The 69,381-nt window shown below is 36.3% G+C and overlaps 8 protein-coding genes, 1 non-coding gene and 1 pseudogene across 11 annotated transcripts in view; 2 read left to right on the top strand and 8 right to left on the bottom strand.

Annotated features, from left to right (window-relative positions):
* Positions 1-4,511: 4,511 nt before the first annotated feature.
* LOC106354885 lies at positions 4,512-5,350 on the bottom strand. Its single transcript, XM_013794927.1, has 2 exons — positions 5,277-5,350; positions 4,512-5,232 (listed from the first exon to the last, which is right to left on the bottom strand). The coding sequence occupies exons 1-2, from the start codon at positions 5,348-5,350 to the stop codon at positions 4,512-4,514; spliced, it is 795 nt and encodes a 264-aa protein (XP_013650381.1).
* Positions 5,351-15,274: 9,924 nt separating this feature from the next.
* On the bottom strand, positions 15,275-16,560 carry LOC106357517 (monothiol glutaredoxin-S12, chloroplastic). Of its 2 annotated transcripts, none has more exons than XM_013797178.2 (5): positions 16,208-16,560; positions 16,058-16,131; positions 15,774-15,848; positions 15,615-15,641; positions 15,275-15,522 (listed from the first exon to the last, which is right to left on the bottom strand). In XM_013797178.2, exons 1-5 carry the CDS (start codon positions 16,477-16,479, stop codon positions 15,446-15,448), a joined length of 525 nt encoding a protein of 174 aa, XP_013652632.1. In that variant the 5' UTR covers positions 16,480-16,560; the 3' UTR covers positions 15,275-15,445. The 2 variants fall into 2 exon arrangements, with proteins under 2 accessions (XP_013652632.1, XP_022544285.1); XM_022688564.2 differs by having other exon boundaries at positions 15,615-15,688; positions 16,208-16,548.
* A 31-nt stretch (positions 16,561-16,591) lies between these two features.
* On the bottom strand, positions 16,592-16,665 carry TRNAV-CAC. The gene has a single exon. It is a non-coding gene; the product is annotated as a tRNA-Val (tRNA).
* A 136-nt stretch (positions 16,666-16,801) lies between these two features.
* Positions 16,802-19,037, bottom strand: LOC106357518 (zinc finger CCCH domain-containing protein 21). Its single transcript, XM_013797180.3, has 8 exons — positions 18,595-19,037; positions 18,349-18,433; positions 18,093-18,233; positions 17,905-17,996; positions 17,587-17,775; positions 17,377-17,507; positions 17,200-17,302; positions 16,802-17,138 (listed from the first exon to the last, which is right to left on the bottom strand). The coding sequence occupies exons 1-8, from the start codon at positions 18,763-18,765 to the stop codon at positions 16,938-16,940; spliced, it is 1,113 nt and encodes a 370-aa protein (XP_013652634.1). The 5' UTR covers positions 18,766-19,037; the 3' UTR covers positions 16,802-16,937.
* Positions 19,038-20,872: 1,835 nt separating this feature from the next.
* On the bottom strand, positions 20,873-29,448 carry LOC106357519 (myosin-13-like). 2 transcript variants are annotated; one of them, XM_013797181.3, is made up of 38 exons: positions 29,024-29,445; positions 28,492-28,617; positions 28,260-28,403; positions 28,040-28,185; positions 27,763-27,928; positions 27,614-27,672; positions 27,358-27,517; positions 27,104-27,253; positions 26,902-27,029; positions 26,693-26,839; positions 26,504-26,605; positions 26,289-26,346; positions 26,111-26,212; positions 25,997-26,034; positions 25,780-25,906; positions 25,514-25,684; positions 25,299-25,430; positions 25,103-25,215; positions 24,962-25,022; positions 24,733-24,889; positions 24,451-24,644; positions 24,224-24,343; positions 24,034-24,132; positions 23,718-23,930; positions 23,462-23,622; positions 23,260-23,371; positions 23,070-23,183; positions 22,818-22,988; positions 22,581-22,730; positions 22,328-22,489; positions 22,123-22,233; positions 21,944-22,014; positions 21,754-21,853; positions 21,622-21,678; positions 21,461-21,517; positions 21,299-21,379; positions 21,144-21,214; positions 20,873-21,025 (listed from the first exon to the last, which is right to left on the bottom strand). In XM_013797181.3, exons 1-38 carry the CDS (start codon positions 29,024-29,026, stop codon positions 20,908-20,910), a joined length of 4,452 nt encoding a protein of 1,483 aa, XP_013652635.1. In that variant the 5' UTR covers positions 29,027-29,445; the 3' UTR covers positions 20,873-20,907. The 2 variants fall into 2 exon arrangements, with proteins under 2 accessions (XP_013652635.1, XP_048593078.1); XM_048737121.1 differs by having other exon boundaries at positions 21,299-21,517; positions 29,024-29,448.
* Positions 29,449-44,850: 15,402 nt separating this feature from the next.
* LOC106357574 (receptor-like serine/threonine-protein kinase ALE2) lies at positions 44,851-48,878 on the bottom strand. The gene is made up of 8 exons (XM_013797256.3): positions 48,391-48,878; positions 47,871-47,966; positions 47,671-47,784; positions 47,199-47,567; positions 46,863-47,123; positions 46,365-46,754; positions 46,028-46,253; positions 44,851-45,921 (listed from the first exon to the last, which is right to left on the bottom strand). Exons 1-8 carry the CDS (start codon positions 48,461-48,463, stop codon positions 45,228-45,230), a joined length of 2,223 nt encoding a protein of 740 aa, XP_013652710.2. The 5' UTR covers positions 48,464-48,878; the 3' UTR covers positions 44,851-45,227.
* A 426-nt stretch (positions 48,879-49,304) lies between these two features.
* LOC106357572 (CREB-regulated transcription coactivator 1) lies at positions 49,305-51,635 on the bottom strand. The gene is made up of 3 exons (XM_013797255.3): positions 50,900-51,635; positions 50,425-50,511; positions 49,305-50,345 (listed from the first exon to the last, which is right to left on the bottom strand). The coding sequence occupies exons 1-3, from the start codon at positions 51,215-51,217 to the stop codon at positions 49,413-49,415; spliced, it is 1,338 nt and encodes a 445-aa protein (XP_013652709.1). The 5' UTR covers positions 51,218-51,635; the 3' UTR covers positions 49,305-49,412.
* Positions 51,636-53,069: 1,434 nt separating this feature from the next.
* Positions 53,070-58,564, top strand: LOC106354911 (annotated as a pseudogene).
* A 674-nt stretch (positions 58,565-59,238) lies between these two features.
* LOC106357571 (WD repeat-containing protein 70) lies at positions 59,239-61,922 on the bottom strand. Its single transcript, XM_013797254.3, has 8 exons — positions 61,353-61,922; positions 61,076-61,288; positions 60,801-61,001; positions 60,634-60,741; positions 60,367-60,504; positions 60,038-60,289; positions 59,643-59,963; positions 59,239-59,558 (listed from the first exon to the last, which is right to left on the bottom strand). Exons 1-8 carry the CDS (start codon positions 61,818-61,820, stop codon positions 59,382-59,384), a joined length of 1,878 nt encoding a protein of 625 aa, XP_013652708.1. The 5' UTR covers positions 61,821-61,922; the 3' UTR covers positions 59,239-59,381.
* Positions 61,923-68,991: 7,069 nt separating this feature from the next.
* Positions 68,992-69,381, top strand: part of LOC106357570 (phenylacetaldehyde synthase-like) — a 4,892-nt gene continuing 4,502 nt past the window's right edge. The window contains exons 1-2 of the mRNA XM_013797253.2: positions 68,992-69,131; positions 69,207-69,342. Of these exons, the coding sequence (XP_013652707.1) occupies positions 69,130-69,131; positions 69,207-69,342 (138 nt within the window). The 5' untranslated portion in view covers positions 68,992-69,129. The remainder of the gene's footprint in view (positions 69,132-69,206; positions 69,343-69,381) is intronic.

Genomic DNA, 69,381 nt, shown 5'->3' with positions numbered 1-69,381 from the left:
AACGGGTACCCGAACGCCCACCCCTATGCTACTCACTTAAAAAGCTTGTCAAGCTTTTTGTTCCATGCATTAACAAAAGTTGCATCCAAAATTTCAAAAGAACAACCAAATTAGTGTCATTTTATTTTTAAAATGTATCTCCAAACCTATTAATCGTTCAATCTATTAAAAATTAGAAAATCAGTTAAGTTAAAAAAATATTATTAAATACAAGAAATTTGAGCACAAAACCGAATACTTGTATTCATTTACCTTCCACCACGACAACACATCATAGTCTATCTCAGAAGACTATTCTTTGGAGTTTCCACCTGATCTTTCAAATAGATTATAACCTCATATCTTAAAGGCTGATTTCGTTAATCATCTCTTTGAAAATTAAGTCCATTGCTCATATCCAAAATCAAAATCAAATTCCATTCTAAACGACCCATCCTTTGCATTAGAATAGTCTTGCCCACTTTGAGATGATGTTGCACCATACTGAGATTGTGTCCCAATGTTGACATCCTATTGTGTTTTCTAAGATTGATCTCAGGAGTGGATACCACCAAATTCGTATGAAGGAGGGTGATTAGTGGAAGACTGATTTCAAGACCAAACAAGGTCTGTACGAGTGGTTAGTGATGCCATTTGGTCACCAACGCCCCCAGCACTTTCATGACACTCATGAACCAAGTTCTTCGACCTTATATCAGTAAATTTGTGGTTGTGTACTTTGATGATATACTGATCTATAGCTGCTTTTAACTGATCACGTCGACCACCTTGAACACGTGATAAAAAGTTCTTAGACCAGAAGGCCTCTATGCTAACTTAAAGAAATGTGTGTTTTGCACTGATCAATTGGTATTTTTAGGCTTTGTTGTGAGTTCACAGGGTCTGAAGGTCGATGAGGAAAATATCAAGGCGATACAAGACTGGCCCACACTGACCACGATCGGACATGTCCGCACTTTCCATGGTCTGGCCAGCTTCTATCGACGGTTTGTAAGGACTTCAGTACCATTGCTGCTTCAATGACTTCCGTGATCAAGAAAAACGTATCCTTTACTTGGGGATCAGCCCAAGAAGAGTCTTTTAACAAGATTAAATATAGTTTGACTCATGCACCGGTTCTTACTCTGCCTAACTTCGATAAAACTTTTGAGATTGAATGTGATGCATCAGGTACATGTATACGAGCCGTGCTTACTCAAGGAGGCCGTCCAGTGGCCTACTTCAGTGAGAAATTGAGTGGAGCTGCCCTCAATTATCCGACCTATGACAAAGAGTTTTATGCTCTAGTAAGGTCTCTTGAAAGTTGGCAACATTATTCTAAAGAGTTTGTCATTCATACAGATCATGAGACGCTTAAGCAGCCAGATGGTTGGAGTTTATGGAGACTTTCCCTTATGTGATTAAGTACAAGAAGGGCAAAGACAATGTGGTGGCTGGTGCCTTGTCCCGAAGATATACTCTTATCTCGACAATGGAAGCTAAGATCATGGGTTTTGAATTTATTAAAGATTCTTATGCTACTGACCTTGATTTTCAAGAAGCTTTCAGAAACACTACACAAGGAGCATTCGGTCCTTACTATCAGCATGATGGTTTCTTATTCAAGGAAAAGAAACTATGCATTCCCAAAGGTTCTATGAGGGAATTGCTGGTCCGGGAGGCCCATGGTGGCGGCCTCATGGGGCACTTTGGTCGAGACAAGACCTTAAGTGTCCTAACCGACTATTTCTTTTGGCCAAACATGAAGAGAGATGTTGAAAACCTATGCGCCAAATGCACAGTCTGTCTAAGACAAAATCCAGGTCACATCCTTATGGTTTATACATGCCTTTACCTATTCCTAACCACCCTTGGATAGATGTTTCTATGGACTTTGTCCTGGGTTTGCCCAAGATAAACCACAAAGATTCCATTTTTGTAGTGGTAGACAGGTTTTCCAAGATGATCCATTTCATAGCATGTAACAAGACCAATGATGCTACCCAGACGGCCGACATGTTCTTTAAAGAGGTAGTCCGTCTGCATGGTGTTCCGAGAACCATTGTGTCCGACCAAGACTCCAAATTCCTAAGCCATTTCTGGAGAACATTGTGGGGTAAAATCAGTACTAAACTATTTCTCTCGACCACTTGTCATCCACAGACTGGCAGCCAACAGAGGTAGTAAACCGTACAATCTCTCAGTTAATGAGAGCTACGGTCGGTAAGAACTTAAATAATTGGTTATCTCGTTTGCCGTTTATTGAGTTTGCTTACAACCACGCTAAGCACTCTGCTACCAACCCCTCTCCTTTTGAAGTTGTCTATGGTTTTAAGCCAGAAACGCCACTCAACTTCTCCGAGCTCCCCAGTTCCATGTACCGCAGCCGATATGGTGCTAGTAAGGCCGAGTTTGTTAAGAACATGCATATGAAGGTCAAGGAGAAACTGGAGGCCAAGATGGCCAAGCTTAAGGTCCGGGTCGACCAGAAGAGAAAGGAGGTGTTGTTCGAACCAGGCGATTTGGTGTGGCTGCACATGTGACCTGAGCGGTTTCAAGAAGAGAGGAAGTCCAAACTGTCGCCACGAGGGACTAGCCCATTCAGGGTCCTTGAGAAGATCAATGACAATGCTTACAAGCTTGAGCTTCCAGGTGAGTTAAAAATTTCTCATGTGTTCAATGTATCTGATTTGTCCCATTTTCTTGTAGATGATGGTGTTCTGAGGCCAGAACCTTTTCAAGGGGCAGGGAATGATGAGGCCATCCAAATGGAGGTGCCCATAGTTAGGTGTGGTCCGACTACCCGAAGTGGAGCCAAGCCATAAGAAAAGGTTTCTCCAAAGCCGTCCAACAGATCCTAGATCAAGATGGACAAAATGGCCAGAACCAGCTGCTGATTGAAGAGATTATCCAATTGAAGATTCAAGATCAAGCCGGTCCAATTCAATTTAGATCCTTCGGCCAGAACCAAACCGGCCTAATCATCTCCACATGTGATCTCGGTTCAGACCCCTTCCCAATTCAATCCGGTTCTGAGTAATCCGCCCCATTCAATTTAAGGTAAGAAGGTAAGAATTCAATTATGATTTCTAACCGGTTTATTTTTGGTTTGTCTTGGTTCTTTTATTTTTATTGCAATAAACTTATGGGCAAATTGTTAGTCCTTTTATTTTATTTGAGTCCAATAATTCAACGCCTTTGTTAGCCTTTGCTTTAGAGTCCAAGAGAGTCGGCCCATCTTGTTTGGACTTGTCGATTTAGTTGTCCAAGAGAATCCTTGTTGTTTTTGCTTCAAAGTCTCCTAGAAGGGCATAGCTGCCGGGTATTTAATCCCCACTATAAGCAGCCTTGTATTTTTTTAGCTTATGAAATATATGAGTCTGTTTGCCCCAGCAAAGAAACCATTTTCTCTCTAGTTCTGAGTGTGAAGCCGGCTAGAAAAAACCTTGAATCTTATCAAGTTTTCATCATCAAACTTGTGGTGATTCCTCACTCCATTCCATCCACCGATCCAGCTTGAGAGAAACATCAGTCCAGCAAGCCAGATCCCATCTTCACGCCATCTCCATCTCATGTGCTTGTTGAGAGAGGCACACGCCCAGCAACAAGAATCCATCCTCCATCTTCTATCATTCTCTTGTTTTTGTTTCAATCGCATCATATAATTTTAGATCGACCATCTTAAATTAAAATCCATAAAAAGTCATATATGCTTCTGTTCATCATTCTCCAGTTAGTTTACTTTATAGTTCATCTTATAAACTCATAAAAAATCATTCTCATTTGTTTCTGGTACCAATCGGGTGGCCATCTCTCCATCGCATCCACCTTGCCGCTCCTCCGACCGTCCGTCCGTTCTGTCCAGGCCGATCCATCCGAACCTCAGTCAAGCCATCCGCGTAGTCTGAATCTCAGCCTGCAACAAGTGCTACATCGACATACCATTTGATTGTGGTAGTGTGCAGATTAAATTAATTAGTATGCATATACACGTAATATCAGATATTGTACAAAAAGGTGTGTCAGTATAACCATACATGATGTCTCGGAATAGAATTCATGTGTCTACTGTATTTTCTTTGAATGAGTTGTGAGTTTAGGTCGATAGAAGGCGTCTTTCTTTATAAGAAAATGCTAGAAGATATTTTTTTGAAATGAATAATTATTGTTATGAATATATCTGTACTGTTTAGGAAGTTGAGAATATATTGTGTGATCTCAAAGCCAATATCGTTTATGCCGTTAAGATAATATAATTTGGAATATTTTTCAGGAGAAGAGATATGGAAGTTGGTATCGTTTTTTTATCAGCTCAAAGGCGATGCATGCATTAATATTCAATGCATATTACATGCATTTTATGGAAGTTTTTTTTTTTGGTAAAATGTTAAGATTTATACCATTTTCGATTTTTTAAATTGTTGCAAGCAACTTATTACAAAGAAAAGAAAAGAAACAAGATCAACCCAACTCAATAACAAGAACAAAAGGAGAGAAACGATCAAGGAGGACGGTAACAGAGGAAATAAAACTCAAGCAGAGGAAGCTGGCTGCAGTCTGGCAGGAAGAGATAGAATGCGGTCCCTTAGTAGCCTGTCCAGCTGAAGATGAAGGCCCTGAGCAGAGGTGGAGACAGCGGTGAAAATGCGTGTGTTTCTCTCCTTCCACACAATATAAATGATAGACTGGAAGATGAGCTTCATGAGCACGGATGCATTGTGATTGGCAGGAGCATGAGGCTGCAGAATCCAAGCTGCTGCAGCGTGAATCCCAGATGTGCGACGCAAAAGACAGCTAAAGAGAGGAGGAATAATCACACTCAAAGAAGAGGTGATGATGAGTTTCCAAACCTGACGCGCAGAGAACACAACCCCAGAGACATTTAATCCCCAATGCAAAAGTCGGTCCTTAGTTGGTAACCTTCTCAGAAGAGCAAGCGAAGCCACGAAGGAGTTTCTCGGTATATTTTCTTTAAGCCAAATATCTTTGCTCCAAAACACAGTAGGAGAGGGTTGTTGCAAGAACTCCCAAGTCACTTTGGAAGAAAAAATGGGACCAAAAGTACCATCAGATTTACGCCACTTAAAGGTATCCGTACCTTTAGTAGAATTTGGAGGATCAATCGTAGTGATGACCTCTTGAATGGTTTGAATAGCGTTGGAACGTGCTGCGGGTAGAGTCCAGGATCCATTAGTTGAGGCTTGATTGACATTAGCGCCCTTCCTTATACGAAGACTAGAGGACCTCCTTGGCCTGTGAAGTCGATTAAAGGGCCAAGAGATGTCCAAGAATCAAACCAGAAGCTCGCAGCTTCACCATTACCAATATCACAGTGCATATAGTCTTTAAGAATTGGTCTTAGCTGCAACATAAATCTAATTGTTGTAGAAAACCTATTCGAATCAGGAGTCAGCCAAAACCCCAGTCTTCTGAATATCAATACTATTAAAAGGAAAACATTCCTAAAAAATCTACTTTAAAAAGTTGTTGCACCTATTTAATTAATTGTTGGGCCATATAATAAATTAACCTAACTATAAAATATCAATAAATGTTTCATACCCTATATTTTCTCCTGCAATCAACTGGAAATTATAACTAAGCAAATCAAATATATTTTAATCATATGTCGATAGTTTCCACCTTGCTATATCCACTTTCTTCCATATTATTATACTTACTATATAAAAAAATTGTTCTAGACACATTTTAAATATATACTGATTGTAACACTAATAAATAGTGAAATACTCATGTGAACATGAATCTGAATAGTATTTAATTATAAAAGTTGTTGGAGTTAGCTTGAAGAAACCTTAAGCGACAAGTTATCTAATTCCTAGTTGGATTATGAATTGTTATAGATAATGATCATAACATGTTTTGGGTTTATCAACTAGGAATAGGTTTTGATGGCTTTATATATATAAGCTTTTGTCATGAGACAAAAGCGTGAGTTGTGATTGTGATTAAGAGAACTTGATTGACTTGTTGAGCTATTGCTTGATTGATTGAACAAGAGAAGGACTTCTTATTAACTTTGTGATTCTATATTTGGTATCAGAGCCACACACAAACAAACTAAGAAACTGCAACCATGGACGACATCAAAGAAGCGAGCATCAAGAACAAAGACACCGGCCCAGCTGCTGTCAAATTCCCAATGTTATCTTCTTCAAACTACACAGTCTGGTCCATGAGAATGAAGATAGCGCTTAAAGTGTGTGAGGTGTGGGAAACAATTGATCCCGGATCAAAAGATGAGAAGAAAAACAATATGGCTATAGCATTCTTATTTCAATCCATACCCGAAGCCTTAATTCTACAAGTTGGCGACATTGATACATCGAAGGGGGTGTGGGAAGCAATACGAGCACGCCATGTGGGAGCTGAGAGAGTCAAAGAAGCCAGGTTACAAACCCTAATGGCAGAATTTGATAGACTCAAGATGAAAGATGATGAAACAATCGATCTATTTGCTGGAAAACTTGCTGAAATCTCATCAAAATCTGCTTCCTTGGGTGAGACAATCGAAGAATCCAAACTTGTGAAGAAATTCCTCAAAAGCTTGCCAAGAAATAAATATATTCATATGGTTGCCTCTCTTGAGCAAGTCCTTGATCTTAACATCACCAGTTTTGAGGATATAGTTGGCCGTTTGAAAGCATATGAGGAAAGGATCGCTGAAGAAGAAGAAGATGACACACATGACGACAAAGAAAAATTGATGTATGGTGATACAAGTCAAGAAAGTTATGGGGGAAGCTATGGACGAGGCCGTGGCCGAGGTGGTAGATCTAACTGGCGAGGTAGGGGCCGTGGCCGTACCGGATCAACATATCAAAGTCAAAGAGAAGCATTCAAACAACGTCAAAGTGGAGACATATCTCACATCACGTGTTTCAGCTGCGATAAACAAGGTCACTATGCGACTGATTGTCCGGACAAGAAGCTTAAGCTTCAAGAAACCGTGGAGAGAAAGGACGATGACACTCAAGATGCTGATGAGTTGATGGTACACGAGGTTGTCTATCTTAATGAAAAGAAAATAAACACTGCTATGTTCGAAGCTAATCAAGATACAGAGAAGATATGGTATCTAGATAATGGTGCTTCAAATCATATGTGTGGTGATCGGCTATTCTTTTACTGCCTGGATGAAACAGTGACAGGAAAAGTAAGGTTCGGAGATGATTCGAGAATCGACATAAAAGGAAAAGGGTCTATTCGGTTTGTGTTTGATGGAGGAGAGAAGAAGATATTAAACAATGTGTACTACATTCCGGGGCTTAGGAGCAATATAATTAGCTTGGGACAAGCAACCGAAGTTGGATGCAAGGTTCGTATGAAAGACAACACCTTAACATTGTTTGACAAGTATGGAGAAGTAATGGTTCGAACTGCTCGGACTGCAAGTCGACTCTACAAAGTGATCTTGAACGTTGACCGTATACAATGTCTACAGTTAACTGCAGCGTCAGAGTCAACCCTGTGGCACGCACGTCTCGGCCATGTCAACATCGAGACGTTGAAGCTAATGTCGAGAAAGGAACTAGTCACTGGTCTACCAGAGACCATGATCAAAACTGAAACATGTGTTTCTTGCTTACTTGGAAAACAAGCAAGAAAACCATTCCCACAAGCAACTGCGTTTCGAGCTACTAAACCTCTTGATCTCATTCATGGAGACTTGTGTGGCCCAATCTCTCCACCTACACCAGCTCAGAAGAGATACGTATTGGTGCATATAGACGATAATACAAGATATATGTGGACTGCGTTGTTGAAAGAAAAGAGCGAAGCATTCGAAAAGTTTAGAAACTTTAAGAAACTTGTTGAACAAGAAACGCAGAGTAAGATCAAGATGCTTCGAACGGATAGGGGAGGAAAATTTACATCTCATGAGTTCAATACATTCTGTGACAAGAACGGTATAAAGCGACACTTGACTGCACCCTATACACCTCAACAGAACGGGGTGGTTGAGCGACGAAACCGTACCCTTATGGAGATGACAAGGAGCGTCTTAAAACACATGAACATACCAAATGAACTGTGGGGCGAGGCAGTAAGACACTCGACATACCTGATCAATCGTGTGGCTACGAGATCATTAGAAGGAAAGACACCATATGAAATGTTACGCCTAGCAAAACCGAACCTCAGTCACATAAAAGTTTTTGGATGCATTTGTTTTGCGAGAACTGAGACGCCAGGAAGGAAGAAGCTCGATGATAGAACGAGAAAGCTGGTCCATTTGGGAACTGAACCAGGGTCAAAAGCCTATAGGCTGCTAGACCCTATTACCAAACGGATAGTAGTAAGCCGTGATGTACATTTTACCGAAGATAAAGAGTGGAATTGGAGCGAAACAGAGCAGAAAACAGAGCATCCCAACCGGGAGAATTTGTTATTACAATAAAGAACATGGGTATTGACGAAGAAGAAGATAAAGAAGAAGGAGCTGAGAATGAACCTGATGTTGATGAAGAAGAAAACTATGAAGAGTATACAGTTGAGGAAGAAGATAATCCTCAACTCCTAAGGCGATCACAACGAGTTAGTACAAGACCGTCTCACCTTGACGACTATGTTCTTCTAGCTGAAATTGAAAGCGAGCGGCTGCTGATGGCTATAAACAAAGAACCGTGGGATTACGATGAGGCTAAGAAGCTTAAGGTTTGGATTGATGCCTGCAAGGACGAGATCTCATCTATAGAAAAAAATAAAACATGGGACCTCGTCTGTTTACCTGCAGGAGCGAAAGCTATTGGCCTAAAGTGGGTCTTTAAGGTAAAACGTAACGCTGATGGTAGTATCAATAAGTTTAAAGCTCGACTCGTGGCAAAGGGATACGTCCAGAAGCATGTGCTGATTATGATGAGGTCTTCGCACCAGTGGCTCGCATTGAGACAATACGCTTGATCATTGGATTGGCTGCTTCAAAAGGGTGGAAAATTCACCACCTAGATGTTAAAACTGCGTTTCTCCATGGAGACTTGAAAGAAGAAGTATATGTGAGTCAGCCACAAGGTTTTATTGTTAAAGGTCAGGAAGATAATGTGTATAAGCTTAAGAAAGCTCTTTATGGCCTGCGCCAAGCACCAAGAGCCTGGAATGTGAAGCTGAATCAGATATTGCGAGGACTAAACTTCCACCGTTGCTCAAAGGAACCATCACTATATCGTAAGGAGATGAACAATGAACTTCTTGTTGTCGTTGTTTATGTAGACGACTTGCTTGTTACCGGAACATCACTGAAGTTGATAGATGTCTTTAAACAAGAGATGGCTACTAAATTTGAGATGAGTGATCTTGGGATGTTGACTTATTACCTTGGAATTGAAGTGATTCAAAAAGAAGATGGGATTGTTCTGAAACAAGATCGATATGCAAGGAGAATACTTGAGGAAACTGGTATGGCTTCTTGTAACCCTACGCATATACCCATGGAGATGAACTCGAAGTTCTCTAAAGCAGTAGATGAGAGAAGCGTGGACGAGAAAGAATACCGCCGTAGCATTGGATGTTTACGCTATCTAATACATACTCGTCCAGATCTCTCTTTTAGCGTGGGAGTACTTAGCAGATATATGCAAGAACCAAAGGAGTCTCATGCTGCAGCATTGAAACAGGTAATAAGGTACTTGCGTGGAACGTGTACTCTTGGCATCCGGTTTCAAAGAGGAAAAGGTATGAAACTTGAAGGTTACAGTGATAGTTCACATAATGTGGACATAGACGATGGAAAAAGCACAACCGGGCATGTATTTTATCTTGGAGACAGTCCCATAACATGGTGTTCTACAAAGCAAGAGATCGTTGCATTATCAAGTTGTGAAGCAGAGTTTATGGCTGCTACTGAAGCCGCAAAGCAGGCTATTTGGCTTCAAGAGCTGATGAGCGAGGTTGTGAATGAGGAGTGTAGAAAGATAACCATCAGAGTTGATAATAAGTCAGCAATACAACTAGCAAGGAATCCAGTGTTTCATGGTCGAAGCAAACATATTCATAGGAGATTCCATTTCATACGAGAATGTGTGGAGAATGAACAGGTTGAAGTTGAGCATGTACCCGGCAACGAACAGAGAGCTGATATACTAACCAAGCCACTCGGGAGAATCAAGTTCGTTGAAATGAGAAGACTGATTGGAATTGAAGATGTGAGTGAGTTCAAGCTTAAGGGGGAGAATGTTGGAGTTAGCTTGAAGAAACCTTAAGCGACAAGTTATCTAATTCCTAGTTGGATTATGAATTGTTATAGATAATGATCATAACATGTTTTGGGTTTATCAACTAGGAATAGGTTTTGATGGCTTTATATATATAAGCTTTTGTCATGAGACAAAAGCGTGAGTTGTGATTGTGATTAAGAGAACTTGATTGACTTGTTGAGCTATTGCTTGATTGATTGAATAAGAGAAGGACTTCTTATTAACTTTGTGATTCTATAAAAGTTACTCCATGAAATATTTCCTACGTAAATTTGATATATATATATATATATATATATAAATACCATGAAACATTAGTAATAGTTATGTTCATTGTTCAATGTTTATAAAACTATTATTGTCGATTGTTTTAAGTTGCCCCTTTAACACTACTACATGGATGATATATATACAATGTATATTAATATTACTGATCATTACAAATGAATAACAAAAATACAATTTATTATATGAGAAGTTTAATCAATTTTTAAAAAAAAATTGATACTATAAGATTTTTCTAGGTTTTTAGCAAGTCAACCGGTGTCAGTTCACTGGTTAATAGCAGTTTTTGGGTTAATAAGTTTTTAAATTAATAAATTTTTATTAAATTCAAATTTTATGGAAACATATGAGTTGATAGAAACTCTAATAGAATATTACATGAAGAACATAAGCTATTCTGGATTTATATATCCATCAGGTTTACCATTTCGACTGTAGGTCCGAATCAGACTTGAAAGCCATTGCTTATATCTTTGTATATAAACCACACTACTAAAAGGAGTTAAATAATTTGTATACTTTCTTCACACCATTTAAATGTGATGCACTATTAGTCCTCATCATTTGGTTTTAGTTTGAGTATTTTAGTTTTTGGTGTTTTGATTCTATAAATATAGAAACCGTTCAGGTATTTACAAAGTTTGGTTAGGTCTCAGTTGGAATATTTTGGTTTTTGGTTTGGTAACAAAGTTGGAAACTGGACCAGTTTCAAATTTTCAGTTCCATAAATATATGATCTACTCAGTTTATGAAATCCAATTCAGCTTTGGTTTTTTCAGTTTGGTATGTTTTAGTTCGTGCTTTTGGATAAACATGCTAAGATTTATCCATTATCTTATATTGAAATTCGTTTAAAATATATTTAATTTCGAAAACAAACTCGCGTTTTTTAAACGCGGGTCAAAATCTAGTTGTATATTATGGAAGTTGTATGAATTTATGTTCGATATTAAGGAATATATTTATACAGTTAATGATATTCATAATATATTGTGTAATTTAGTGTTGGTTAAAATCGTGTATGCATTAAATATTATATATATATATATATTATTTTAAAGAATGAAACAATCAGTTAATATTGTTAGGAAGAAACAGTATATTCAGATTTTACAACCATAGTTTAGGAAAATTCGATTCTTTCAACAATATTTATTTACAATTAAATCAGTTGTGTTGTCCACGTTATTGCTTTTTGTAGGTAATTATAATCCGTTTAAAAAAATTTAAATCAATATATCAATCTTATTAAAAATAATGAAACGATAAGGGTTGTTTGTTAGGAAGATTGGAATATTTGGATTATCAACCATAGTTTAGGAAATTCCTAATCTTTCAATAATATCTTATAAGACTGATTTAACAATTTACAAATATTTTTCTTTCATGTGAAAAAAGGGAATGTATCTTGTTATTTTATTAACTTCTTATAGTATAATATTTTTCTGTCATCAAATCAGTGTATAGTTTAGGGATTATGTATAGTTTTGTACAATTTCAAATACAAATATTTGTAAATTTTGAGCTAACCTTTATACCAGCCAAAGTTTATACACGACTTTTGTATACATGTTTGCTCATATGTTTATCTTTGTTAGAAACTTATTTGTTATAATGTAATTATGACCAGTAGGCAGTAGTACCAAGGTTATACAATGAAAAGATGGATTAGGGTATGTATTTTGTGGTTTAGGGATTAGAACACATATATGTTGTACGGGTTATTATTTGGCTGTTGCTGAATTTAATATATGGACATAACCAGTGTAGGTGATTTCTATATTGTATAACAGCTCACCATTGAAACAAAATAATTCATATGTATTATCGCTATAAATAATGAGAGAATATATAGGAAGAAAATCATTTTGTGTTCAAAGAACTAATTACACTAATACTCTCACACCTAGTGGCATAATTTCTTTGAAAAACTAGTGGCATAAGTAGTAAATAATAGGGTGTTTTAGAGGCTAAAAATAGATAGAATCCTACTTTAAATAGATTAGATTTTGAACCGCGCTTTTAAAGCGCGGATTTGTTTTTCTCTTAATTTTTTTTTAAAAAATTGAAAAATAATTGTGAAATGTAATATTTCATTTATTTTTATTTTCTCTTTTTAGTTGCTAAAAATTATCATCTTTTTATTATTATTTTATAAAGACAATTTATGTTTACGAAATTGTAATTGATTTTGTGAAAGGATTCAAAGTGGTATTTATCTAATCAATAAATCTTATTATGTAGTGAATTTCTAAATTTATTTTATTTAAAATTGTAACCGGTTAATAAACTGTATTTTAAAGTGTGAAACTCATTAGTCCACAGATCTGATTAGTTTTTCAGATTACGTTATAAATATTTCAATATGTTTTGAAAGTTTAAATTTTATTGAGGAAACAGAAAAATCTAATAATCATGTGTTAATGTGAGTTTATTTTTGTTCAGATAAACAATGGCTCGGAATGGTGAATGCGGTTTGAACGGTGCGGGACAAGCATTTCAACTACGGTGCGGTTTTAACAGTTATAAAAATATATATATAGTATATATAAAGATTTTTGTTACTGTTAACTGCGGGGCGGGGCGAGACGATAGTTACCATTTGAACATTTGAAGCCAATATGTTTGAAATTGGCCCGAATGGCCCAGAGTAAAAAAATTGTGCCGAAAAAATGTGTGGTCTATGACCCATTCACTTTAAAAAAAAAAAACAGAAAAGGAAAGAATCAAAAATTTCTGTCTCGATGTAATATTATTTTCTAACAATCGTAAAATCGTTTCTTCTGGAAATTAGTATTAAATTATATCATAAAAACGATTTGTAACCATCCTAAAATCGTTAATATTAATTAAAAAATAGATCAAAATATTGTTACCCAAAATCTAGTTAGCATGTTAAAAATATAATATCAGAGTATAAACTACTAACAAATTTTGGAGTATACCATAGGAATCAAATTTTATCATTATTTGTTTTGATATTCTTTGCGTAAAAATATTATAATCAAATCTGGAATATAATATAGGAATCGAGTGAAAAGCATTGTTAGAGTTAGGGTTATGTATCATAGGAAGCGAATCTAAACTATTGTTAGGGTTTATGTTAAGTATTTTGGGGTCTAGGTTATGAATTTCGGAGTTCAGATTCACCTTTTAGGGATTAGCACTCGCTAACTTTTAATATTTGTCACCTATGTATCAAAAATGTGAATAATGCAACATTCTACCTGCATAAAATATTCTTGTATGTATCAAGTTTATTCAGAATATTGTTGAATTCCCATACTCATAACAATATATTCTCACAAATTGATAGTGACATGTGTATGTATGGTATAATGCCAGTGAAATCATACCTGGTTTATAATGGTTATTGTGGTCGTTAGATTTGGACACACAAATACGAATAGAGGAAACGTGAGCCTATTATACCACACTGTTAATTATGATGGACACAAATATAATTAGGAAAGTGGGCCTATTATATCACAATGTCAGCGAGCCAAAATCAAATTAAAATGGGGAATTAGGGGTGGGCGTTCGGATATCCGTTCGGGTTCTGGTTGGGTATTTCGGATTTTCGTGTATTTTAGTATAAAGGTGTAGAACCATTCGGGTATTTCTGAACTTTGGGTCGGGTTCGGATATTTTTAGTTCGGATTCGGTTATTTTGGATCGGGTTCAGATATTTAGATTTTGAAAAAAAATTAAATTTTTCATTTCTCAAATTTCTTGTATTTAAAAATATAACTTTCACTTAACTATTTTTTATTTTTAATATATTGAATGGTTAATAGATTTGGACATAACATTTTGAAACTAAAAAGACATTAATTTGGTTATTGTTTTTAAATTTTGGATGTAATTTTTTGTTAATTCTTGAAATTAAAAGTTTGAAATGCATTTTAAGTGAGTAGCAAATCATTTTCTTTGTAACTGTATGTATATTATATGAACTTAAAGTATGTGAAATATTAATATAAATATTTTATATAAAATGTGAGATGTGAGATGTAAACTAGAAACATAAGGTTAATTATACATATGTTCGGTTATCTTCGGATTTACATTCGGGTTCAGATATTACCCGTTCGGGTTCGGATATCCAATCTCTCCTAATTCAATACCCGTTCGGATATTTTGGTACTTCGGTTCGGATTTCGGTATGAGTTTTTTGGATTGGATTCGGGTAGGCTTCGGATATCGGGTAAAAGTTAAGATAGACAAATATTTAAATATTTAGCATATGAAGGTATAATATTACAACATTAAATTATATCTATTTAATTTATACAATATATAAATCAAATGGATCATCTACTGTTTAAAACTTTAAATCAAATTATTGATAGTCTAATAAAAATTTCTAATAGACCAAAAATTTAAATGATAAAATTAAATATTAAATGTAACGTGACATTCTAAGAATATGTCCATTAGGTCTATTTTAAAAAAGATCAAGTTGTCACTTTTATTTTAATAGTTTAGATTGTCCACCGGAGAATTGGAAAGTTTATGGTATAATATTTGTAGTCTCTGGTCAAACAATCGGAGGAGCTACGTGGAGATTCTGGTTTGCAGCAACCACATCTTCGTCAGGCCTCTCCAATTCATAAGAGCCGATATCAGGCTGTGGTCCAGTTCTCAAAGGTGAAGAGCGCAAATATATCGACCAACAATTACGCATTGGACGAGATCGAAGAAGTCAAATGAGATACTTTTTTTGTCTTCGTCTGTTTGTAATCGTGAGCCAAAACGTATGGACCAAAACTGGCTCGATCAAACCCCCGGTCTAGTAACAGAAACCAGCATGCCTGTTTATTTATTCTACTTCCATAGGTTCTTATGAAATCTCTATGCAGACAGTAACGTTAAAACACCAAATCATGTCAACTTGAAGAATTTTAATTCAGAGGTTCTGATAAAACAAAAAGGAAACGTAACCAAATCTCCAACCAGTTTCATCCCTAGGTCCGACCGGTTTTGGCATTGGCCTCAGCTAACATTGGCTCGAGCTGTCCTTTATTGTACAGCTGCAGCGTATCTGTGCAACAAGAAAGATACGGAGATCAAGTTATCAGAAAGAAAAGAAAAAAAAAACACAAGCTATCGAGAAAGATCTTGAGAGTGTTGTACCTGAGCAGCCACCAATGTGCTTGCCTCCTGGTCATGAAATACGAAATAAGATTTGTAAAGTGATGGAGCAGTGACTAAGATAAGATGTCAAATATAAAAAGGTTGGTGTTTAAGAAAAATCTAATTTGAGGAAAGTAAATGATGAAACAACAAACTAACCGATGAAAACATTAGGAACAGTGAATTGTCCAGTGAGTTTCTCCAAGACAGTCTGCAGCTGCGACCCCTCTGCACCTGAAAATGTTGGAAAAACAATGGTGAGAATGTGTGTTCGAAGCGATACCATGAAGCAGAAAAAGGTTTGGCCATAATAAGACAGAACAAGAATCATAACAAGTATAAAGTAGATGCAGAGTAAAAGGGAAGCAAGGACATTGTAATTAAATCTAATTGGGCAAAACAAGTGAAGCAGAACCATATAGAATAAAGAAGTAGGGAGATACCAAGTTGATCGAGTTCAACAACGAGTGGCTTAACTTGAAGCCCATTGAACAACGACTTCACTTCCGACGAGTATCTTCACCCAAAAAGCAAAAAAAAACTCAGGTCAACCAGTCTCCAATTGAACAGAGAAGAGTTCCGAGAGAACCTACGAGCACCAGGATTTGGAGTAGACAACCACAGGGTTTTCTGCTACAGTCGTTTTAACTGTCTCCTCCAAGGAAGATGACGATGATGACATGGCCCTGACGGAAGAGCCGTGGTGCGGTGGCCACGACACGAGGAGCCGGAGAGGTGTGGGCTTAATAAGGCATGTCCTTAATACGAGGGAGCTTCTTAACATGGACAAAGAGAATGGCCGATTCGAAAAAAACAGCGACGTCGTCGTCGATCTCAGGCTCCCGAGATTGGCTGATGCGGCCATGGCAGGCTGCGATGATTCTTCCTTCTCCTCTTTCTTTCTTTCTTTCTTTCTATCTCAGCAATTTATTCCGATTTCTCTTCTCTTAATTTCTCTCGCTAAAAAAAAAAAGATATGTCTGAGCCCGGGTTCGAACCGGGGACCTCTAGTGTGTGAGACTAGCGTGATAACCGACTACACCACCCAGACATTCTGATCTTTCTTGTTCATTTTTATAATAAAACATTTAATGTGAGCCGATGATGATATGACTACATACACAACATTAAGAGCAAAGAACCAAAAGAAAAGAACACTGGTTACCAGTCCTTGATGAGAGACATTATTTAAGAGTAACGAGTTTATTCAAACACCTGCAAAATAGGTTTTTGTGCGTCTGTAAAATCCAAACCATATCAAAAGTACACAAGAGTAAAACGTGTGCTTTCCTCTCTTCCACCTCTCACATTTTAATTTTCCTCTCAAGATGATGATCCTTCACTGTTTGGCTCACGAATCTGGATCGATGTCTTCGACAAGCTTGCTTCCAGTTCATCAAGCTCATCCATGTCCAAATCATCATCATCGTCGTCGTCGTCTTCTTCATCCACTTCTTTTGAAGACTGTTCAGCAGCATCACCACTACTCTTGCTTGTCCCTGCCTCTGTTTCTTTGCTCTTTGCCTGAGAAATAAAATTTTAGATTACGTTTAACATGACTCGGTCTGAGAGAGAGAGAGTTTACCTTCTGTTCAATCTCTTCCTCTTCTTTTTCCCTCTCGTATTCTTCAAAAGCCTCAGCATCGTCCACAAACAAGCTTGCATTCGACAGAAACAGCTCCCGACCACTGCCATCACACACGATGAATCAGCTCAGCTTACCAGGAACAAAACAATCGAAAGTGATGAATGGTGGATTTACCTCATACGGTCGTTCTTAGCTCTCTCAGCTTGAGAAGCAGCCAGACCTGCATCTCTCTCAGCTATCTTCTTCCTCTTCCATTCCATAAATAGCGCAGGTGTCATCTGTGTCGCCGTTTTCAGTTTTGCACGCTGTAACATTACAACAAGAAAACAAAAGAATCAAGCTCAGGGTCCTGGTCCTAGCAGATTGGGAAAAACAGTATCAAACCTCATTCTCGATTTCTTCTTCAACTGGCATCTTTTGTGACTCCTCTTCCAAGAGAGCCTTCATTTGAGATTTAAGGATATAGCCAGGTGGAAGAGCGTGCCTGTAGTGACACTCTTTGCCACCATTGGGGCAAGCCCAGAACCACCCATACTGTTTCTTTTCCACCGCGTCCAGAAAATACTTGCATACCTATAATTTCGGTAAACATATTATATAAAGTCATATATTACGAAACCAGAAGCCTTGAATACAACATGTCTCAACAACCACCCAGTAACAAGTTTTGAGATACAGCGAGAGAAAGAAGAAAGCACTTACAATATCAGTTGGCTTATTCTGGTTATATTCATTTTTCTTCGATTCCACAACCTTTTCAAGGGTCTCTTGATCCCATTCCTCCATATCTCCATCTTAAAACAAATATTAAAAAAAATAAAAAATCAACATAAGACCATAAGGGATGTAAATAAAAGGGCACTTTGCTGCTGCACTTGTGGTGGGTTTACCTTCATCACGCTTATCGCTGTAAATATCGATCTTCTCACCCTTCCTCTGAATGTTCAAATCATGAGAGAATTTGCACTTGAATCCCTTCTGACACTGCCCTGCCTTGAAAAACTCACACAGGATTGACTTTGGATCCACACCTGCCACAAACCACCACCAAATTCTATAAATACATCGAAACAACACAGGGAAGACTGAAACTTTACAGCAGAGCATTTAGTTAATGGAAAAACAAAAACAAAAACAAAACATTACCTACAGGAACTTTAGGCTGACTAATGGCAACCTTGAACAACTCATTCAACTCCTGTTCTCTCGCTTTCTCTTCCTCTTTCTTTTTCTGCCCTCAACAAACATAAATAAACCATTTTCTTTTGGTAAGAGCTTAACCGAAGAAAGAAGTGACTGTTACAGCAACAAACTATCTCTCTAACTCCAAAGCATCAAGAAACTCAAAATCCCAATTCCATCAGAATATTAAAGGAATGATTTGTTCGTTACCTTGGCTGCAACTTTAGCTGCGTCGGGTTTAGGCTGAACAGATTGCTTGAGACTCTGGACATACTTCTGAACGTTCTTGCTCTTGTTCTTGTTTTTCAGACCGAATGTTTTGTCTTCCACTTGCTTCTGCTTTTTCGCCAAATCAGCCTTTGGTTGTTGCTTTGGAGGCATCTTCTTCGATCAAATCAAATCAAATCCAAAAACACACAAACTTCTTCTTCTCCGATGTATATTCGACAGGGTTCTATAGCTAATGTATCAAAATTAGGGTTTTTAGGATTTTGTTTGAAAATATAAAAAAAAAAAATCAAAACCCGAAAAAAAGACCACAGAATCTGAATCGAACCAAAAAGGCGGAGATTCAGATATTTTCCCGTGACGCAGAGACCCTAAATCACCTATTACCGATCGAGATAGGAAGCAAAAAGAAGATGAGACATAAAGGAACAACATTTGCCTGGTAATAGCAGCTATACTCCACAGACACTTCGATGTTTGGGCCTTTTAAAGGCCTGCCTATATTACGGCTCGCTTTAATTTGAGCCCATTCAGTTTATATTTTTCTTCTAAGAACAACATTCTTTTATGTCCATGATTTCAATTAACTCTTCTTTTCTTCTTTTTTTTGTCAACTTTCAATTAATTCAATAGAGAAAAAGAGCACAAATAATATAAGTACACAGCTAAATGCATGTCAATTTTTTTTTTTGACAACAATAACTAATCTATGATAAAGAAACTACCGGTTCGGAAAACCAAACCGTTGAGGTAGAATCAACATAAAACACAGCTGAAGGGAAACTCCGAACACCTCGTGCAAGCTTGTCCGCCACTAGATTGGTTGCTTTTGGTATATGTTGAATCTTGAAGGAAGCGAAGAAACACTTACTGCGTCAAAACTCTTTCATGTGTGTAGCAAAAGCTAGCCATTCGTCTGGTGAGGATACCATCTTCATCAATTGAGAACAGTCTGTTGCAATGCATGTCAATTTACAACAACAAAAATATCATTGATTTTTTTCTACTAAAAGCATACTTTTTTGTACAAACTATATACCATATGGGTGGAGAATGGAGACGACATCTTCTCAGACCCAAACATAACCATAATAACTACTGGTGCACTTCACTTCATTTGATATTTGAATGATCTGACGAAGTCCATTGTATTGACTAATGACAAGTCCATAAGCCCATGCAAATACGATTTTCAAGCAAGTAGATTTGAAGAAATATCCCTACTTGTGTCATTGTGAATGTGACCAAGAGAATTGCAGCTCTCCTCCTTCAACATTTATGAGTCAACCTCAAACTTTTTTTTTTTAATTTACTTTCTTTCAAAATAAAGCTCTGATGAGCGATTACCTTCCTTTTTGTAATTGTTTCATATCACTAAAGCTTATTTGAGCATAAATCTATTTTTTAGCAACATAAATTTATTTTTGCTTTGGAATTGCTAATATTTAACTACAATAAATAAAAAAATATTAGAACTGAAATAAAACTTATAAAATTAGATAAAGAAGGAAAATAGATAAGAAAAAGGGCAATTGTCAATAATAGCACCTTTTGAAGTTTATGTCTCAAAAATAGCACTAGAAGGAGAAAGTCACAAAAATGACATTCATTAAAAGGTAAAATATCCCTAATACCCTTGGTTTAAAATTAAATAAACAAACAAAAATAAATAAAAATAAATAAAATAAAAATTAAAAAAATGAAAAAAAGATTTTTTTTTATATAGTTTCAGATTATATGTTTTCAGATTCGAAATTTTTACAATTTTTTTTTTCGAAATTTTTTTTTTTTATTTTTTTTTTCAAATTTTATTTTTATAATTTAAAAATACTTTTTAAAACTGTTTTTAAAATTTTTATTTTTTATTTTAATATTTTTTTTTATAAAATTTTAAACCCTAATTCCAAAATCCCACCCCTTAACTCTAAACCCTAAGGTTTGGATTAATTAACCCAAGGGGTATAAATGTATATTTACCTCTTTAATGAAACCTATTTTTGTGACTTTGAACTTTGAGTGCTACTTTGGGAACATAAACTTGGTTTGGTGCTATCCTAGTCTTTTTCTCTAAGAAAAACTGCACAACACCAACAAGAACTGACCATGTCTTTTGTTTTCTCCCAGCAACACAAGTTATATAATTAAGCTCTCTGGGATAATTAGAGAGAGATATGTAATGAGAAACAAATAAACAAACTGGCGAATCTTTAAAAATTCTTCAGCCATTTTCTCTGAGATTCTTCCTCCTATATTTTTTTTGTTAAAAGGGGGCAGTTTTGGTTTCTATGAATTGCACTACTGCAAGAAAACGAAAGATGGGTTCTCCACAAGTTCCTCGGCAGGTTTCACTTGGGAAAAGTCCTTATCTTGCATCGAACTTGATAAGTCATCGATCAACATGGACATGCTGTTGCTGCAGGAGCCCAAAAGGAAACGGTATTTGTTTAGTCAAGGTCATCGGTATTTGATATTCATAAGCAGCAAACGATATTCAAAGTTTCCTATATTACAGTAAGAAGATAGATACTTACCTAGAATCATCTTTTAACAAGAAGTCGCTGATGTCTATCAGTATCATAACTTTTTCCATGCTTTCGATCACCTGATTGATCGATCATCAGAAGATCAAAACTACAAGAGACAAAGAATTAAAAAAATTACAGCAGTATTTCCTCAGAAAGCTTACCTCTTGATCAACACTTTCTGTGTTGTAGATTTCATCCTTGTACAGAGTACACAGTCTGAAATGCTGCTGTATGCTAAGGATCTGAGTCAAGGAAAAAAATGGTGTCAAGCATAACCACAAACTCAAAGTCCAACAAATGAGTTGGTTGATAGAGAGACTTACTGGACACAGATCATTTGCAATATCTTCGTATGAGATTCTGTCTTTCTTATGGATGAGCTGTTGATGTGAGAAAATGCAAACTCTTACTTAGATTCAAGCAAAGTTTAAGCTGATTTGCTTAAAAGATATTTCACAAATTCAAAAACAAGTTTAGAACATACCAAGAATCCAACAGCTTGTCTGGTATGTTTTAGTACATCCCAGGATGAGCCAGCATACTATCAAAGGCAAGTCGCATAGGTGAGACATTGTGTTTATTGACAACAACAAAATAAGAAAAAGGAAAGTAATACCTCTTCATTTGTTTCCGAACACCATTTCTCTAACTTATCTAAACCATATTTTGCATATTCTCCATTGATAAATGAACAGTTGTCACGTCGGGTGACAAGGCTGCAGATCAGAACAGTTACCTCGTCGGGTCAAAGTATGCTTATATAATAAAGATTCATATTCCACAATAACAAATAAACAATCTCTCACCTGTTAAACAGTTGGACATTGATGAGTGAGAAGGCCTGAGAGAATATAGTCTGGATAAGAACCGTAGGAACCTGTAACAAGAATAAGCTAAATAAAAATCTCTTGACATACATTAGAGAGCAGAAACTTTTTGTACCGGGGTCAAAATTTTGATAAGAGTGGAAAAGAGTTTTACATACAAAGTTATCTTTAAGTGTGCTTAGCAGTGCATCTAAGGCTTCAGTAATCCCTTCCCAGTGTTTAGCAGTGCTATCAGATATCAGTGCATTCCCCTTATAGGTAACTGGTGCCTAGAGAGAGAGAGAGAGAGAGAGAGATTCTTTCATGTCAGCTCAAAACACATACATACAATGAAAAGTAGAGAAGCATTGTTGATCATAGAACCTGGATGCAGAGAGTAAGGAAAGTGTTCAGCTCCGTTTTCAGGTTATCCCAGATAATCCCAATAATGTTTTCAACATAGGCTGCAAGCTGCTGCTTGAAATGCAGAGCTGGAACCTTGGCATCAACTGGCCGAATCGCTTCAGCCGCTGGAGAACGGAAACCCTGGTAAAATAAAACGGTAAGAATTGTTTTTTTCTTTAAGTTTTTTGGGGGAGCAAGATAAAACAAAAACGAAGATGATTATATTATGTACCTTGGTCATCCACCAGACCAAGGAAGGTGAGTTTCGAAGTGGAGTATTATCCCCGGTTCCACCAGATTTTAAGCTTTGTTGGAGCATGAACAGTAAGGTCGAAGTATTGGATAACCAATATGCCAAACTAGCGTTGTCTTCTTCTTCATTCTGATAGTAAGAATCATTGATCATTCAACACTGGCATAAAGAGACTTAAAAAAGAAAAGATTTGTTTTATGGAAATGAACAATGTACCTTGATAGCTGAACCAATCATTTGAACAAGACGATCAAACAAATTGGTTCTTTCTGCTTCAAAAGATTTCCAATGAAGAAGACATCTGTAGATGGTAAATGCCGCTACAGGCTTCCCCTGACTGAATCCAACACTTTTTGTGACACAGTTGATTAAGGCATCCACATCCTCCTGTACCAAGAAAAAGAGTCAAATTCAATCTCTCTTCAACCAACCAAAGACTGGAAGCACATAATGAACTAAACAACATACATGTCGAGGATCAAAACGGGATCCCCTCGGTTCTTGAACCTTTGCTGGTGTGGTAAACATAGTTCCCTGCAGAGACGCATTTTCTTCGCTAGGATGGTGGACATTTTGCAGGTTCTGCGCCAACAATAGCTAATTAGGATGATAGATTGAGAGAGTCATTTCAAATATTTCTCTAGATATGTCTGTCTACCTTTACTGGAGTAGAAGGGAAATGTCCTGATGCTGTCTCAACAGGTGTGCTTGAGACAGATTGCTTCAAAACTTGATTTTCATTTTTCACATCCTCTAACATCTTTTGTAGTCTGCAAATGGAGAAAAAAACGCATATGTGAGGTACGGAAACCTTAAAACCTCTGTGGAAATTCAATAGCTAAGAGGCCAATAGTGAATACTTGTCCATGGCTGTCTTCAAATCAACGATTTTGCTTTCAGCTTCCAAAGCCTTGCTTTCAGCTTCTAAAGCCTGCTTCAGTCTCTCCTCGCTAATTTTGCTTGTCTCCTTGAATTTCTTCTCTGTTTCATCAATCTTCTGCTCCAGCGAAGTTACCATGGACTGCATATGAAAGAGAAACAAAATTCCAAACATTGCTTTGGTTTTCTACAGCTTTGATATTCCAAAAATAGAAAAGAATAGCGCAAATTCCATACCTTGAGGTTTTCGTTTTCACTCTTGAGTTTCTCCACTAGCTCAGTGTCAACAATAGGAACCTCCTTTACCACAGTAACCATTTCTGCAGTCTTTTTCGCAGCTTCCACTTCCTTTAAGAGAGACACTTTGGTTTCCTTGAACTGGTCTTGTATTTCCTGCAATGCCAATTGCAGTTTCGCATTTTCTTGTGTTTTACTTTCTTCCACGTCCACCTACAACGTCAAAGCCACAATGACAGGTTGAAGAATTTTTTGAATCAGTATCCAGAGATAGATTTTTAGAAAGAGGACAACGTTCGAGGATGTATAATCTGACCCTCAAGCGTTTCTCTAGCTCCAGTGTCAACTTGAGATCTTCCACTTGCTCCTCAAGCTTGCTCTTGGCAGCTTGTAGGGCTCCAGTTTCTTTTGCAGCCTGCAGAAAAATATGAAAGCGTCATTGCAGCAGTTTTTCATTTTGTTCAGAACAATCATTAAACTAAAATATCAAAGGACATAAGGCTCACCATCTTAAGCTCTCGCAGTTCTTTACGGGCTAGCCTTGCTCTCCATGCACTTTGTGTAGTAACCGCTGCTTTCTTCAGCTTCTTGTAGTGCGACTCGGCCAGGAATCTACGGCAATTGATCTGGTATATATGTAATGAAAAATTAAACTCAAGAGTCTAAGAGAAATATGGAGGGATGAGAAAAGCGTGCAAAGCTCAAAGATGAAAAGAAGAGAAGAGTAAGCCACCTGAATAACAAGTGTGGCCTTGGTCTTCTTTCGTAGTGCATTGCGAGCAGACATGCCGCGCAAACATGACTGAACTGTAACAACAGCTTCTATGTAAGTACGCCTCTCAAGGTAGATCCGCAAAGCTCTCTGGATCTTCAAAGCAGCCGCTTCTTTTCTGCGCATGTCCTCAAACCTATGTCGAGCAAGATGACCTGTAAAATGATGGATAACAAAGCAAAAAGTAAATGCAACACTCCAATTTGTTCTCTAACTAAATAAAATAATTAAATTATCATATACCTCTGCACACAGCCTGCATATTTATTGCAGCTTTGATGAGAAGGTAGGAGCGGAATTTCCACTGTATAATTCTGGCAGCTCTTCCTAAGACCTCAGTCCTCCGAGAATCTAATTCAGCCATCTGTCCAGCCATGAGGAGAACCTTCGTCTTTCCAATCTGCAAAAACAAGAACGTTAAGGTCCACGTTAAAGCAGGATAAAATCAAACAAGCATTCATCAAATGAGCACCTGGTATCCTTCGAGTCCAACTGCCTCCAGAAGTTTCTTGCAGGCTTCTTTCTCATTATAACTAGTAGGAACAAGCCTAAAGTTAGAACGTTTTCAATACCTTAGGTAAGCTTTCAACCTTTGAGTTGAGAGAGTTCAAACCTCTTATCCAAAGTAAGAGAAGCTGCTAGGATACTAAATCTGTCCAGGAATTCATCAAAAAGTTTTCGTGTAGGATATCCAGCACGACAAATCTCAATTGCCTCCATCATACCCTGTAAGAAAAAAATGCTTATACAGAAGTTTAAAACTTGCACGGAAAAATTAACAAACCAGAAAAATGGTAAGTGAATCTCACCCCACAACGTAGCTGTTGCAGGACATTTTGGTTCTCAAAGATAGAAGGTTTCAGAAGATTATTGGGCTTAACGCAACGAATATAGCGAGGTTCAGTAGTACTGAGACGTTCAATCAATAATGCTAATTGTTGCTGCATAAAGTAAAGATAATGACTTCAGTAATTTTGAGATAACGATTTGTCTACATAATAAAAGAAAAAAAACCTCATTCTACCTTAAATTGTGAAGCTACAGAAGAGAACTTTGACTGTTTGCTAGCATCTTCCATTTCAAGAGGAAATAGACCTGCAATAAAAGTGCATCTAGAAGCACCAAGAAGAGCCTGATGTTCAGCGACAACATAATCTTTGTTCTTTTCCAGAAACTGTTCGGTCTGATAAGTGACCTGAAAACAAACAAAAAAAACTCGGTTACTTTTAGTATTTTTAGGACATGATTGTGTTATTAGAATTTGAGAGCTAAAGCAGGTTTTCTACTCACATCACCAGCGTAGTGGCAAACTGTGAAGTCAGTACGAGCTAATTTTGGCTTGCGGAAGTACTCGTTCTTTTTGAATGTTTCATACATCTTTTGAGAAAATGTTTCATGTGTTGATCTTGGGAACATGCTGCAAGATGAAGTTATGCAATGTCAATATCAAAACACCAAGACAGAACATGCGGATTAATAGCAACTGGAAAGCTCTTAAGACTCTTACCAAGCCTCGTCCAGAAGAGCAATAATACCACCAGGTTTCTGAAAGGTGAGAGAACAGTGATGAGCATGCGAGTAGTTATTCACAAAGAGTTCGCTTATAAAACTAGTTAGTTACCTTCTCAATAAGTTCCAAAACATATCGATTATCTGGGAAATCGATGTGGTTCCACTCAATTTCTTCTTTCTTGTACTCATCTTGTTCCATTTTTAAGACGTGCTGTCCAAGGAAAGAGGATCATGGATCAATACTATAAGGCAGATATCAGAAGAGAGAGATCAGAATGCAGACAAACCTCATTAAAGTGGAACTGAAGTTTCTCATTGGTCAAATTGATGCAAAATTGTTCAAAGCTGCAAAAAAGTGCATTTGAGAAATAATGTGACTTTTCTGATAAAAAAAAAAAATGTGACTTTTAATATATCCATTGCTTCCTAGAGTTAGATACATGTCACCATGTGAGTCTTTTGTTCCATAGGATTTTACTGAACCGGTTTACTGCATACGCACCTGTTTGTCTTGAAACTCTCGAATCCATAAATATCAAGCACTCCGATCATGTTTTTCGAGTCAGGATCTTGCCCAATTGAATTATTGATCTTGTTAACAATCCTACAAAGAGCAATAAGCAAAGAGTTAGGAAAGTAACATTTTGGGAAACAAGAAAGAGAACCATGTGCTCGGAGATACTACACATACCAATCAAACAATCTTGAGTATACAAATTTTGCCAAAGCATCTCTGCTCAATGCTGCAGATTCAGGATCCAGACATCTGGAAAGTGTTTCTTCAGGTGTCACCATTACACGTTGGCAAAGAGAATCTTCCAGTGCTTGCTCATCACACCTGCCGAAATATAAAGAGTCATGAATAGCTTATTTTATCATTCAAAGTCATCAGTGACTTACATGAAAAGCTCAGCTGCAATCTTCAGTGACTTCTTGTCTTTTGGAGCTGACGAGTCTGTTTCTTCTCCGTTTGTAAATTCTATGTTACCTAGATGAAGAATAGCCGCCAAAATTCGAAATATTGCTTCCTGAAAAGAAAGTGATATCAAATTACACTCATATGTCACCACTGTTTTACTAGCAGAAGGGAACAATAAACTACCTGCTCCTCTGAGCTTATCCCGACAATGCTCATTGCTTCTCGGGTTTTAGTATACTCTTTCGAATCATCCATCCCCTCTAACTTAATACAACGAGACTGATTCAGATAACGGTATGTTGTTGGATCCTCTAGCTTAAGTTTTCTAGTGTCCTGTCAAATAACAAAGGGTAAATGAGAAACAACAGGACAATAATTTCAGAGGTATGGGCTTAGACGACACTAGAAACGTCAATGAAACTTCAAACTTTCAGTACCTCTATTGGTGCAGCACAAAGCATGTAAAAGCAGTGATAGTTTCTCTCATAATCTGACACTTGGCACACCCTTGATCTCTCTAACAAATAAGTCTTGATAGCAGCTCCTGATATCCTTCCCCTTTGATCGAACTGAATCTCCACGAATTTACCAAATCGACTGCAACACGATAATTTTTTGATTATAGAATGAAAGTTCAGCCAGCGGATATTCAGTATGAGAAAAAAGTTATGAAACGTGTGTGTTCCCATTCACCTTGAATTGTTGTTTCTGACTGTTTTTGCATTCCCAAATGCTTCTAGAACAGGATTTGACTGCACAAAGAACACAAACCATTCATGTCAAAGAATGATCTTTTACAAATCCACAAGTTCTATAATAAAAAAAATATTGCCATTACATACCTCCAAAACTTGATCTTCAACACTCCTTCTGGTCGAGAGATCATTGACAGCTCGACCTCCCATCTTAGCCAGATATTTCATAAGCGTTTTAGCAGTCTCAGTCTTCCCTGCTCCACTTTCACCACTTACCAAGATTGATTGACTAACACCCTCATTAATCATTTGTCTACACCCACCCCAAGCATGAAGAAGAACAAAAAATGTAAAGCAGGAAACAACCTATGATGAATGGAACAAGATAGAAAAGGAAAAAACTTCAAAGCTCAATGAAAGGTACCTGTAAGCTGCATCAGCAACTGCAAACGGATGAGGCATCAATGATCCAAAGGGAGCTCCTTTGTAGAGTGCAATTATATGGTCATTGTAAAGGTTCTCTAGTTGTTTAAAAGGGTTCACCGCAATCAATATATCTCCTGTGTAAGTCTAGTTAAAGAAAGCAAAATTTCAGTCCAAATGTCTAACAGAACCAACAAAACAGAAAGGTAAAGGAAGCTCACATATATGTCGTCTAAGTGATATCTTGATTTCAAATTCTGGAGGACTCCTGGTTCATGTAGATATGCTAGCGTTGTCATGTCGGCCACTCCAGAAGGAGGAACTTCCATATCTTTTGGATATGTGTTTGAAACTTTGACAACAACCTGAAAAAAAGTATGAGAAACAAACCAACATACACAGATTCCATCCTTATGCATAGTCAAAGTGCATCTAAAGTCTGGGTACACATACCGTCTTCCCTGAAGTACATCGGACCTTGATATCAACTCCATTAACCTCAATAACTTCACCATCTAACCATGCCTCCTCTGGATCTTCCACCCAAACGAAGGAGCCAACTTTAACTGTAGAAGAAGCCTGAAGCAAGCAAGAAACTCTTAATCGTGACAAAAAAAAAACACTTTAATTAACGGAAAGTGAAGACATAAAACAGTTTAGAGGCTTAACGCTCAAGAACTAGACCCCACAAAATAAAAATAAAAATTAAAAAACTAAATAAAACGAATTAAAATATTCACAATGAAATCAACAAATGATAAAACCTTAAAAACATCAGAAACCCTTTTTCACTATGATGTTCATCACTGAACAATCACTTTTCCAGGTACATTGAAGCCCAGAAGAAGCAAAGTACGTTGAAACCCAATAATATAAAACAAAAAAAAAATGTATCAAAAGCCTTTGCCGTTTGAAACTGAAAAAAAAAAGATCAAAACTTTGAAATCGAAATGTGTAAAAGAAACGAAACCAAAGATTAGAGTACCATTTTCACCGGAGATTTATCAAATCAGAAACCCTTTTTCACCCTAAGCGAAAGAGATGATTCTAGCAACAAAGGATCCTTCACTTGCTCAAGCTGGAGAGTTGAGAGCTAATGCAAAACAAACATAAAAAAGAAAATCTAAACTGTAATCTTATATAGAGTTGGGTATGTGAGAGAGCTTAAAGGCATTTGAGCAAATTTGGAAGAAATAAATTGGTCATGAAGAAATGATAAATCTTCCTCTCTTTTTTTATGTTTGGTTTTGTCTTATAATTTCGTTTTTCTTTTAATGTCTTCTCTGTTTCTTAGTAACATATATTGCTCATTAAGAAATAATCAATTCCTGAAATACCCTTCTTGCTACCAACAAATAATCATCTCTATTTTGTTTTTTGTTTTTGTTTTCTATAACTAAAATAGTCAAATATAAATTTTCCAAAGCAGGATATATTTAATTCTCTTTTTGCTTTTTCTTTTGTCAACATCTCTTTTTGCTTATTATTGCTTATTTTACTCAAAACACTATGTAAAACATCAGATTCACATTTTTACAAATACCATTTTTGAATAAATATATTTCTAAATACATTAGATGTGATCTCTTAAAATACCATAAATTTAACTTGAAATCTAATCTTATGTAGATAGATTTTAATAAAAATCTTAGTTAACCAATAGTATGAGTACATGTGACTTGGTTTCTATTTTTTAATAATAAAAGAAAAATAGTAATTGTTTACTTAAAATGTAAGGAAATATTTGTTAAAAATATCATCATAATGTGCATTTATTGATTTAGTTTCATTTTCTTGTTAATAATTAGAACTTTTGTTAATTATAGTAAAAAGACTTAATAATATGAAGATAAAGGTAAGAAGCATTTAGTGGTAATAATAACATAAAAAATTAGTTGTTAATTTTATCTTTACTTAAATTATTTCCACGTCGGTGACATTAAATTAAGCTAGATTTATATATCTATTTATTTTGTTAGAAATAACAATATGCAATATTTTATTTTGCATTTAGTTTTGATATATTGACTAATAGCATAGTCGCTCCAGGAGGTCGCTCCCGATGTTTTTTGCTTGGACGATTTTTATGTTATTTCAGAGGCCTTTTGGTCATTTGTTTTGTTGTTTTACATTGTCTAAACCTAAGTTAAGTACTTTTGTAAGCCATGAGAGGCAGATAATCTCTTTTCTAGAGAACAACTAGTAAAACTTCTTTTGATTCAGATTTTATTGCTTTCATCTTGTGTTCTTGTTGATTTCTTATCTATTTCTCTACATGATTAATCTGAAATCCAATATGGGTTTAAGAGGAATCATGGAGATTAGTGAGTAATCACCTTTTGAATTCATGGGTTAGGGAGATTAAGGGTGATTAGGTTAGTTCTAGGATGTTTTAGTATAGATCATTCTTGTTCCTTGCTAGTAGAGTATTCATAATGCATCTTCTGAGTTGGTCACTCAAAAGTTGATCAATAGGCATTTCCCACCCAAAAGATGTTTGATGAAATGCCTGAGACAACTCTCCTAGGCTTTTAGTATACTTTGCCAAAGACATTTGTTGTTAAAAGTGCTAAGATAGCTAATAGACTTGTTAATAATGATTGCTTTCATATTATTCAACCAAAGACATTTGATGTTTGAGATATGTTAGCAAATGAGCATTCATCTAGACATAGAGCTTGTTTAGAATTGTGTCTAGGCTTAAAGTCGATAGTTTGATTGATCATTTACCATCCTTAGTTCGATACTTGATCACCCAAGGTCTAATCCCTATGCCCATGAATTCTCTTTTCCCTTAGTCAAGAAAGTATCATTCTGTTATTGCTTTTTAGTTTTAGTCATAGCTTAAAACCCATCTAAATCATTGGTTGCACTTAGATTAAGTGAGTACTTGCATTCTCGGTGCTTTGATATCTCTCAGAACTGGTTCGACAATCTTTTATACTACATCATTTGTCTTAGGAGCCTTGAAAACTCCTAACATCAAATTGATGTACCAGCTACCATTGTTGTTAATGAGGTTGAGGGTTTGGAAGGTCAAGAGGAGTTGTGTTTCATTAACAACAATGGTAACTCGTACATCAATTATCTGGATATTGTTCAGAAAATTTTATTTTTAAGCTGGATATTCGATTCGATCCTTACAATTAGAATAAAAATAAATTAAAAATCCAATAATATAACATAAAATGATATTTTATTATAAAATAAAATATTACTTACTTAATGAAATTCTAATAACTAAAAAAAATTTAGAAAACAAAAATAAAGTATAATTAACATAAAATATAATAATTCTATATTTTATATAAATTATATAATTTCATATATAATATTTAAATATATGTATATATATATATAACGGATTAGATATTCGTTCCTAAAAATATTAATATTTTTATTTTCTTTGTCTTTTATGAATATTGCATATTAGTATTTGCTTTGCTTCGTAAAGTTACGGATATCTGATTTTTTTTGTTCAAACTGAAACAGATAACAAATCAAATCAAAATTTACATACATTTTTCCATCCCTAATACACGTGCATATATTGAAAATATTAAGTTGGAATTGCAGAGGTCTTGGAAGTCATTGGACAATAAGTTATCTTAGGGAAACATGGCATAAACATAAACCAGACTTTTTGTTTTTATCAGAAACAAAACAAGAGTTTGGATTCGTACAAGGGTTTCAATCACATTTTGGTTATGATAGTCTTGTTACGGTAGATCCAATTGGGAGAAGTGGCGGTTTAGCCCTTTTTTATAATAATGAATACCAAGTTAAAATATTATATTCTAGCAATAGAATGATAGATGTCGAGGCGGTGGTCAAAGGGAAACAAGTATTCCTTACTTTTGTATATGGAGAGCCGGATCAAAGTTTAAGAGAACATGTATGGGAAAGGTTAACCCGATATGGTTTAGCTCGATCGGAGCCCTGGTTTATTATAGGAGATCTAAACGAAATTACCGGGAATCACGAAAAAGATGGGGGATCTCTAAGATGTGCGACGTCCTTTATTCCTTTCAACAATATGATAAGGAATAGTGGACTATTAGAATTTCCGGCTCGTGGAAATAAAATGTCATGGCAGGGACGAAGAGGTAAAGGAAAAGGAGCTGTAACGGTTAGATGTCGACTGGATAGAGCTTTGGCTAATGAGGAATGGCATACACTCTTTCCATTTTCTTATACAGAATACTTGAGGATGGTGGGATCGGATCATCGACCGGTGATTGCTTTTCTGGAAGATAAATTATTAAGGAAAAGAAGAGGTCAATTCAGGTTTGATAAGCGGTGGATAGGTCAGGAGGGGCTTATGGAATCAATTGTGTCAGGTTGGACAGAAAATCAGGAGGGCCAACCAGGGGATTTTATTACTAAAATTAATAATTGTCGACATGAAATATCTTCATGGCGGAAAGACAATCAACCTTATGGAAAGGAAAAAATTCAGAATCTCCAACAAGCTTTGGAAGATGTACAAACAGATAATAATAGATCCCAAGAGGATATTATTGAGATTTCCAGGAAATTACAGGAGGCCTACAAGGATGAGGAGGAGTATTGGCATCAGAAGAGTCGAAATATGTGGTACTCATCCGGGGATTTGAACACTAAGTTTTATCATGCTCTGACAAAGCAACGGCGGATCCGAAACAAAATAGTGGGCCTCCATGATGATGCGGGTAATTGGATCACAGATGATAACGGAGTTGAGAAGGTGGCTGTAGATTATTTTGATGGTTTATTTAATTCCACTAATCCTACGGAGTTTGATAGTTTCCTGGAGGAGATAGGACCATCAATTTCTCCTCAGATGAATCAAAGGCTATTGCGGTTAGCAACAGAGGAAGAAGTGAGACAAGCTTTATTTATGATGCATCCGGAGAAAGCGCCAGGTCCGGATGGAATGACAGCTCTTTTTTTTCAGCATTCCTGGCATGTTATTAAAAAGGATGTGGTCGAACTGGTGAATAATTTTTTGGTATCAGGTGATTTGGATCCAAGGCTAAACATAACTAATATTTGTATGATACCAAAAGTAGAGAGACCGACAAGGATGACGGAACTGAGGCCAATAAGTCTTTGTAATGTGGGCTATAAAATAATTTCAAAGGTTTTATGTCAAAGGCTGAAAAGTTGTCTTCCCAGACTAATTTCAGAGACACAATCGGCTTTTGTGGCAGGAAGGTTAATTTCGGATAACATTCTTATCGCGCAGGAAATGTTTCATGGTTTGAGAGCAAACAAGTCCTGTCAAAATAAGTTCATGGCAATCAAAACAGATATGAGTAAGGCATATGATCGGATAGAGTGGAATTTTATTGAGGCTCTCCTTCAAAAAATGGGTTTTGATCCTCATTGGATTAAATTAATGCGAGAGTGTGTCTCTTCGGTTCAATATAGGGTGCTTCTCAATGGACAGCCACGAGGTCTAATTATTCCCCAGCGGGGATTACGTCAAGGCGATCCTTTATCCCCTTATTTATTTATCATGTGTACGGAGGCGTTAATTTCAAATATTAAAAAGGCGGAGCGGATGAAACAATTAACCGGTATGAAAGTGGCAAGAGCTTGCCCTGCAATCTCTCATTTGTTATTCGCAGATGATAGTTTGTTCTTTTGTAAGGCAAACAAGGAAGAGTGTCAAACTATACTCAGGATTCTAAAGGAATATGAGACTGTCTCTGGACAACAGATTAATTTCCAGAAATCCTCAATTCAATTTGGACATAAGATTGATGAAGATAGTCGTCAAGAATTAAGGGATATTTTGGGAATTCAGAATTTAGGTGGAATGGGATCTTATTTAGGCCTGCCCGAAAGTCTAGGAGGTTCTAAGGTACAAGTGTTTGGCTTCGTACAAGAACGGCTGAATAGTAGGGTTAATGGATGGACCTTTCGATTTTTTACCAAGGGTGGAAAGGAGGTGATTATTAAATCAGTGATTACGGCTTTGCCAAACCATGTGATGTCTGTGTACCGGTTGCCGAAAGTTACAGTGAAGAAGCTCACAGGTGCAGTTGCCCAATTTTGGTGGAGTCCAGGAGGCAGTACAAGAGGTATGCATTGGAAATCATGGGATAAAGTGTGTGCCCATAAAGACAGTGGTGGGTTGGGTTTTAAGGATTTGACTGATTTTAATACGGCAATGCTTGGGAAGCAGTTGTGGCGGCTGATCGAGAAGCCAAATTCTCTTTTTTCTCGAGTTTTCAAGGGACGGTATTACAGGAATTCTTCACCCCTGGAACCGATTCGCTCATATTCCCCGTCATATGGCTGGAGGAGTATTATTTCTGCTAGATCTCTGGTTTGTAAAGGACTAATTAAAAGGGTTGGAACAGGGTCATCTATTTCAGTATGGAATGATCCTTGGCTCCCATCCACTCGCCCGAGACCAGCTAACAAAAACCTTCATAATAATTACCCGGACCTCACAGTGGATTCTCTCATTAATCCGGAATCCCGCACATGGAATGTACAGGCAATTAGAAACTTGGTGGATCCACAAGATGCAAAAATAATTGAGAGTATACCGTTGAGTAGAAATCAGTTGACAGATAGGAATGGATGGCATTTCACCAAGAATGGAAAATATACGGTACAATCAGGGTATCAGGTAGAAAGGATTTATCCTGACAAGGAGAGACCACCTGATTTTTATGGTCCTAATGTGGATATCCTCAAAGCATTTTGTTGGAAGGTGAGGTGCCCTCCGAAGCTAAAGCACTTTTTATGGCAGTTGTTGTCTGGCTGTATAGCGGTAACGAAAAATCTAAAAGCACGAGGGATACAAGGAGACACCTGCTGTGCCAGGTGCGGAGATCCGGAGGAATCAATAAACCATGTGTTTTTTGAATGTCCTCCAGCACGTCAAGTGTGGGCATTATCCAAGATTCCATCAAATCCAAACATCTTCCCAATTGGCTCTCTTTTTGCTAATATGGACCATCTATTTTGGAGAATTAATCCAAGAATGGAGAATCATCAGTTTGCATGGATATTATGGTATATTTGGAAGGGACGGAACAACAAAGTGTTCAGTAACCTTGACACTGATCCAAGAGACACGCTGCGACTGGCAGAAGTTGAATCAACACTGTGGGCTGAGGCACAGGTTATTAATAATCATAGGTTGGTACAAGAAGTACAGGTAAGGCCCGATTTAGGGACCCTAGGAAGATGGTGCTTCACAGACGGTTCTTGGAAAGATAAAGATCTATTTTCAGGACAAGGATGGCTTAGTACGCTACCAGGGTTTGATAGCTTATTGGGGGCACGAAATGTAAGGGCATCCCTCTCACCTCTTCATTCGGAGATGGAGGCATTAATTTGGGCAATGGAATGTATGCGAAATTTAAGGCAGTTTCAGGTTACGTTTGCAACGGATTGTTCTCAACTGGTGAAGATGGTTTCGGAACCAGAGGAATGGCCAGCATTTGAAAGCTACCTGGAAGATATCAAGCTTCTGCGACAAAGTTTTGTCAGCTCAGAAATCGTTCATGTTCCTAGGACGGAGAACAAAAGGGCGGATAGCTTGGCACGTAGTGCTCGGCAACAATCGTCTTTCGTCGTGCACATGGATGCAGATTTACCACCTTGGTTTACAGAGTCTACATGAGTCTGTAAATGTTTGCTGTCAAAAAAAAAAAATACACGTGCATATATTATGTTTTCATTCAGGTATAAGGGTCAATTCTAACCTCAATAATTCTCGTCGTACTTTTTCTTATCTAAACTTTGATATCGTGTTTATTTCATCATAAACTTTCAAATGGACTATTTAAACTAAAAACTTCAAACCAAAATCAATTTAACATTGGTCAACCATCTCTCTCTCTCTCTCTCTCTCTCTCTCTCTCTCTCTCTCTCTCTCTCTCTCTCTCTCTCTCTCTCTCTATATATATATATATATATATATATATATATATATATGAATAGCTAAAAAGCACTAAAAAGTTAGTATCAAAATATACACAAAATCAAAATATACGTGAAAGTATGTGACAAACAATAAATACCCAATATTTAAAATAAATATCCAAAAAAAAAAATTAGATTTGAAATTCCAAAAATGAAAAAAGAATTATGAAACAAAAAATTTATAATATATATTATTACTATTATTCGGGTATACGATCACTTTTTGGTTAGAAACCATAACATAAAAGCTACCCAAAAATTCGAGAATACATGAAATAGGTTCACATATGGCTTTTATACTCTATCAATAAATGAATAGTCTAATGTATTCCTTATTTTTTGGTATCAAGGTATATTTTAAGTCTTTGGCTTTTTTTCCGTGATTTTTTGGCATATTTTGGGTATATTTTGGTACTTAATATATTTAAAATTTCTAGTCATTTGAATCTATCCTTTAATTTTATTTTTATTTTTTTCGAGGTTTCAACTATATTTTTGAGTTTCGGATATTTATAGTTTTTTCTCGGGTTTTATTTTTATTTTTAAGGGTTTAGTTTTATTTTTGAATTTCAAATATTTTAGTTTTTTTGGATTTTACGTTCACCAATATTATTTTGGTCAGAGTTGATTTCGGTTTGATTTTGATAGTTCATGTAGTTAATTTAAAATAAATATTAGGTTGGGATTAAATAAGCATGGTATCTAAATTCAGGTAGGAAAAGTCAAGACGAAAAATGGTTGAGGTTGGAATTAACGCTTTTTACTAATATAATCTACAGAGTGAAAATTTAATTGTATCTATACTATTATTTAGGAAGTGATTTTGTTAATTTTTCATATTGTATGGAATTTAGGCTTTTTTATTAATTTTAATAAATACCAAATAACTCAGCGATTTAAGCAGTGATTTATCATTATATTTGAGATAATAAATAAATAGATCTTAATATTTAGGTTTAGTCATTAATTTTAATAAACAGACATGTAAATAGATATTACAATGTTGTTAATAAATACCAAATAATTCAGCGATTTAAACAGTGATTTATCATTATATTTGAGATAATAAATAAATAGATCTTAATATTTAGGTTTAGTCATTAATTTTAATAAACAGACATGTAAATAGATATTACAATGTTTGTTTTATCATTATTTTATTTAATTTTGGAAATAAGATTAAAATGGTAGAAATGATCAAATTTTTCCATGAATCTCTTATCATTTTTTCCTTCCGTGAACATCCACATATGCCATTCCACGTGAAGTTCTATTTGTGCAAAAAAAACATATATGAGTTTATAATTTATTGCATGAAACAGTAATTCATAAATTTAGAATTGTAAATGAAAGGAGTAGAAGGATTTGTACCATTGGAAATTATGAGCGGGGGTTCTCCTGGACCATGATGAGAGATTATGCCACTACATTTCTTTTTACAAAGGTTTAAACAATCAACATCATGATCATCACATAGTAAAGCACAATTGAGATAACATTTTAGATAATCATCTGATGGGTCTGATTCTACGGTGCCCACCATAACAATTGTCACCATCATTATCACTGCTACCATCGCACTCTATTTTGCCATTCTTAGATCAAAAAAAATCAAACTTTGTTCTACTTTTTCTCTCTTATTTTATCTTATGATTGTTATATAAATTTTCAAGAAATAAACATCTATTTATAATAATTTTGTATGCATCATTCCAATTTTGAGTAGATTTTTACCAAAATTGTGTTTGGTCTTTCAACATCTTTATAATATTTTTTCTTTATTCATTTCCTTATATGTTTAATATTTTATATGCTTTGACAGTATTAAATTTTCAATATATGAAAAAAGATTTTTCACCTTGCTATTACGAAATATCATATCCACATGTTAGTTCAGGTCAACCAACATTTGCCAGCTTATCTTATCCTTTTGGAATCATAATATTTCTTTACTATGATTATTATTTTTATTTTTTTGGAAACACACATTTATAAAGATTAAGTGGTAGTTGAGGTTCAGTCTTTCTAAAGATAATGTCCGCTCCGACTATGTACTATCACATATATATATATAGTATTTGCACATTAAATGTAAAAAATATAAAAATAGATAGGATTTAAATGTTATGCAAATAGTTTAATCGTGTATGTCATTAAAATAAATTATATGATTAAAATATTAAAGTTTATTAAAAACTTGCATGAATAAAAAATCTATATAATATCAAAAATATAAAAAAATATTTTTTTATAACAAGATAAATACATTTTTAAACATAATTTATAATTTTATAAATATATAATAAAAGGTAAGAAGTAACTGTTTTAAAAGGTACAATTTTATAGAAAAACATAAAAACATCATTTAATAAATATAAACTAATTCTACATATATTTAAGTATCACAAAATTAAACTAAATTACTAATGCAAACTCGTGCATAAGCGAATATAACATCTAATCAAATTAAAAAAATTCTTTAAAATTTCACATATGAACGACACATAAACAAAAGTCACTTAAATGACTTCTCATTTAAAATATAGTGGGATTGGGTTTGTGTTTTGTGTTAGTATTGTTGGTTGCAATTGAGTTTAACCAAGGGGTGCATGTGTTAAGGGTTGTGATTTTTAGTTTAGTAGTTTTATTTAAAAGTTCTAAAGAGAAATAGACACGGCTCTTCATTTGTAATAGCATAACTCTCCATTGAAAAGATGCATTGAAAAGATACAATGAAGAGATGCAATTGTTCACTTGTAATGTTTCATTTTATATTTAATCTATTGTTGGTGTGATGTAAAACATAGTCAGATTTCTATTTCTAATAATAAAAGTGAAGTTTTTTTCCTAAGTTTGTAGTGATCACAATCACAAAGATTATGATATATAATTATTTATTCTCTCTTTAAGAGAAACTCTTATACTTTGTTCTATTATAGAAACTTTAGTTTCTTGTAGATGGTATCATAACCTTATTGGTTCAAGGGCTAACTAAAGCAAAAAAAGAAGTAAGTATTTGCAAAAAAGAATTTAAGAAAAAAAAATGGAAATGATGGAAGGAACAATGCAACAAGTGATTCTCATATTTGATGGAGACAAGTATGATTTCTGGCGAATTAAAATGACAATAATTTTCAAAAACTCGAGAATTGTGGATAGTGGGAGAATGAAGACCAAACAATCAGCACAAACAGAAGAAACTCTTATAATGTTGCAATTGAGAAATCAGTGGGAAGAAGCATCATCACAAGATATGATGGCACTACATATTCTTCAAACTGCTGTTTTTGATAAGGTATTCTCTCACATAGCACCATCGGTTACTTCAAAAGAAGTGTGGGATGCTTTGAAATCTGAATTCCAAGGAACTCCACAAGTATGATTGATCAAACTGCAATCGTTAAGAAGGGAGTATGAAAATTTGAAGATGAATGAAAGTGATAACATTATAGTTTTCACTGACAAATTAATTGATTTAGGAAATCAACTGACGGTTCATGGTAAAGAGAAGTCAGACTATCATATTCTCCAGAACATTTTCATATCTCTCCCATATAGATTTGACAACATTGTGGTTATGATGGAGCAAACAAAAGATTTGACTTCATTGTCGATAACATAATTAATAGAAACTCTGAAGGCACACGAAAAAACGTGTGAAAACCGAAGTGAGAACATGGCGGAATGCGCTGTTAATGTTCGGCAAAAAGGAATAAGTTTTGGCTATAAGCCAGAACATGGAAAAAAGGTGGTGTGGATTTTGTAAGAGAAACAACCACACGAAATCTAGCTGTTGGAAGAAACAGAACATGGCTGATCAGCAAAGAGGTTCAAGGTACCTTAAAGAATGTTACAACTGTGGAAAAGTTGGACATTTCTCAATAGATTGACGTTCGAAGAAATATGAACGAGTAGAGATGCGTATTGAGGATGAAGATGATGAAGATCATATGCTATTTAGTGCAAGTGAAGAGTCCGGAGAAAATCAAAGATGAAGATGTTTGGTTAGTGGATAGTGGCTGCACAAACCATTTGACGAAGGAAGTGAACAACTTCACAAGACTAGATAGAAGCATTAAAGTTCCAATCAAAGTTTGAAATGGAGAAGTCGCATTGACAACCGGGAAAGGAAATATCAGTATCATGACTAACAAAGGAAAAAGAGTGATGAAGGATGTCTTTCTAGTTCATGGATTAGCAAAAAAGTTTTCATAGATTTTTGCAAATGATATCTCGTGGATATCATGTTTTGTTCGTAAACAAGCAATGCATAATCTCAGATCCTAAGGGAAAAAAGATTATAGAAAAACAAATGGTTCAAAAATGTTTTCCAGTAAAGTAGAATTATTCTGCAGTAAGTGAAAAAATCACTCATGAAGAAGAGATGATTTTACAAAATGAAAAGGTGGAGATGTCAAGAGACGTGACACTTCCAGAAGAGGATGCATCTAAATTTACAAGAAGATATCAACAAAAAATAAACCACAAATGGCACAAATGGTGCAGTGTGAAGATTCGGTTCAAGTACATTAAAGTTGTTTTAGCATTACAAATCAACTGAAATCACATGATAAAGCATTTGACATCAAGGTATGGAGAAATGCTATAAGTGATGAATTAAAGATGATATATACAAACACAAAATGGAAACTTGTAGAAAAGCTCGAGAAGAAAAGTAGCAACAATTGGAAGTGGATATATCGTATCAAGAGGGATGCATATGGAAATTCAATTAAGTACAAAGCAAGAAGAATGAAGGGGTTGAAGCAAAATACAAAGAGTTTGGAGTTAGATAGAAACACAATTAAGAGGAAGCGTTGGTTGTAATTGAGTGTAACCAAGGGGTGCATGTGTCAAGGGTTATGATTTTTAGTTTATTATTTTTATTTAAGAGTTCTAAAGAGAAATAGACACAACTCTTCATTCGTAATAACACAACTCTTTATTGAAAAGATGCATTGAAGAGATGCAATAAAGGGATGCAATTGTTCACTTTTAATGTTTTATTTTCTATTTAACCCCTTGTTGTTGTGATGTTAAAACATGTTCAGATTTCTATTTCTAATAATAAAAATGAAGTTCTTTTTCCATAATCAGCAATTGGTTCTGGCCGGTTTGTCCATCTTGATCTAGGATCGGTTGGACGGCTTTGGAGAAACATTATCTTATGGCCTTGGCTCCACTTCGTGTAGTTGGACCACGCCTAACTATGGAAACCTCTATTTGGATGGCCTCATCATTCCCTCCCTCTTGAAAAGGTTCTGGCCTCAGAACACCATCATCTGCAAGAAAAGGGAACAAATCAGATACATTGAACACTGGAGAAATTTTAAACTCACCTGGAAGCTCAAGCTTGTAAGCATTGTCATTGATCTTCTCAAGGACCCCCTCGTGGCGACAGTTTGGACTTCCTCTCTTCTGGGAACCGCTCATGTCGCATGTGCAGCCACACCAAATCGCCTGGTTCGAACAACACCTCCTTTCTCTTCTGGTCGACCCGGACCTTGATCTTGGCTTCGGAATAGTTGTAGTACTCAAGGATGTACTTTGTACGCCTTTCACACTCAACATAGGCTTCCGGATTGACCTTTCCAGAAAAGTTCAGTGGGTTCAGCTTGAGGTCTTTCCCTCCTTGCCATGGAACTTCTTCATCACGGCGCCTCCTCCTGATTGGGATCACATCTCCTTGGTCCGATGCTCGCGTCGACCTTCTCGTCCGGCTTGGACAGGTCGAGGCTCTTCTCGATCGGGCGGTTCAAAATCAGAACTGTCCTCGTCGGAATGAAGCTGTGGATCCTCCAGATAAGGATGGTTTATCCCTCTAGGACGCGGACCATTGGGACGGTTCCCTCGTTCCAGTCAAGCCAGCTGCTCGGTCATAGCAGTCATAGCGGCCGTGAGTTGGGCTTGGGCAGCTAGCAGCTGAGCAGCTGAGCATTGATGTCAGCTTGGTTTTGAACTCCAGTAGCATTGAGGTCTACCATGTCTCTCCTGTAGTTAAGAAAGAACAAAAAAGATCAAGTGCAAAAGGAAATTGAAATGAAGTAAAGAAAGAAGGATGAGAAGATTTAGACAAATAAGAAAAGAAACAATCAATCAAAGAAAAGCAAATGATTCATTTTTGTTTTTTTTTAATATGGAAGAAAATTCGAATTAATTGAAAAGGAAAGTTGGAATATTTTTTTACAAAAGTTTAAAATTGAAAATCATATCAATCAAGAAAAAAAAGGAAAGTAGAAAACTAAATGCAATCAAATTTGAAAATAGATTGAAAAAAAAATTTTAATGAAAAATGAAATTTGAATCTAAATTAAAAAGGAAAGTTGAATTTTTTTTTTAAGTTTTGAAATTAAAATCAAATCAATAAAAAATGAAAATTCTAAAGTAAATGAAATTCAAATATGAGATTGATTATTATTATTTTTAAATGAATATGAATGACAATCTGAACTAAATGCAATACTAATCAAAACAATCAACTTAAATGCAAAACTAATCAATCTAAGTGATTTAAACAATTACCAATCAGATTCAATGCTAATCGACCTCCAAATATGGGAAGCTGGTCGATCAATCAGACAAACAGATTGACAACTCTTTCAAACCCCCGAAAATGATCTAGCAATGTCCTAGAATGAATAATCAAGAACAATTTTTTTTTTGATTTATAATGCAAATGGATGAACACAAAAACGATATGCAAGATGTCTAAGGATAAGATATAACTGATTAATCAGGAGCCTTAAGCTCTGATACCAATATAGATGTGTTATTAATATTACTTGATTGTCCTTAATGAAACATGCAATGTTAGTAAAGAAAAATGTAAATTAAGGTAAAAAGGACAATAGGATCCTGCTTTAATAGTATGGATATGCGTTTAGATAAAAGTTTGGATCCACCCAAATAAAAAAAGCAAATATATCAAACAAAAATATACATTTGTCCACATATTAATATGCATTTGTCCACATATTAATATATATTCGTCCACAAAAATATACATTCGTCCACATAACCTAAGCTGACACCAATGTTTTTAAACTCGACCCGGACGCTGAACCGGATGTCTTGCCGGATCGCTGGGTTACTGGGTCGACCGCGGGTGAACCGCGGGTTAATAAATTAATTAATTTTATTATATAATAATATATTAGCTATGAAAATAAATATATAAAAACTAAAGTTTAATATTTTTTAAATATTTTTAAAACATAAAATAATTGTTTGAATATGTATATATTTTATGTTTAAAAAGTATTTAGAAAATTCTTAACTTTAATTTTCATATTTTTATTTTCATTTGACATACAAAATATCAAAAAGTAGTTTAGATTATTTAAATTTTTCTGTAACAAAGTAAGAGTTATGACATCTAAAAAAGTCAAGATATAAAATTCACAAATATTTAAATATCTAATGCAAATAATAAAGTAAACTTCAAATTCAAAATAAACTAAAAATAAAAGATCATTGTAATAAATTGTCAATATCAGAAATAAACTAATACCAAATCACATCAACTAATAGTTCTCTCTACCATTGTTGACTTCATTTTTTTCAAGTGACATAGTGAAATTTTTATCAAAATCTAAAAATCACAAATATAAAACTGAAAAGGGAAAACCTAAGTTTTTTTTTGCCAACATCTAACTTCTTAATTGGAAATTTAGAATATAAAACATAATCTAAAAACTAAAAAAATGATGTAAAAGTTATTTATTGGTTCAACCGGTGGTTCAACCGGTATCGGGTTCCGAGTTTTAGTGGGTTTTTGCGGGTTTTTGTGGGTTTTTAAATATTGGGTTTTTCATAAAACCCAAACCAGATTTTTTCTGGGTCACCGGGTTTACCGGTTCAACCGCGGGTCTGGGTCGGGTTTCAAAACATTGGCTGACACTTATATGCAGTTAGTGTATTTAATTTGGGTGAACGTCAAATATACATTCGTCCACAAAAATATACATTCGTCCACATAATCTAAGCTGACACTTATATGCAGTTAGTGTATTTAATTTGGGTGAACGTCAAATATACATTCGTCCACAAAAATATACATTCGTCCTCATAACTTAGGCTAACACTTATATGCAGTTAGTGTATTTAATTTGGGTGAACTTCATATATATATATTCGTCCACATATTAATATGCAGTTCATTGCTAATAGTAAGCCTACTTATAAGTCATATACTGATATATTAAACAAAAAAAATATTATGTGTTCTGCTATTTATATATTTTTTTCCACTAAAAAGTGTTAACCGAATGTAAAGAGGTTACAGTAGAGTTCAATGTCTCTGATCTTGATAACGAAAAAGAATAATATTGAACCGAATCATGTTTGTTATTGCGTTGGGTTAAATTATTGGGCAGCGCTCTAGCATGTATATATGGTGTATATACAATATCATATATATCGAGTCCCACGTAAGTAATATTATGTTAGGCTACATCTTAATGGATAATGACAATATCTGTAATTAGTTTAGTGAGAAAATGATTTTCAATTATATAGTGTATGTGAATAATTTTGATGTTGCCACATAAGTAATGACAATGTAGTTAATAACACATCAAGTCAAAGTTGCTTTCAAAAAATCTCCTCAAATAATAAGAAAGGGATTTGGCTAAAGACTGTGATCCCAAAAACGAAACCCGAATCCGAACCCGATTAGACACACCGATCGCCCATACAAAAGAGATACACATATTTGGAAGAAGCGGATGGAGAAAGTGAGAAACTTCCAATTATGACAGGAAGAAACAAGGATGGCATAGCAGCTTTGTCAAGCCAGATAATAATGTTGACTCGAACAAAAAGTTGAAGAAGATAAGGAGCGAGGATACTGAGCAAGGCTTGGCATCTGTTCTTTGATCAAAATACACAACAAAATCCATATAAACTAAAATTAAACTTTCAAATGTTAATAAAAACAAAAAAAGGCTTACACTAACTTCACTAAAAAAACAATAAGAAGATGTTTTTGTAGGGGAAGAAGAAAATAGAGAAATAGATACAGACGTCCTTCAACATACAAAACAAACCAACCTCTCTGTGCTGTTGCTTTTGCATCCTTGCAAAAACAAACAATTAAATCTATTTGCTTAAGATGTGAAAAGTGAAAAAACAAAAAAAGAAACTTCTAACCGGAATGTCTTTACCCAGCCTGATGAACCGAACCAAACTGGATTAGACCAAACCTAACCAAGCAGCTCAAGAGTTGTGAGCCCTTTTTTTCACTGTACATTTCAGGTTTCTTAGAACCAGTCGCCATTCCCGGACCAGAGATGTCTAGATGATGATGGTCCACCATGTTCGCTCATGCTTCCTCTCAATCTGAAAAAGTTTCTTCTAGTTCGAACTGGCCTTAACGGACCTGACCTGTTTGGTAGATACAGGCCTCCTTCTCTAGGAATGCTAGAGACAGAGTGAGGCCGGTTCTCCATCTCCTCAAGCGGTCCTGAGCTATAATCCATGGTTATAAACGTAGACGCTTGACCATACCTTAACCGAGGTGTCAAGTTCCACCAGCTGCTATCCGAGAAAGCCAGATCGCCTGCAGATTCCGGTACTGATGACTCCTTCTGGCTGCAATAGTCCCCACAGGTCTCATCTGCATCGTTGTATATAAGTTTCAGTGCCTGCACCACTTCACCCATGAACGGTCTGTGTGAGACCTCTTGGTGGACGCACATGGAGGCTATCGCAGCCACTTTCGCCATGTCATCAAAGTCGTAGGTTCCAGCCAATCTGGGGTCCACCAGTTGCTCCAGCCCCTCTCTGTTTGCTAGTAAAGGTCTCGCCCACGTCACAAGGTTTTCTTCTCCTGAAGGTTGAGACATGTCTACCGGTTTTCTTCCGGTGAGAAGCTCGAGTAGAACCACACCGTAACTATAGACATCGCTTTTCACAAGGAGATGCCCTGTCATTGCATACTCAGGGGCCACATACCTGCAATTATAACCAATGTAAGCTCAAGCTTAATCAGAGTATCTGTATACATCAAATAAGCACGAGATCAGGTATCCACAGCAAGACAAGTAGCAAGAAGCTATACCCAAAGGTCCCCATGACACGAGTGGAAATATGTTCACTTCCTTCGGTTGCTTCTCTGGCCAGTCCAAAGTCTGAGACCTTTGGTGTAAAGTCATCTTCTAAGAGAACATTGCTGGCCTTGAAATCCCTGTGGATTACTCGGGGATTCGAATCCTCATGGAGATAGGCCAGTCCTCTCGCTGCTCCGAGTGCAATCTTCAACCGTGCATCCCAGTCAAGCGTTCCTTCTGTTTTTTAAACACCAGGAAAACCAGGCTTTAAAAGGTGATACAACGACAAGTGACAGATGTAGTTGGGAAATATGGTTACTAAAAAGTGCAGAGGATAGAGAATGTCACCGTGTAAGTGGGACTCAACACTTCCATTGTGGACGAGCTCGTATATCAAGCAACGTGTACGGCCTTCAATGCATATTCCAATCAGCTTCACAAGATTGCGGTGGTGCAAACGGCTTAGCATTTCAACTTCTGCAATAAATTCACGGTCTCGATTCTGATTGTCCCTAGTTAGCAGTTTAACTGCAATCTCGGTTCCATCTTCCATGCTGCCATGATAAACACGACCAAACCCTCCCTCTCCCAAAACCCTCTTGGCACTGAATTTATCAGTTGCCTTATGGAGCTCGGAAAGTGTAAAGGTCTTCACGGATAAAGCACATGTAGCCATCGACGACATCAATGAATCTGATCCCGAGCTTCTGGCGCTACTGGAAAACATAGATCTAGCACCTGCAAGGTGTGCAAACATTCAGAAACAGATTCATGCAGGTAGTTCACCCTGTCGTATAAAGCTACAAGAGCAAGTAGCTATTACAAAGTCAAGAGGGAGAAATTTACCAAGCCTTTTGTTCATCGATGGAGGCAATCCAGGACCGACAGCAGTCGATGACTTCCCAACTTTATTCCATTTCCTGACTATAAATATAGCTCCAGCCAAAATAAGAGTGAGCACGAAACCTGACAAGACAATGATTGCAATCGTTCTGAAACCTATTCCCTGGCTTTTGTTGGCAACGTTTGCAGTGACTGGAAGCCCATCAGTACTTGCAGTTGGAACACCCTCCACAATGTCTCCATATGGTGAAGAAGAAGGAATACCTGAAGCCGAAGTTGATAAGTTCAAACAGAATGGAAAACAAAAGAAAAGGTAGATTACAAAGGAAATCAGTTCACCTGGATAACTTATGTGTGTAACCTCATAAACACCAAAAACAGACTCATTTAGAGGCACTTTCTTGTGCCGGAACCTTTGATAGATAAGGGTGGCCGTAGTATTGTCGAATTTTTCCCCAAGTGGAACAAGGTTAAAATCCACCACAGTTTTTCCTTGGTTTTCACTGTCGGCACTGGCACCCATAATTTTCACTTGGCTTTGTTCCAAGTATGTTCCAGCAGCAACCTCAATTTCTAACTCGCTGGTCACGGGGAAAATAGAAAAAGGAGCGACACTTAGAAGAAGCTGAACTTTCATGGGGAAGACACAACCACAAGGTGAACCAAAGGGAGTTGAAGTAAGAGGCTCCACGCATGTCTGCTGACAATCTATCAAAAAGAAAAGATAGAAGAAACACACATAATGGAGTAATTAGTACTTATTTATCTATCGATTGAAGTCAAAGCAATAAACAAGTAGCAAAATGATTACCATTTGAGGGAGGTGGAGCTGCAGTAACGTTGGGTCTTAAATGCCAACGACGATGCTGGTGATGATGAGCGATGTGTCTTGGTGTTGGAATGTGACTTGGGTTGGGGGAAAAAGCTGAAAATAGAAAGAAAAAAAACATTGAGTAATTGCACTAGAACACTTGTCCAACTACGTGGCTAAAAAGGGATTCCCTTGCTGACCTGGTGAAGATGCAGGAGGATAAAGATGAGGATGAAAGAAATGCATTTGATGAGATTTTGACCGGGTAAACGGAAAGCTCATAGGAAAGAGCCTAGCTGCAAGTGATAGAGGGAGCTGATAAGTCATCCACATTCAATTGTATTTCTATATATAATACATGTCAGTCAAGCCTACGTTAAATACTACATACATTGTTTGGCAAGAGAATGTTTTCAAGAGATACTCAGAAGAGAGAAAGTAAGGTCTATCTATCTGAGTGAGTGGTGGCAAATAAGGCAGAAAAGGTGTGAAGTAATCGTCAGTATTACGCTTCACAATCACAAGATTCAAAACTTAATGAAACCTTTTGCTTAGTTTATACATACAGTAATAATAAAGGTAGCTCCTAAAATATATCTAAATATAGCTCATCTTGAGCTGTCAAGAGCAAGAAAAAAAACTTAGCTATCCTTTCTCAATCGCTTCCTAAATTCTGTTGAAAGGGGAAAAAGATGGGCTGTATACTAAACTAGTTCATACCAAAGCAGACGGGAAAGGAGGCGAGAGAATGAAGGAGGAGAAGTAGCAGCACAAGCATCGCATAGTTCCGCATCTTTTATAGATACTCTGAAACCACTATTCGTCAGCGGCGGAAACACCTAACGTTCCGCATCTTTACCTCCGAAGAACCAAAACGAAGCCAGAGACGACTAACCATAAACTTCCTCAAAGCTTCACAGACATTGATTTCTTCCCCCAACACAAAACCCTAGGTTCCAGAGAGGTTTAACGCGATTTTCACAGATCCACGAAATGCGGGTGGAGATCTACTACACACAGTGGGAAGCAGAGTCGAACGTTGAGAACTAGGTTTGTGAAAGAGAGAACGAACGAGAGCGAGCTTCTCCGGCGAAGGTATCAGAGAGAGAGAGAGAGAGAGAGTAAAGTAATTTCGAAGCGAAGAGAGAGAGAGGGAGAGAGACTTTAATGCTGGATGGTGGGGAGAAGGGGGGCGTAGGGTAGTGTGTTGCCGTAGTGAGACTGCTTTCGGAGAAAGGCTCAACAAAACAAAAAAAAAAAAAAAGCGATTAGCAACACACAAACGCGCTCTCTCACGCGCGTGTTCTCTATGCTCCTCGAAACGACAAAACTCGTGGCCGTTTGCCACCGTCACATCCACAAAACCGTTTCTTTTTTGGGCGTTTCCCACTCCGACCTTTAATGGGCTCATTATTGATCCATGGGCCTTACTTGAATTTTGCCAATCCGGTTTATTGATTGTAACCGAAACTTAAATTTTGTACGAAACCGATTAAACCGACCAAAACCAAATCCAATTTAACCTCTATTCTATTCGAGAGGGGAACCTCATCTATGAACTCAACACCTCAGCCGTCGTCCTCTCTTGCACAATTTCTACCTGGCCAGACATCTTCTTTGTGACACAGTTAAAATAATAACAGCTAATAAATTTATATACACAATAATGATTCAAGTAATCTAAGCTCCCTCTACAATTCATACAATCCTCTAAGCTTCTTTTACAAAACTATAGTACTGTTTCAGTCATTCAAGAAGTTCTCAAAATCGAATGTCAACGGACTGACATTGTCTTCACCTACCGGTTCAGGCAACGGGCTAACCAGGCCGACTTGGTTAGAGCTGTCCATAAGCCAGCTCTCAACTTCCGACAGTTTGGTCTGCAAGACGTTGTTATCATTGCTTCCCGGTGGTTGCTGTTGAACTGTCTGTGCTTGCAAACCACCAGTGGTAAGAGGAGGTTCAGGTGGCGCGAACAGACCTGCATTTGCCTGAAACTGACCGACACTTTTGCTCTGGACTGAATGTTGAGTGTAAAGATTGCTCTGAGACCCGGTCACCGCTGCACGATAATCAGGGACATTGAGTTGACGACTGCGTTGTTGTTGTTGTTGAGCGTACATTTCTGCGGTTATGGTTGGTGGTGCCACTACGGAAGGGATATGGTGGGTGGATTGTGAGACTTTACCATTGGTATGTAGACCCACCCTGACGCTGTTACCACTATACCGAGTTCCTGACGAGGCCATCCGGGACCTCAAGTTAGCACCACTATAAGAACTTCTATCCTTTCGGATGATGTTGCTGCGACCACCGATCAATGACTGCAACCCATGATTGTGTGGACTTCTCTGCCTGGCGCTGACGTTTGAGAGGTTCGCAGCAACACGGCTGGATGATGAGCAAGGCCGGATCCCGATCATGCTCCCTGGCAAAGGGTTTTGGGACAGCCTGATGATATTTGGAATAGGAGACGGTGGAATCTGGCGGGTCACAGTTGGTGAAGCTGGTAGGGGTTTTGGAGACGGTTCGGTGGGCATAGTTCCTGTCCTGAAGAACTCTCGTTGATTCCTCCAGATCTTTTCTTTGTCATTAGCATGACAATGGTCTATGCTGGAGACAGCGATACACCAGTATGCACATGGAGCAGGGATGTCACAGACATAACAGTGACACTTCAAAGCAAAAAAAAAAAGAGGATTAGCCGGGGAAAGAAAGCTCAGTGGAGAATAAGAGAAACTTTGAGATGGTTACCATGTCGCAGTATTTCTCATGTGATGTTGAGTTGAAAAAGTACTTAGCACAGGAATGTCTGGGATGAGGGAAGTCTCTACAGGCTATCTACAAAACAAATGATTATGGCTTTTGATATTAGTATAGAACACACACCTGCATAAAGATGGAACACAACAACAACAACAAAAAAAACAGTAGAATGATTAATATGCAGTTAACACAAAAGAGTTCAACCAAGTCTGATAGGCTAAACAAGAGCATTCCAATACCCCAAGACAGGTCCAGAAACAAATGGCTTCAAAAAAATTCAAAGCGTGAAGATTCTCAATCATTGAATCCCAAACAGATTAACAGAAAAGGAACACAAATTTTCACACAAGACCATCGAGACAATAGTTACCGCAAGAACTAATCTGTAGAGAATCGTTAACAAGACTCTGTCTTTTAGGACGAAAGAGAAGCAAGAAATAGAGGTGGGATTCGAATTCAATACCTCACCCTTTTGACCCACTACAAGCACCTCATCGTCGTCATCATCATCATCCTTGGCTAATTTATCATCAGTATCAGTCTTGGTTGTCTTGTCGGGATCACCATCCAGAATCACACAATCGTCGTCATCGTCCTCCAAAGCTTTAGGCTTGCGATACAGAGAATCAACGCTGCCTTTCATCTCAGAGAGCACCTCGACTACATCGGTGCTGTCCGAAGACAGATCGTTAAGCCAATCGAAGTCTTCGTCGACACGCGTATCCACCTCCTCCTCCTCGTCTGAACTAACATCCACAACTTCGTGATTTCCCGAACCCATCACCCTATTTTTCCGAATGAAATCGAGACCCACAAGGCATTTAAGGAGGTCACCAGATTTTCAGAAATTTGGAGCTAGTAAATGAAAGGGCTTGAGAGCCGAAATTGAGTGAGGTGAGGTGACAACTCCTTCCTCAATCTCTCTCTCAACCGACTGGATCAACAATAGGTAGGTCTAGATTGACTCGTAGGTGAATTAAAAAGCATCGAGGGTAAAAATAATGCCTTTATCTGGGCCTGGCCCAACACGCTTTTTTTACTCCTCCTGGTAAGTCCAGCCCAAACTATGGAACTCATTAGGTAGGATGGAGTTTGTTTCACTCGACTGTTGTTATTATCTCATCACCTTCTTTTCCATTATTATCGAGTCATTGCTTCCAATGTAAGTATGTGGCGACCTCGAGCTTAGTAATTTAATGTATATGAAAAAAATATACATACTCCTTTATTTGTAAAAATACACAATTTCCAAAGGCAAAAAAGTAGTGGTGGTGGTGGTGGGCAAAGAGCATGTGCGACCTCGGGCTCGTCTTCACGGTTTAAATAATTAATGCTTCACCACCTTCCGCGTAATAAGCACCGTTTAGCGCGTTACTGCACGTTCCTCTCTCAGGTTTGCATGTTTTACTTCTACATGAAGATATGGGATTATACGTCTACAAATCTACAATTTATGATGAACATAATAAAGTGTGGATGGTTATTAGGTTATATATATGATCTATCGATCATTCTTAAATTAGTGGTTATTGTATATTGTCAAACACATATACAACAGGAACAAAAATGCAAAAGCATATTTTATAAGTTTTATAAAAGTTTCCAACTTCTTTTATTTATGAGTAATGCAATCAAACTAAAATCAAAAAAGAAATATATAAAAGACAAATATCAAAATTAAAAAGTTTTGAAATTGATTTACTCCTTTCAATTTGGGTTATATCCAAATTTACACCATGTTAAATTTTTAGCACACTGCTTGTGTTTAGTTTACTGTACTCAAAAGTTCTGAAAACATAAGATTGGTTAAACATAAGTTTCAAGTTTCATGCTTTTTCCTATCCAAGTCAAAGCGAAATTCGTAAGAGTCAAATCCAACGGCTGAGATCGAAGGAAGACTGTGGCGCGTGAGAGAGACATCTGAACCAATATATTCTCAACACAACCGTTTGGTTCGGTAAAGCGCGTTCAAAGTCAATTCAACTTTCCAACGTTGTTTATAAGCTATACCACCTTCAACTTTTATGTTTTCATTAATTGGTGAACAAGTTTTTATTATTTCAGTTTTGTCCAAAACTTATATACATCATCGCTTAGATAATGATATTTTGGGAATTTAATTTATTATTGAACTTGTAAGATTGCATTTGGGTCAGATTTTGCATAATTAAGTGTTTTGGGTGGTATGCTCATAACATGAAGCCACGTTTTATAGTAGAACAACTAAAGGGGGCAAAATAACGTGAGGGAGTAAAAATGAAAAATGAAATAAAGAAAAGAAAAGATGATGTTGTTCATCTCTCCTGGTATCAAGTATAACCTCCCCTTTTACGTAAAATTCTATTTTTAGCCACAAACTTTTATTTACCTCCTGTCTCTTTCGCCTTCCACTCACACAAAAAGGAAGAAAGATTCATTTCTTCTTTTTTTTTGGTGTGTGTTTTGTTAGATAATCTCTTTTTTTTCTCTCTCTAATTAATCCTCACGCCTCGCATTAATTTCGTTCCCTCCATAAATCATTATCCAACCTTCCGTTACAAAGTTTTCTTCTTTTTTGGCTTTTTATGTTTGAATTTTCATCATAAAAAAAAAAAAGAAAGTCCCCAGGATCATTGATGTTACTGAAGGTTAATTTCCTGAATCGATTCCCTTCGTTGATGTAAACATATTGACTCGGGGGGTTTAATAGCTGGAACCTTGAATGATTCGTACATAGTCCTCGTTATCCCTTTCGATTTCAACTAATTTGGTAATTTAGGGTTTTCGTTATAAAATAGAAATAAAATAAAAACAGGCGGCTTTTGAGATCGTTAGATTCTTCAAGTTCCATTAGAAATTTGAAGTGTTTTTCTTTGTTTTTTTGGGGTCAAGTTCATCATCATCATCATCTTTGTGTTATTGCTAATATTCTCCTCTTTGATGGATGTTGATGTTATTATTTTTATTTTTAGCAGAAGTTTGGGGGTTATTGATTCTGCTGATGTTGTTTGAGCAGCATAAAGCTGGGTTTTAAATAGGGATGGATAGGCAGGGAGACATGTTAGCAATTCATCGTGGAGATGGGAATAGAGATGACTTTTTAAGATACCCCAAGAAGATGGATGTGGAAGATGAATATAAAACTGAGGCCTTTAGGGATGGTGATGAGCAGCAGAATAATTTGGTGGTGGAAAGAGATGGTCTTCAAACCAAGGATGGAGAAAATGATGAACAACAAATTACATGTGAGAAAAATGATTGCTCTTCTCCCAAAGTGGATGCGTTGGAAGATTTGAAAGCTAGCTGTGAGGAAGAAGTTGGGTTTTGCTCACCTGAGAGCGTTAACAGAGAAGATGAAGATGAGCCTTTGGAAAGTGTAAATAGGGATGAAGAAGAACAAACTGTCTTGGAAAGAGATGCAAAGGTACTCGGTTTTGTATCAAGGGATAATAAAGAATCTGCTTCAGATTCATCACCGGATACAAAAGTGTCAAATGGTCATTTTGATGTGGTTGGAACTGAAGAAGATACAGGAACTAGTAACAGATGCGGAAATGGAGATGGGAACAGGGTTTTTGGAAAGGATGGTGAAGATAACCCGCAAGTTGATAACTCAGTTATTAGAAAGATGGAAATGATAGAAGTTACAGGAGAGCAAGACTCTCCTGAGGCAGTTAAATCAGCTGGAGAGACATCTCAAAACGTATACTTCAATGGACCAGTGTTACCACAGTCACCATCACAAGGACATAGGCGCGCCCAGAGTGAGATAGGGACTCCAGGACACAGGCGCACAAACAGTTTCCAGAAACTGAAAACACAGATGCAGAAGGCTTGGCGTGGGGTCAGCAATCTGCGTGATGATAATCGGCCCACTTTCAACCCTGAGGTCTTAGCTAACCAAAAAAGACAGTGGTACCAGCTCCACTCCTCAAAAGCTCTTCTGGTATTTAATCTCTCTTTCTAGGCTCTTCTATCAAAACCTTTGAAACTATTTATCCGACTAATGTTTTTAAAAAATTTGATAAACGCGCTAGGACCAAACAAAGTATAAGGAGCCAACCTCGCTGTTTGAACATTTTATCATTGTGGGGCTTCATCCTGAAACTGATTTGAAGCCAGTTGAGGAGGCTTTCCGTAGAAGGAAAAAGTGGGAGACGGAGATGTCAAGGTATGAAGTGGCAGACTACAGAATACTCCGTCACCGTGGGCCTCAGTTTCCAGTACTGCAGCCACAGGTTTGTGATTATTTTCCGTTCTAAGCATTCTTATGGCATTTACATAGTTTCTTTCTTTTCTATGTCAACTTTTATTTTCATGTACAGATACTTTTTAAATACCCTCCTGGGAAGAAGGTGGCGATGCGTCCAAAAGATCTAGCAGCTTTCTGCTTTCCTGGTGGCGTCAAGGTATAATACTTTATGATCCGTGTCTCTTTATATTTGTTTAATGACTGTGTACTTTGGTATATATTACCAGTTATGAGCCGTCTCACTTACTTGGAAAATTTACCGAGAATTGATTCTGTAACTTTATGCAACAACTGAGACTTAAAAACTTTTTCCTTTACAGGCACTGACTGTTGGAGAGGTCCCCGTCTCTCAGTGATCTAAATGAGCTTGTGTATGGACAGGTCTGAAAATTGATCTTAGTAAAGTTTCTCTCTGAGCTTCTGTAGTTCATCTATGAAAGTTAGAGTAGATCATGATAATTTGAGTTTACTGCAGGAACATTTAGGCACAGATGACTCATCGTTCATATTTTCGTTCAAGGTAGTCTATCTTTTCGTCATGCCCCTGGACAGTTGAAGTGTCAGACATCCACTAGCCATGTAAAAACTTACATGAGTTTCTCAAAATTCTCTTTGTCAGGTAGCAGATGATGCGACATTATATGGTGTTTGTTTACATGTCTCGGAGATTGTTCAGAGGCCCCCTGGTGTTTTAAGCACTGCGTCACCCTTGCATCCATCTGGAGGAGGCAGTCGTTTTTTGGTTTCTGCACCTCGATGCTATTGCTTGCTGACCAGAGTTCCTTTTTTTGAGCTACACTTTGAGATGTTAAACAGGTACAAAAGATGCCCCTATTACTCCTAGTAGTGGCTATTCCTTGCAATGATTTAGAGATCCAAGAACTTGAAAACTGATGGCGTTTTACTTGTTGATGCAGTATGATTGCACAAGAGCGTCTCAAACGGATAACTGAATTTGTTAGTGAGATGTCTCTTGCCGCTGCATGCCATAGTCCATCAGTTTCCAGAATGAATAGCTGTGTTTCTTCACCTCGTAGCAACCCTGCTGATTGGATGGCTTCTGCAATACCTGTGGATGGAGTCATGGCACTCACGGCCGCTGCTGCAGGCTTGATATCTGATAGTGACATTGCGAGCTTTGCAGAACCGCAGTCTCCAGATAGTGTTGTCGCCAGTGATACTTCAGATGCAAGTCAGATCAAGGAAATAGAAAGAGATGGGAGAAAAGTTTTCCATTGTTACGATGATAATTCTTCTGAAGTATTTGAGAACCACTTGGGTACACCCGACAGAACGTCCCAAAGCTTTGAGAACGGCCACGCTTCTCCAGAGGTTACATGTACAGATCCTAGGATCCAACCGATAGAGCGTTACGAAAGCTGTGAGTCCGTGTTCAGGTAAGTTTAACACAATTGTTATCCATCAAATCTGATCTAACCACTTATCTTAAATTATTGTTATGATTCAGTTCTTTACCAGTAAAATTTCAGATTTGCCTTTTTATATATGGCAGTTCAGCTAGAAGTGTGTTGTCAGATGAGGTTGATGAAATATCCAACAGCGAAAATGATTTCGGAGATGATTTAGTTCTGGAATGGGCTAAGGTAAGGAGTGGGTTAACCATTTAGTTGCTCTACTTATCTCAGTGTTCATTGTTCTCATATACAACTGTTATATGGTATGTCATGACCTTGATAGGAACATAACAATGATGCGTTACAATTAATCTGCGGCTACCATTCACTGGCAATTCCTTCCCGTGGAAGTGAAGTGGTGTTCCAGCCGCTGGAACATTTACAATCCATTGCGTATACAAGACCTCCTGTTTCAGCTCTAGGATTGTCAGAAGAATTTGTCTACTCTTCTGATTCTTCCGAGGTATACCTTTATATCAAGTCTTGCCTCTAATTTGTAATCTCATCTCATTTAAATTTGCCAAAGATAAATGCGAGGTTGGCAGCTGCCGAGGAGGCTATGGGTCTCTCAATGTGGACAACGGCAACAGTTTGTCGTATTCTCTCTCTTGAAACTGTACGCCCTCTTCCCACCTTCCTTTCTTTTCTTTTGATGGCTTAGTGTCGACTCTGGAACCAACATGTCGTTAAAATCCTATTCATTGTTGCGTTGGACTCTTCTTTGGGCCTTGAGTTAATGTTATCATAAGTAACAAAGTATCTTTTTCCTTCCAGATTTTGTCACTCCTTGCTGGAGTTTTGTTAGAAAAGCAAATTGTGGTAATCTGCCCAAATCTGGTTAGTTAAATCTGTCTTCTAATCGTTTATTCATATTCAGCTCCTTGGGGAAATTTAAACGGACTAACAGACGACTAATGCAGGGTGTTTTGTCAGCAATAGTACTGTCTCTTGTCCCAATGATTCGACCGTTTCAGTGGCAGAGTTTATTGCTTCCGGTAAGTATCACATCACTAATGGACCAATCAAAATGGGAGTTTCCATGTCGTAACTTCTCTCTGTTGCCTTCAGGTTCTTCCCGGGAGGATGTTTGATTTCCTCGAGGCACCCGTTCCGTTCCTTGTAAGTTTAATTTTTTTCATATGAAGTAACTCATGACGTGTCTTTACTAGCTAGATGATTACTTATTCTGGGGAGTTGAATGTTCATCAGTCTAGTGGATGTTATTGGATTGTAATTCATGAACTTTATGTTTCTTGTTGCTCAAACTGTCTGCGTTTTCGCCACTTGGCAGGTCGGTATACACAGTAAGCCTACTGATTGGAAGGTGAAGACGTCTAACCTTATTCTAGTTAACATCATCAACAATCAGGTTTCATGGCCTTCTCATGAAAGTCTCTTATTCTTTCTTTCTGTCAAATATCAAGGTGGCATGTAACGTTAAGTGTGTTTCTTCAGGTGAAAATATGTAACATGCCAGCATTGCCTCAGCGGAGAGAACTCATGGCTCAGTTGACTCCAATCCATGCCACACTGGCTCATCATAGCTCGACTGCTAGAAAACACCCCGTTTATAAATGCAATCAAGTACAAGTAAGTAGAGACGTTACCAATGCATGGGCCTATACTTTGTATTACTTGAACCCTGGATTCATATGAGTGAATGTTCTGCAGGCGGAAGCTGCCACTAAATTCTTGGGAGTGATGAGAGATTACATGGAGTCTCTTTGCTCAGATTTACACTCTCACACCATAACAAGTGTTCAATCCAATAGCGACAGGGTACTTTCTTATATAGCGACTATCCTCAAAGCATAACAAGAGCTACTTCCACTCTTATCTCTCAGTAACTATATCTAAATCTTTTTCTCCTCAGGTTTCTCTACTTCTAAAGGACAGTTTTATCGATTCCTTTTCTGGTAGAGACAGACCCTTCATTAAGGTACAAAATTCTAGTCCTGTTGTTGGCTTGAGTTTCCGAATCCAGAGCTTACAAGTTTTGTTGTGGATTTTGTAGTTATTTGTAGACACACAGCTGTTTAGCGTTCTATCAGACTCACGGCTATCGAGCTTCGAGAACGGGGGTCTCTAAAGCTCACTTTGTCATCAACTTATACAATACAAACTGAAGAAACCAACCAAAGTCAAATCATATGAAGAAGCAAATGAGGGTACCTTTAACCACCCTTTTACACTCAGAAGACTCCACATGTGATGTATACAAATGTCTTAACTCAGATTTTACTGCAGTAGAAAAAGGTAAGAAAACAATAAAAGAAAAAGAACAGAGACATGCTTATCGTGTCTGGTCCTTGTATCATTAAGAAGCTAAACTTGTTTCTTACTCTTGTAAATTAATCAACGCTCAATAGGAGCTTGTTGTTTGACAAAAGTTGTACATAACACTTGAAACCGCTTTTGCTTATTTCAAGTGTTTGATTTGATTTTTCATAATAATCTCACAAGAGAAAAAAATGTTGTGCTCTTTTGCTTGGTATATAGACATGATATGGTTTGGATCAGGCTTGGGCAAAAAAAAAACCAGGAACAGAAGAACTGAATCGGAATGGAACCGAGATACCTGAAACCGGACCAAAACTCTCAAATATCCAAATGGTTTCTATATTTCTATATCCGAAATAATACTCGAATATATAAGAATATTAATTATATATACATATAACATAACTAAATATATATTTATAATTTAAAAATCTATTAAAAGTATCAAAAAATATTTGAAAATAATTAAATGTATCCGAACTATCCGAAAATATCCAAAACTATCCAAAAGTATCCAGATAGTGTTATCCGAAATATCTAACGTAATCCAAAATATCCAAAAAGTTTTTTTATCTAAATCATCTTAATTAACTCATATTTTATCCAAAATAACCAATATTTTACCCAAATTATCCAAAGTAGAACCAAATGAGAATTGCATTTTTTCTGGATATTTTCTTGTTCTTAGTTTTACTATCAGAACCGAAACTATCCGAACCGAAAGTAAATCAGATAGTAAATAGATCCCTTAACCCTTTACCAGAACTACCCAAACCGATTTCCAAAATGCCCAAGCCTAGTTTGGATTATGGATGTAGTTTCGTTTCTAATATTGGTCTTTGCAACATTTAGATCCAGTTGTGTGAATGCAACTAATTTCAAATGAAATTGATTTTTGAACTTTAAAACACCGAAAATGCAACTCCCGGGGTTATTCTAAAGTGCCATGACATGATCTTTTTGACAACGTACATGTTCATTATACATCATACAAGTGAGGTATCTTGGAAGCATTCTAGTTATTTTTTGGCATCACCTTCTTCTTCATCATCCGATTTAGCAAAGATGGTCTCAGGTTGGGTCTGAGAGTAAGCAGGTGCAATAAACTTGGGATCATTCACAGCAACCTCTGCGTATTTCAATATTGCTTCTCTTGGATCTTCGTCCATCCATGTTTCTTTTATCATCCCACCTTGCTGCAAACACACAAACACAAAAGAGTTTCAATGTATTACAATCACTAGTCAGAAAACTCGAGGAAGATACCACAGAGCCTTTACCTTGAGAAGATACTGCGTTAATAAGCCGCTACCAGTGGTCCCAACCCTTCCACCATGACCAGGACCAGTCATGGGAAGCTCAGGCTTATGGGCTTTAAGAGGATCCTTCAAAGTCTTCTCCCTTTGTCGTTTACGGCTTGGTGCGTCTCTGAACAACGGTAATGCATGAGGGTTGTGTATTACTGGTTCTGGTTGGTAATCGTCTACAGATTTCTTCCTTGGTGCACGTGCAACGCACACACATGCACCTCTCTCGCTCCGAGTTGGGTCGTAAAGAATGTGAGTTCCTCCTTGGCTTTTGTCTCCAGATGTTGCAAATATCTACACACAATATAAGCCTCTCTTAATGTAATGTCGAAAGACAATCTCAGAGGAACATTGTTGTTGTTGTTTACCTGATTCAACCTCGGGTGCCAAGCGCATTGCACCACGCTGGAAGTTGGAGATATTCCGACTTTTTGAACAATCTCGAGTTTGGTCCGGTCGTAAAAGCAGAGCAAGCCTCCTGTTGTACTGTCCTTCTCAACGGATGTTCCAGTCAGGATGATTTGTTCATCTGGACTAAAGGCAACGTTGGTTTGAGGATAAAAATTAGGGAGACCGTCAAAAGCCTTTAGGGCTTCTTTCATCTGCCGTAAGTCCCACACCTGATGAAGAAATAGTTCAGTTGTCGTATAGCTCTACGCAAAGTGGTCATAAAAGAGGACATGGTTTAGGGGTTTACCTTTAGAGAACCATCAAAACTTCTTGACAAGAGAATTCTCCCATCGCTAGAGAACTTAACAGAGGTAATATCATCAGTGTGGGCTTTCCCAACATATATATCTGGTCTGCTTCCCCATCCCGGCTTGAGACTCCAAATCTGGATCAATAAACAACAAAACGACCATTCATCCATGGAAATTACAATCATAATATTATAAGTTTGTTAAACTTGATCAAACACATCAGGGAATCTTGAAAAAGAGAGAGATAAGAAGATAGCCATTACCTGAATAGATCCATCTCCAATGCCACCAGCGATACGCTTTCCTTCACGATCCCAAGCACAAGTCGTAACTGGAATCCTCCCCGGTCTAGCAAGCTTGGGCTTAATAACCTGTCCAAGAAATTGATATCACTTGCATGTAACAATCAAACAAAGATATTCATCGTTACCTGTGTTTGGCTTAGGAAGTTATTAACATCCCAAATACGCAAAGACCCGTCTTCAGAAGAAGTCAGAATGGTTTCCTTATTCTTGGGATGCCATTCTCCGTAAGTCAAGCCGCAAATGTGGCCCTTAGTGTTCTTAAGATCACGGATGTACATATCCCCTTTCATGAACTCACCAAGGGTAAGACCATCACGATCATAAATCTGAAAATTCAGAAAATTGCAAACGAATGTGAGCACCTTTTATTGAATAAAGAAACACACACACAAACACACACCTTAGCTTGGGCAGAGCCAGTGACGCATAGAAACTGACCAGAAGTGGGACTCCAGCTCAAGCTGCGAACTTGGTGACCTTCGGATGGTTCAATCTGCCTGAAAGACTGTAGTCTGGAGTTCATCCCTTGGAAATCATACATACGAACAGTGTAGTCAAAGCTGCCAGAGAGAACCCTAGCTCCGGCGTTATCAACAGCCAGACACGAAACAATCTGTTCCACCAGAAAAGATTCAATTTTCAATATTCCAAAAGTAATTATTAGATTTGTTGAGTACCTTAGTATGTCCCTTGAGCTGAATCTCGTTGCTCAAAGGGATCTTGTACCGATTCTCCTCATCGTCGTCGTCGTCAACATCATCTTCATCTGAATCTACATCTGGCGGTGGCGGGGGACCGATCATATCATCAGAATCATTACCGTCCCTTGTAGGGGGCGGCGGTGGTGGTCCCACCATAACTCCGTCATCCTCTACGGATACATCATCCTCGGAAGGAGAGAGACTAGATTTAGCACCGCCGGTGCTATTAGGGTTGCGTTTGGGACGGCGAACAGATTGGATCCAGGAATTAGAAGAGGAAGACAGAGACGGAAAGCCGGAACTAGGTTTGGAGTCCGACGAAGCTCCGGCGTCAGCGCGGCGAGTAGCGCTGTGGATGGATTCGGAGGGCGGCGAAACAATGGAAGTCTTGCCGAAAGAAAGAGGGAAGTGAGCACGCATAGCTTCCAATTCATCATCCTCCATGGCTAATCACGATGACCTAGCCCCGCCGTGGACATTCCCGTTTGCGACGGTTATATAAATTACCCAACCTCGATTTATAAGGCCTTCATAATATCCCACTTCGGCCCATTTCACTATGCAAGTCCCAATGTTGTCCTTTTTTTAACCTTTTTTCATTCTCCATAAAAAGGAAATAACTTAAAAAGGAAAGTTTATTTTTTTTTTTTAAGTTTGAAATTGAAAATCAAATCAATCAAAGAAATAAAAAAAAGGAAAGTTCAAAGTAAATGCAATTCGAATTTAAAACAATTTTTTTTAATGATGATTGACAATTAAAAATGAATACAAACTGATGAGAAAAATAAAAATAAATGCAACACTAATCAAGCTAATCAATCTAGACAGACTAAGCAATTAACAATCAAATTTAATGCAAATTGAAAATCGACCTCCCAAATAAGGAAATCTGGTCGATCAATCACACAAACAGATTGACAACTCCTTATGCCACACGACAATGATCTAGCAAGATCTAAGATGAATGTGTCGAGAACAATGAAGAACAACAAGAACACTAAGAACAATATATTTTTTTTTGCGTTTTCTAATGCAAATGGATGAACACAAAAACGATATGCAAGAAGTTTAATGACAAGATATAACCGCATAATCATGAGCCTTAAGCTCTGATACCAAATGTTGCAGGCTGGGATTCCGATTACACGGACGTCATGACTGAGGTTTGGTTTGGATCGGACTGGACAGACGGACAGACGATCGGCTATGCGGCTGCGATGGAAGAATGGATCGGCCGATTTGTACCTGAGACAAATGAAAAACCTTTTTATGAGTTCTTATGGTTTAAATATGAAGAACATAAAGTAAACTAAATGAGAAATGATAAACTGAAGCATATATGATTTTTATGGATTTTTATGATTCAAACTAAATGATATGCAAAATGAAAACAAATCAAATAAGAAGGATGACGGATGGATCCTTGTTGCTGGACGTGTCTCTCTCAACAAGAACAGTGGATGGAGAATGGATTGAGGATGGAATCCGGCTTGCTGGATGTGTGTCTCTCTCAAGCAGAATCGATGGATGGAATAGAGTGAGGAATCGCCACAAGTTTGGTGATGAAAACTTGATAAGATTCAAGGCTCTTTCTAGCTGGCTTCACATGCAAAACTAGAGAGAAAATGGTTTGTTTGCTGGGGCAAACTGACTCATATATTTCATAAGCTAAAAAAATACAAGGCTGCTTATAGTGGGGATTAAATATCCGGCAGCTATGCTCTTCTAGGGGACTTTGAATCAAGAACAACTTGGACTCTCTTGGACTCTAAATTGACAAGGCCAAACAAGATGGGCCGTCACTCTTGGACACTAAGGCAAAGGCTAAGAAAGGTCTTGAATTATTGGACTCAAATAAAATAAAAGAACTAAGAATTTGCTCATAAGTTTTTTGCAATTATAATAAAGAAAACCAGCACAAACCAAAAACGATAAACCAGTTAGAAATCATAAATGTAATTGTACTTGCTTATCTTAAATGGAATGGGGCGGATTACTCAGAACCCGCTTGGATTGGGAAGGAGTCTGAACCGAGATCACATGTGGAAATGATTAGGCCGGTTCGGTTATGGTCGAATGACCTGAATTGAATTGGACCGGCTTGATCTTGAACCTCTATTGGACCGGCTTGATCTTGAATCTTCAATTGGACCATCTCTTCAATCAGGAACTGGTTCTGTCCGGTTTGTCCGTCTTGATCTAGGATTTGTTGGACGGCTTTGGAGAAACCTTCTCTTATGGCCTTGGCTCCACTTCGGGTAGACGGACCATGTCTAACTATGGGAACCACTACTTGTATGGCCTCATCATATATGAACTTTTCTTTCAATATATAGTAAAGATTTTGTGTTTAAAGACAGAGAAATATAAACTTTTTCTTTATTGAATAATTTAACTCTTTGAGATTGTAGATCAAATATGTTTGGAGATCGTAGATCTACTTCTCAGTGCCGTGCTTAGGGTAAATGGAGAAAATGGGGCATTTTTCTATGTATTTTGCAAATATTATAATATAATTTTGAAATGAGAAAAAAATCAAAAACAAAATAAAAATATGTCTTTATTATTTTTATTAAACTCTTTCACTTTAGTTAGCCTCAGTTCAAAAAAATACATCTTTCACTAGACTTTCATAATTTACTTCTTAAATAATTTTTCTTATTAGGTTCCTTACAAAATTATAATTGATTTTTTGTGTTTTTACTTTTTCAGACATAATTTTGATGCATTTGAGAGAAAATGAAACTGACACAATTGTAGAAAGTATATTTAGTTCTTAATTTTCAAATTGAATAGAGAATTTATTCAAAATTAACTGACATTTGTATTCCTTATACTCTTATTTATATATTTAGATTTATTGTTTGGAGATACATCTTTTCTATTTGGAAACTTGTCAAGATAAAAAAAGATTTCGCTTTCCTAATCTTATTTGGAAAACAAAGAAAACTAAAATTAACTTAGGGTGTCAAACTTGGAATGGGGACAAATAGAATTTAATGTTGTACAGCTATAGTATGATACACAACAGTTCATGAAATGGGACCCCAAAAATCGTATTATCTCCCGGGGCCTGAGACAATGGCCTTTTTAAATGCACATTAAGCATGCCTCTGCTACTTCTCATTTTAGATTTTAGTTACTCATTTAATTTCATTGGTTATATTATCCTCGTCCTCCGTTTTTGTTAATGTGGAGTAAGGTTGATCTCTTGTTCTTCAGCTTTGATAGAGCTCATTGTATTCTTCTGTCTTGGGTCTGGTGATGGTTTGTTGGCGGTTCTCTGTTCTGGTGCAATAGTTTTTTCATGTGTTGGTCTTTTTCGCGGTTCTAGCTCGAGTAGATGGCCGATATCTCCTCGATTGTTGGTGGTGTTCAATCTCTCATAGTTTTTTTTACGACAGATAATTAGTTTACGGTGGCACCATGGTGGATATGTTGAACTAAATTTGATAGAATGTATATTATAACATTTTTTACAAGGATAAAATAGAAATTCTAATTTATCTTATACATTTAATAGAAGTTATAATTTGTGAAGTTTTCTCTATGATATATCCAACAAAAGAATACAGCTTCCTCGGTTCTAACTAAATGTCTTTGTTATTTATAAAATACAATATATATTGTAGGCTTTTTATATGTGGAAAATTTAGAAAAAGATAACTTGTGTTCTATCTTTTAATCTATTATATATCGTAGATAAAATGTGAGTTCTTACATGTATGCTATATTCTAAATATGATAGAAATTAAATTCTATATTTTTCTCTATTATCCTTGTAGAGTTAATTTCTCGTGATCTATCTATCTTATTAAAGTAGAAGTACCTTTAGATTTTGTTTGGAAACATGAATAGTATAATAAAAAAAATATAATGTTGTTTGGAAATATGAATATTAGTATATTAAGAAAAAAATGTAATGGGCTTATGTTATTAAGAAAAAAATAAAAGTCCATTACATTATATTAAAAAATAATGGGCTTATGTTACTTGATATATATATTTCAACTCATAATAATTTTAAATTGATTTATATCAAAATTTATTCAAAAATATACATATATTCAAAACTTTATTTTACTAAAATATTTTCCGATTATTATAAAAAATTGTTTTCAATATATATAAGAAAAATACAATACAAAGCCCAATTTCAAACACCAACTTAAATCATGGTTTTATATTTCACATTAAATTTTAAAAATATAATAATGTGATTATTCATATGATGGTACGTATAAAATAATATTAATTATATGATTACTTATATGATGGTACATATAAAATAAGATTAATTATATGATATATATATATATAATATAATAGCGACTAGGGGTAGGCGTTCAGGTACTCATTCGGATTCGGTTCGGGTCTATTTGGGTTTCGGGTTTTCGGAGTCAAAGATTTCAGCCCCATTCAGATATTTCTAAATTTTGGTTCGGGTTCGGTTCGGATCTTTGCGGATTCGGTTCGGATTCAAAATAACTCATTTAAATTATTTTTAAAAATTTTAAATTCATTATATACTTTAAATTTCTCAAAATCTATAAAAAAAAATAATATATTACATATAAGAATAACATATGTCAGAGTACCTAAACTTAACATATAAATTGGTTTGTTTTAAATATTTGGATAGAAAATCAATAATTATTTTAAGTATTTTTGGTGTTTTGAATATACTTTAACTATTTTTGATATTTACTTTTAACTATTTGTATATATTTTCAAGTACTTAAATCAACTTAAAATTATCATAAATATTCTGGATGTTTTTATACACATTAAATCAAAAAATTATTAATATATATAAGTATTCAGATACCTTCGGATACCCAAAATACTTCGACTCGCATTAGGTTTCAGTTCTCCAAATACCAAAGTTTTGAATATTCGGATATTTAATCAATTTTTGTTCAAATATGGTACTACTTTTTCAGATCAGAATCGGTTCGGCTCTTTGGATTCGGGTTTTTTGTTCAACCCTAAATAGTAACATGAAAAACAAACAATAACATATTTTTGAAAAAATACACCTGCACGGATCAAAATCTAGTTTCTTTTAAAACTTTAAATATTTTGGGAGTGGGTCGTTACACAAAGAATATCCCGTACATTCTCTCATAGTTGCAAAATTTGAAGCTCTAATTTGAGCTATGAAGTGAATGAATATAATAATCACATGTGGGTTTTGCAACATGCTATTTTTAACTGATGAAGATGATGTTTATGCTGATGAAATTACCAATTTGCAATTTTCACATTAATAAATTTCAGCGATGTAAGAAGTTCTTTTCCAATTTTGTATTCAAACATTTACAAAAACGAACTCAATGACAAAAAAACTTGTATGAAATGCTCAACTATATTTTATGTTGATTATGTTCTATCGACTTAACTTTTCAAATCTGATTTAATTTAACTTAGTATGGATGAATTTACCTAAAAACCCTAAAAAGGTTTCTTTTAACAAAAAGAACATAAAGAGTAAAATGACAAAATAGGATTTCATTAAAGAGTTAAAACACATTTATATCCATTCTCTACAGATATATAAAAATAAATAAATATTTAAAAATTATTATTTTAAATCAATTATATATTTTTACAAAAATCGTAAACTCTATCCTGAAATCTTTCTTAAATCTCATCTATAAGTCTACATTAGTTAACTTAAAAATATAAGTACTTTTTACTTTTTTTGTATGGATTATATGTTGGTCATTTTTGAGTTTTCTGTGTTATATTGTGATAAAATGTTTCTTTTAGGACTATCTTAGGGTTGTTCTCATTTAGTAGCTTGCTTGAAAAAATTGCTGACAACAAAAAATTGCGCAATTTAAAAGCGGAAATTATAATTTGGTACATACTAAAAATCATGAGATTTCCCCTACACGTTTTTTATTCCGCCATAAATCTAGTGGTCTAGACAGCATATTGTTTGCGGTTCGCAGAGAACTTCGAACCCACATGTGGCCACGTGAGCACTGGGTGTGGGCTATGCTGACAGAATATATTTGGAGGATATTGACCATTCGTTTGGACCATATCTCATGTATATTATCCCCTGTTCAAAACTACGTTAGGCGCTAGTCGGGCGGTAACTCCGGGCCTAGCACCTAGTAAAAAAATCGGGGATTGAACGGGGATTAATCGGGGCCTAGTTTTAAAGTTTTTATATAGGTTTTATCTATATATATTAGTATATGTAAATAAGACCAGGAGATCTGTTATAGCCCAGTGGTTAGCGCTCTTTATTTCCGCCTAATGCACCCGAGTTCGAACCTGGCAAGTGCAATTTTTATTCTAACTTAAACATTAGTAAGGGTAGAACAAACATTTCATATTCATCTTCTTCCTCATATGTGTTCCGACTAAACCCTAACAATGGCGGCCACCTCTTTTTTTTTGTCCTTTTTCATTTTTTTTTCCATTTTCCTTTGTATTTAAGGTTAGTATTGATAAATCTACTAGAGAACCTTCAATTTTTAAGTTTATATAAACAAAATCTTGAGTTTTCTAAAATCTCGAGTTTTTGTCCGATTGGTACCAAATCCTGGCGGCCGGAGCCCGACTAGCGACTTTCCGGCGACTAAGCGGCCTTCGGCGCCGCCTTTTCGAACAGGGATATTATCTGAAAAGTATTACAACTTTTTTTTGTAACTACGTGTGTCATCATTAGAAGGATTTTTAGAATTATTAGAGAAATATGTTGGTCCATCTAATTATATAATAATTATTTAATTAAACTAATCATAAATTCATTATTAATGTTCTTTATAACTTCCTTTAATAAAAATTACGAAATTACATAATACAGCTAAAATATATATGACAATTAATGATTTTGAAAAATAAAGATTTGATAAAACTTAGTGTATCTTCTATCATATTTGTTTAATTTGAAACTATTAAAATAAATTAAACAACCATAATAACCATATAATAAAAATTTAGATTTTTCTCTATATGTTATATTTTGAATTTTTAAAAATGACTATAAATTACTAAAACTGTTAAAAATCTCACATTCAAATTTTATGATCCATGGTTTAATTATATATGTAATATTTAATGATTTTTAATTATTCAATATATATATTATTTCATAATTTCCTATATATTATTTGAGAAAGATTATAACTTTTTTTGTAGCCACGTGTCATCATTAGAAAGTCATATAATTTCAGTCTTATTTTAGTACAATTTTAAACTGTTACAAAATCAATGATCTTTGGATTCACGGACATGTTTAAAATACTTATTTTTTTCTTTTGGTAAAATGTTTAAAATTCTTACAAACATTTGCCGACAAAAAAGATTTGTTTGGGATTGCGATATTCTTGATCACGAGTTCACAATCGCCCAGGTGAACAGTTCGAAAATCGTTCAAGCGTTTTGACGTTTAGCTTCTGTTTCGTAATTAATTGAGAAATAGAGATTTTACAATTTTTTTTATTTTTTTTTGTTGTAGCTATAAACATTAATTTTAAACATGATTGGTAATTTTAAAAACTATAGATAAAAGTTAAAATTAAAAAAAAATAGATCTACAGTTCTACCAACCACCTTCATTATTTTGTGATTTTAAATTGTATAAAACATCTATACGAAAAAAAAAAGAAAAAAAAAACTGTGCTATAAAACTGTGCCATAACAAGTAAGAGATCTGCGCCATACCAATCAAACCCTTTGAGGAAGCTTCTGAGACATAAAACACGGATTCAAGGCCACGCAAGAACAACATAAAATGTATGTTCTTAAAAATTCGTGAATCCTTTTTTGGAATGTTTTTTACTTAAAATTGTTCTCCAACTCATGGAACAGGGAAAATGGTCGTAGCAACAACGCGTTGAAGCCGATGGACTCAGAGCAACTGAGAGAGTACGGACATCGAATGGTGGATTTCGTTGCTGATTATTACAAAACCATCGAGACTTTCCCTGTCCTTAGCCAAGTTCAGGTCTCTTTCTTTTCCATCTGAAAATCAGTTTCATGTACT

The sequence above is a fragment of the Brassica napus genome, chromosome A7, assembly GCF_020379485.1.
Source record: "Brassica napus cultivar Da-Ae chromosome A7, Da-Ae, whole genome shotgun sequence".
NCBI lineage: Eukaryota > Viridiplantae > Streptophyta > Magnoliopsida > Brassicales > Brassicaceae > Brassica > Brassica napus.
The sequence above is the reverse complement of the archived record's forward strand: the minus strand, read 5'-3'. Positions and strand labels throughout refer to the sequence as shown.

What these genes read in the sequence shown, in the direction of transcription:
- LOC106354885 (XM_013794927.1), bottom strand. Translation starts at nt 5,350, where the DNA reads ATGTTGCAGCTAAGACCAATTCTTAAAGACTATATGCACTGTGATATT. An exon ending in GGTGAAGCTGCGAGCTTCTG is followed by an intron (nt 5,233 to 5,276) that starts GTTTGATTCTTG and finishes TCGACTTCACAG; the next exon opens with GCCAAGGAGGTCCTCTAGTC.
- LOC106357517 (XM_022688564.2), bottom strand. Translation starts at nt 16,479, where the DNA reads ATGGCCGCATCAGCCAATCTCGGGAGCCTGAGATCGACGACGACGTCG. An exon ending in TACTCCAAATCCTGGTGCTC is followed by an intron (nt 16,132 to 16,207) that starts GTAGGTTCTCTC and finishes TTTTGGGTGAAG; the next exon opens with ATACTCGTCGGAAGTGAAGT. An exon ending in TGTTGAACTCGATCAACTTG is followed by an intron (nt 15,849 to 16,057) that starts GTATCTCCCTAC and finishes CAACATTTTCAG; the next exon opens with GTGCAGAGGGGTCGCAGCTG.
- LOC106357518 (XM_013797180.3), bottom strand. Translation starts at nt 18,765, where the DNA reads ATGCCTCCAAAGCAACAACCAAAGGCTGATTTGGCGAAAAAGCAGAAG. An exon ending in CAGCGATAAGCGTGATGAAG is followed by an intron (nt 17,997 to 18,092) that starts GTAAACCCACCA and finishes ATTTGTTTTAAG; the next exon opens with ATGGAGATATGGAGGAATGG. An exon ending in AGAATAAGCCAACTGATATT is followed by an intron (nt 17,776 to 17,904) that starts GTAAGTGCTTTC and finishes CCGAAATTATAG; the next exon opens with GTATGCAAGTATTTTCTGGA.
- LOC106357519 (XM_048737121.1), bottom strand. An exon ending in ATTGCAGCTGAGCTTTTCAT is followed by an intron (nt 26,840 to 26,901) that starts GTAAGTCACTGA and finishes ATATTTCGGCAG; the next exon opens with GTGTGATGAGCAAGCACTGG. An exon ending in AGGCCACACTTGTTATTCAG is followed by an intron (nt 24,344 to 24,450) that starts GTGGCTTACTCT and finishes CATATATACCAG; the next exon opens with ATCAATTGCCGTAGATTCCT.
- LOC106357574 (XM_013797256.3), bottom strand. Translation starts at nt 48,463, where the DNA reads ATGCGGAACTATGCGATGCTTGTGCTGCTACTTCTCCTCCTTCATTCT. An exon ending in ATCGATGAACAAAAGGCTTG is followed by an intron (nt 46,755 to 46,862) that starts GTAAATTTCTCC and finishes CACACCTTGCAG; the next exon opens with GTGCTAGATCTATGTTTTCC. An exon ending in TGTTGAGTCCCACTTACACG is followed by an intron (nt 46,254 to 46,364) that starts GTGACATTCTCT and finishes TTTAAAAAACAG; the next exon opens with AAGGAACGCTTGACTGGGAT.
- LOC106357572 (XM_013797255.3), bottom strand. Translation starts at nt 51,217, where the DNA reads ATGGGTTCGGGAAATCACGAAGTTGTGGATGTTAGTTCAGACGAGGAG. An exon ending in TAGTGGGTCAAAAGGGTGAG is followed by an intron (nt 50,512 to 50,899) that starts GTATTGAATTCG and finishes TTTGTTTTGTAG; the next exon opens with ATAGCCTGTAGAGACTTCCC. An exon ending in ATGAGAAATACTGCGACATG is followed by an intron (nt 50,346 to 50,424) that starts GTAACCATCTCA and finishes TTTGCTTTGAAG; the next exon opens with TGTCACTGTTATGTCTGTGA.
- LOC106357571 (XM_013797254.3), bottom strand. Translation starts at nt 61,820, where the DNA reads ATGGAGGATGATGAATTGGAAGCTATGCGTGCTCACTTCCCTCTTTCT. An exon ending in AGCTCAAGGGACATACTAAG is followed by an intron (nt 61,289 to 61,352) that starts GTACTCAACAAA and finishes CTGGTGGAACAG; the next exon opens with ATTGTTTCGTGTCTGGCTGT. An exon ending in TTGGAGATGGATCTATTCAG is followed by an intron (nt 60,505 to 60,633) that starts GTAATGGCTATC and finishes TTATTGATCCAG; the next exon opens with ATTTGGAGTCTCAAGCCGGG.